Raw genomic sequence first — 72,089 nt, 5'->3', positions numbered from 1 at the left:
TGACTGAGTCAGAAGAGTTCATTAACAAAATGTACATTTAATTATGCATTTTGAGCAATATTGTGCACAAAATGGAAAAATAGTAAATCTCATTACTAGTCTGCAGATGTTTTGTGTAATTTTTAAACTGTACACAAAAATTGATGGTGTTTCTTTGTCTATAAGCCATCTGGTCATATTTTATTAAGACATCTGTCTGTTCTTTGTAGAAAATTTAGTAAAATCTGAATAGATTTAACTTAAGTGAAAACTGAAGAAATTGAGTGTGTAGTTATTCAAAGAAAAAAACAATAGTGTAAAATATATACTTTTTCTCTGTTGGCAGTGTACCTAAAAAGTTGACATAAAAATTTCAGGAATAGTACAAGGAAATATAAAATTTCCACCTGGAATACATTTCTTCTTTTATCTCACCAATCTCTCCTTGCTCTGATCCTATATTACTCTGCCCTTGCAAAACTACAGGTACTGAATCATTCTGTTTTAAAATTTTAATATAACTCTGTTACTTGGCAGCTTCTAAAAGCTTGAGTTATCTAGCTGAAGTGAAAAACTTTTGAAAATAGAGTGGTTTATTGAGGAGAAGTATTAATTATATGCTATATGAAAAATGAACACTTAGCTGGTAGAGCTTTTTTCCCCCACTTGCCTGTTTCTCATATCAGATGTAGGATATAAATCAGCCAATTCTAGAAAGCATTTGATGCTCAAACCCAAAGCCGGTGAAACTCCTGCTCTATCCTCTATTGCCCCTGACAGCGTCTTTTCCCAGTTTGATCTATGACCTTGTTATGCACTGAATGTTGTATCTTCTCAAGATTCATGTGTTAAAATATTACCCACCCCAATGTGATGGTATTAGGAGGTGGGGCCTTTGAGAGATAATAGAATTTGATAAGATCGTGAAGGAAGAGCACTCATGAATGAGATTAGTGCTTTAATAAGAGTCATAAATGAGCTTCTTTCCACCCTCTGTTCTTTGTTATGTGAGGATGCAATGTGAAGTCTGCAGCATGCTTTTGCTAGATCCTGACAGGCTGGCCCCTGATTTTGGAATTTCTGCCTCTAACACTGAGAAATAAATTTATGTTGTTATTATAAGCCACCCAGTCTACGATACTTTGTCATAGCAGGTCAGACTGACTGAGATAAACTGGTATCAAGAATAGGGTGCTGCTGTAACAAACACTTAGAAATATGCAGGTGACTTTGGATGTAGGTAACAGGCTGCAGCTGGAAGAATTTTGCAGCATGTTTGAAATATGGATGTTAAGGGTGATTTTGATGAAGGCTCAAAAGAAAAAAAACAGAAGTGTATAAAGAAAGACTCAATCTTTTTAGAGCACATATAAATAATCATGAACAAAATGTTGGTGGAAATATGGTCATTAAAGGCCATTCTGATGAGGTCTCAGACAGAAATGAGGGACATGTCACTGGAAGCTAGAGGGAAGACAATTCTTGTTATAAATGACAAAAAACTTGGATGGATTGAGTTTGTGTTTGTTGGGCAGATAAAATGTATTATGCTCACTTTGTTAAAGATAACAGGAGGAGGCCGTCACCCAGGTGATATTAATGTGTGTTGGGGTGGGCTAAAGGCAGGCAGAATCCTTTAGCCTGGGGCTTGGTTTTGGGATTAAGCCTTTCCTACCCTTTTTGATGTAGGGCGGTACAATCCTATCATGCCTCAGAGGCTGACTTTGTATTAGAGACTTCCCTGTTTTGTATATTAGATTAAGGGTTTGGATTTCTACACTATAAAATGGGGACGGAATGAGAGTTTGCGCTCTTGGTTCCTGAGATTTTCAGCAGAGGAGAGAGTAGAGCCAGCAGCAGAGAAAGGCCACGTGGAGGAGGCCAGGAGAAGCAGCCAAGATGGCGGAGTGCTGAGTGAGATGCCAGTTTGTGTAGAGTTTGTATCTGGGATAAGGAAGGAGATGGGGAACAGAGGTGAATAAGTCTGGTGAGCTAGAAACCTTTGATTCTAGGAAACTCGGATAAGTCAGTAGCTTTGTGAGCACTGAATGTGACTGGGTTTTGGAGCCCAGTGTGTATTTTTACTTGCCCGCCGGGTGCAAAGCTAGAATTAAAGACTATGGCCCACCAGTTTTTGGCTCCGCTGTTTCTCTGCCGACTGTCCGAATCCAATGCGAACCTGCATGGGCCATGTTGGTCAAATAAGTTTGTAAACATGATATATATGTTTGCTCGCTTGTGACTTATATTGGGTGTGGGGGACAGGCTATAAGCAGGCCAGGTTGTTGTAGCCTGAGGTTTGGTTTTGGGACTAAGCTTTTCCCCACACCCTTGACTGATTGTATGATCTGGGTGGTGCACTCTCATGAGAAATCCAATTATGCCTTGGATAAGTGACTTTGTATCGGAGACTTCCTTGTTTGTATATTGGATTAAGGGATTTTGGTTTTCTACACTATAAAGTGGGACAGACCAGGAGCTCAGACACACAGTTCCTGCTATCACAATTGCAGGGGCTCCCCTGATCCCTTGCCCTTCATGGGAAGAGCTGGTTTTCTGCTTTTCCCTTGTCTTCTTTTGTGGTTTGCCTGTCTTGGTGAGACACCAATAAATAGGATGGCCCCCCATCCTCTGACTCCGCCATTTCTTTATCGCCTGCCCGAATCCAATGGGAACCTGCATGTGAATGGTCACGATGATGGCTCCTGGCCTTACAGGCCAGAAGGCTGCTGTGATAGTGGTTCTGGCCTTGGCTGCTGGCTTTACATTTGGCATAGTTGGCAGGATTCGATACAGATCGGCAAGGAGCTTTTGAGTGGTGGAGTAGAGGACTGGCTAGTGTTAGGGTTCCCCATGGCTGTCCTTTTGGGGATCGTAGTCTGGCTGACTTTTACAGCCATGCATGAGGAAACCGAGAGCTCTGTGGAAGAGGCTGCCCGGGACCTGCAAACAGAGCAGTGGAAGGAGCTGGAGCAAACGCAGGAGAAACCGATGCTGACCCTGGAGCTGGAGGAGGAGGCCAACCAGGTGTTCGAGATTCGCCTGGAAATGGAGCAAACGCTGGAGGAGGATTCAGAGGTTCGTGAGTTGCAGCTTGCCCTGGATGTTGCGGAGAGCCAGCAGCAACAGGAGGCCGGGGCTGAGGCTGAGGCTGAGGCTGAGGCTGAGGCTGAAGCTGAGGCCGGGTCCGGAGCTGCAGAGCAGAAGGCTGCGGCAGCCCAGGACTCGAGCCCTGCAGTGGGAGCTGATGTTTCCAGTTCCTTTTTGGAGGATGAGGAGAATTGGGCTGGAGTTGCAATCCGCAGTCTCCATAAAATGGGAGCCCAGCTGGAAGGAGCACCTACTACAGCCTTGGTAGGTCTGCGATTTTGGGGACATAGGATGAACGTTATCATGCTCTCCAGAGCCAAGATGGAAATGCTGACTGCCATTGCCATGTGGCCCTCTTTGGGACAGTGTAAGACCAGCCAGGATGGCAGGAATGAGGGGGGTGGCTGACGCCCCATGTGCGTGGACTGGTTTCCTGGACTACGACCGGAGTGGGCATTGGCTCCTTTGTTGAATGGACTTACGGATTACGGATTTTGGATAATGTAAAATACCCTGATGGGGGTGGGGGGGGGTGGCTTTGCTGGAAGCACTCCCCTACCCTGGCAAGCTTTTCCCGTTGCTAGAAAGAAGACCGAGGACATTTTGCGCTTTGGGCTAAGTGCTCAGAGACTGGTGAAATGTACCTTTGTAATTGTTGAAACTGTATGATTTTTGCTGTTGTAATCTGTGTAATGTTCTAATTTCCTTGCACAGGAATGCTGGTGATGTAAATTGTGGGTAGTAAAGTGAGCATAGGGGTGGATTGTTGGGCAGATAAAATATATTATGCTCACTTTGTTAAAGATAACAGGAGGAGGCCGTCACCCAGGTGATATTAATGTGTGTTGGGGTGGGCTAAAGGCAGGCAGAATCCTTTAGCCTGGGGCTTGGTTTTGGGATTAAGCCTTTCCTACCCTTTTTGATGTAGGGCGGTACAATCCTATCATGCCTCAGAGGCTGACTTTGTATTAGAGACTTCCCTGTTTTGTATATTGGATTAAGGGTTTGGATTTCTACACTATAAAATGGAGACGGAATGAGAGTTTGCGCTCTTGGTTCCTGAGATTTTCAGCAGAGGAGAGAGTAGAGCCAGCAGCAGAGAAAGGCCACGTGGAGGAGGCCAGGAGAAGCAGCCAAGATGGCGGAGTGCTGAGTGAGATGCCAGTTTGTGTAGAGTTTGTATCTGGGATAAGGAAGGAGATGGGGAACAGAGGTGAATAAGTCTGGTGAGCTAGAAACCTTTGATTCTAGGAAACTCAGATAAGTCAGTAGCTTTGTGAGCACTGAATGTGACTGGGTTTTGGAGCCCAGTGTGTATTTTTACTTGCCCGCCGGGTGCAAAGCTAGAATTAAAGACTATGGCCCACCAGTTTTTGGCTCCGCTGTTTCTCTGCCGACTGTCCAAATCCAATGCGAACCTGCATGGGCCAGAAGGCTGCTGTGATAGTGGCTCTGGCCTTGGCTGCTGGCTTTACAGTGTTCTAGTGTTGAGGACAATAGAATTTACAAGCAATGATATTGACTATTTAGCTGAAGAGCTTTCCAAGCAAAGTGTTGAAAGTGCAACTTGGTTCTTCCTGACTGCTTCTAGTAAAGTGCAAAAAGAGAGATATGACTTAAAGATGAAATTGTTAAGCAAAAATGAAGCAGAATTTAAACATTTGGAAAATTCTCAGTGTAAGGCCAGGAGCCGCCATTGTGGCCATTCACATGCAGGTTCCCACTGGATTCAGACAGTCGGTAAAGAAACAATGGAGCCAAAAACTGATAGGCCATTTTCTTTAATTCTAGCTTGCACCTGGTGGGCAAGTAAAAACATACACTGGGCTCCAAGACCCACTCACATTCAGTGCTCACAAAGCTACTGACTTATCCGAGTTTCCTAGAATCAAAGGTTTCTAGCTCACCAGACTTATTCACCTCTGTTCCCCATCTCCTTCCTTATCCCAGATACAAACACTACACAAACTGGCATCTCACTCAGCACTCCGCCATCTTGGCTGCTTCTCCTGGCCACATGGCCTCTTTCCGCTGCTCTCTGCTCTGCTCCCTCTGCTCTCTCATGCTAATCATCCCAGGAACCAAGAGGGCAAGCTCCCGCTTCGACCCCATTTTATAGTGTAGAAATCCAAACCCTTAATCCAATATACAAAATAGGGAAGTCTCTAATACAAAGTCACCCTCTGAGGCATGATAGGATTGTACCACCCCACATCAAAAATGGGTGGGAAAGGCTTAATCCCAAAACCAAGCCCCAGGCTACAAGGATTCTCCACACAAATTAATATCACCTGGGCAACAGCCTCTTTAACAAAGTGAGCATAATACATTTTATCTGCCCAACAATCCACCCCTATGCTCACTTTACTACCCACAATCTATACCACCGGCATCCCTGTGCAAGGAAATTAGGCACATTACATAAATTACAATTTCAACAATTACAAAGGTACACTTCACCAGTCTCTGAGCACTTAGCCCAAAGCGCAAAATGTCCTCGGCCTATGGGAAAAGCTTCCCAGGGCAGGGGAGTGCTTCCAGCAAAGCCACCCCCCACCCCCATCAGGGTATTTCACATTGTCCAAAATCCGTAATCCGTAAATCCATCCAACAAAGGAGTCAGTGTCCACTCCGGTCGTAGTCCAGGAAATCAGTCCACGCACATGGGGCGTCAGCCACCCCCCTCATTCCTGCCGTCCTGGCAGGTCTTACATTGTCCCAAAGAGGAGCACGTGGCAATGGCAGTCAGCATTTCCATCTCTGCTCTGAAGAGCCTGTCTAGCCCTGTGTCCCAAAATCTCAGACCTACCAGGGCCATAGTAGGTGCTGCTTCTAACTGGGCTTTCACCTTATGGAGACTGCAGATTGCAACTCCAGCCCAATTCTCCTCATCCTCCAAAGAGGAACTGAAAACTGCAGCTCCCACTGCCGGGCTCGAACCCCGGGCCGCTGCCGCCTTCTGCTCCGCAGACCTTGCAGCTCCGGACCCGGCCTCGGCCTCAGCTTCAGCCACAGCCCCGGCCTCCTGCTGCTGCTGGCTCTCCGCAACATCCAGGGAAAGCTGCAACTCACGAACCTCTGAATCCTCCTCCAACAGCTGCTCCATTTCCAGGCGAATCTCGCAAACCTGGTCGGCCTCCTCCTCCAGCGCTTCCTCCAGCTCCAGGGTCAGCATCTGTTTCTCCCGTGTTTGCTCCAGCTCCTTCCACTGCTCGTTTTGCAGGTCCCGGGCAGCCTCTTCCACAGAGCTCTCGGTTTCCTCACGCATGGCTGTAAAAGTCAGCCAGCCTACAATCCCCAAAAGGACAGCCATGGGGAACCCTAACACTAGCCAGTCCTCTACTCCACCACTCAAAGGCTCCTTGCCGATCTGTATCGAATCCTGCCACAGACTACGCCAAATGTAAAGCCAGAAGCCACGGCCAGGGCCACTATCACAGCAGCCGCCTGGCTCATGCAGGTTCGCATTGGATTCGGACAGTCGGTAAAGAAACAATGGAGCCAAAAACTGATAGGCCATTTTCTTTAATTCTAGCTTGCACCTGGTGGGCAAGTAAAAAACACACACTGGGCTCCAAAACCCACTCACATTCAGTGCTCACAAAGCCACTGACTTATCCGAGTTTCCTAGAATCAAAGGTTTCTAGCTCACCAGCCTTATTCTCCTCAGTTCCCCATCTCCTTATGTGTATGATTTGTCATGTTGTAATTTATGTAATGTGCCTAATTTCCTTGCACAGGGATGCCGGTGGTATAGATTGTGGGTAGTAAAGTGAGCATAGGGGTGGATTGTTGGGCAGATAAAATGTATTATGCTCACTTTGTTAAAGAGACCGTTGCCCAGGTGATATTAATGTGTGTGGAGAATCCTTGTAGCCTGGGGCTTGGTTTTGGGATTAAGCCTTTCCCACCCATTTTTGATGTGGGGTGGTACAATCCTATCATGCCTCAGCGGGTGACTTTGTATTAGAGACTTCCCTATTTTGTATATTGGATTAAGGGTTTGGATTTCTACACTATAAAATGGGGTCGAAGCGGGAGCTTGCCCTCTTGGTTCCTGGGATGATTAGCATGAGAGAGCAGAGGGAGCAGAGCAGAGAGCAGCGGAAAGAGGCCATGTGGCCAGGAGAAGCAGCCAAGATGGCGGAGTGCTGAGTGAGATGCCAGTTTGTGTAGTGTTTGTATCTGGGAAAAGGAAGGAGATGGGGAACTGAGGAGAATAAGGCTGGTGAGCTTGAAACCTTTGATTCTAGGAAACTCGGATAAGTCAGTAGCTTTGTGAGCACTGAATGTGAGTGGGTTTTGGAGCCCAGTGTATGTTTTTACTTGCCCGCCGGGTGCAAGCTAGAATTAAAGACTATGGCCCACCAGTTTTTGGCTTCATTGTTTCTTTACCGACTGTCCGAATCCAATGCGAACCTGCATGGGCTGGGCTGCTGTGATGGTGGCCCTGGCCCTGCCTACTTGCTTTACACTCAGCTTATCCATATTTCAAAAATTGATAATACTAAGGATGTGGCTAAGCAATTGTTTGATAAAATTAACGTGGACCAGCCTTCTTAGCAGAAGCCAGGCACATTTATTCAAGACCAGGGGTAGTCAACCTTTTTATATCTACTTCCCACTTTTGTATCTCTGTTAGTAGTAGAATTTTCTAACCGCTCACCGGTTCCACAGTAATGATGATTTATAAAGTAGGGAAGTAACTTTATTTTATCAAATTTATACAGCAGAGTTACATACAGCAAGTTAAAGCATATAATAATAATTACTTACCCAGTACTTTATGTCGAATTTTTGCTAAGTTTGGCAGAATAAATCTTTATAAAACAACTTACTATAGTTAAATCTATCTTTTTATTTATACTTTGGTTGCTCTGCTACCACCCACCATGAAAGCTGGAATGCCCACTAGTGGGTGGTAGGGACCAGGTTGACTACCACTGGTCTAGACAATGGAAGAATGACCCTGGAGGCAATTCAGAGATTATCAGGGCTGCCCTCCCATCACCAATCCAGAGCTCATGGGTTTGAGGAAGATGGCTATCCCCACGTGAGTTTCTAAGGTTTCAGTTACCAGTATAGTCATGGGATCAGGACCCCTGTCCAGTAAAGTTACAGGGGCCTGGCAGAGAGTTTATATGAGACCAGTCTGTCAAACTGTGGAAGTGACTTTGTCACCCTCGTGGGTAGAATATGTAGTCAAAGAAGAGTATTCTTGCGCCTTAAAATCTCATGAGCTTTGCATTGTCAGGATTTGGACTTGCTTGAAACCCATCACTCTCTTCTCCTTTCTTATTCCTCCCTTTTGGTATGTGGGTGTTTATCCTATGCCTTATCTACCATTGCATTTTCAAAGCACATAACTTGTCTGGTTTCAGAGGTTCACAGCTGGAGAGGAATTTGGCCTCTGATCTTGAGATTTCACCCATATTTGATTTAGCTCTCTATATCAGACTTTGGACTTTAGACTTTAGAGTTGATGCTGAAAAAAGTTAAGGCTTTTGGGGGTTGGGAGGATAGAATGAATATTTTGTATGCAGGAAGGACATATATTTTAGGGGGCCGGGGACAGAATGTTTTGGACTGAATGTTTGTGTTCCCTTCAAACTCAGATATTGAAACGCCACACCTCAGTGAGATGGTATTAGGAGGTGGGGCATTTGGGAGCAATTAAAGTTGGATAAGATCATAAGATAAAGACTTGATGAGTAAGTAGGGTTAGTATCTTGTAAGAGTCAGAGACAGCTTATCTCCCATCTCTTCCTGCCATATAAGGATGTCAGCAGTTTGCAGCCCAGAAGAGTGCCCTCACCTTTGGAAGGAGGCCAGGCAGTGGCCACATCAGTCCAAGAATAACTTATTTCACATGATTTCAGGAAGTTGTTTTCAGTAAACCTGTGTGGTTCTAGTATTAAGAAGGTCTCTTTTTCTATGACTGAGGGTGTGGGAAGCAAACAGGTAGCAAACATGTTTTTTATTATTGGATGACACATCCCAAGTAATGATTCTATATTTTATGAGTTTCTGATTTAATTTATTCCTGGTTGGGATGGGGGAAATATAAATGATGATAGATAAAAGTATTTTTGTCTCTTTGAGAGTTCAAATTAATCTTGGAAATAATCTATAGCTGTTTCCATTAACTGTAAAATGCAAGGAGTATTGGCCTTTCATCAGTGGGCCGTTTGGTAAGGGGACCAGGTCAATGGCATTTATTTTCACTTAATTAGAATTTAAAATAAAAATCTCTAAGTACATATGGAGAAATAATTATCTTAAATTTGGGCTAGAGAATGAAGATGGAAAATGGTTGATAAGAACCAGATAGTATATCTAAACCCAATCTAAGCAACTAGGATCCAGAATAGGGGTTAATCTACCTCATTAGGAAACTGGACTGAAGTCAGGAAACCAATCCTACTTATATCACCAAGGTACATGGACTGGACTTAGGAAGAAAGAGAGGCCAACTGGTCATGGGCTACTAGATTCTGGTCTTATAGGAATAAGTTTCACTCTGGAACCCACTTTTGAAAGCCAATGGTATAAATCTCAGTCTGAATCTGAAGGCCTGATTCAAATGCTAATCTTCTAGAAAGACCTCCACAGATATGGAGGTCTTTACCAGTACTCTGGGCATCACTTAGCCCAGTCAAATTGACAAATATATCTATATTTCTATCACAGTTCACATTCAATATTATTCTGTATGAGTTTCAGATGTGTCATTACCATCACAAGTAGACATTGTTTCCTAATCCTTTCTAGCATTGCCTTTTTTGTGTGTATGTGACAGAGACAGAGAGAGTTACAGAGAGAGAGACAGATAGGGACAGACAGACAGGAAGGGAGAGAGGTGAGAAGCATCAATTCTTTGTTGTGGCACCTTAGTTGTTCATTGATTGCTTACTCATGTGCCTTGACTGGGGGGCTACAGCTGACCGAGTGATCCCTTGTTCAAGCCAGCAACCTTGGATTCAAACTGGTGAGCTGGGCTCAAACCAGATGAGCCAATGCTCAAGTTGGCGACCTTGGGGTTTTGAACCTGGGTCCTCTGCGTGCCAGTCTGATGCTTTATACATTGTGCCACTGCCTGGTCAGGCTAGCATTGCCTCTTCAGGACCTCTACAATAATTACTCTCTCAAGATCATCCTGGACAGAAATAGCAGTCAGAGGTAGAAGACCCATCTGTGTTCCAAAGAATATTAATTTCTTATGAGAAATAAGACTTTCATGGTCAAATATGTCAGGAAAGTGTTGTGCCATAGAGTTCTCCTTAACTTGCACCTATTGATATAAGTCACATAAAGAAGGGCTTGAACCATGGTTGCTCTAGTTCTCACTGGAATGTTTTCTGATCCTTTTGGAATATAAAGAATGAGAGATTTTTATAATGATACTACAAGGTCATTTCCCATTGCTTGCTTGTTCCCTCTGAGGGGCTGTCATGATAGTTTCTTTTGATGTCCTGGGTTCTAATGAGGTGTAGAACTTGAATTCTCTACCCTGCTCCCTCAGAATAGAGCTGAGAATATAAAACCACTTAGCAGCAGCCTAGAATTTACTCCTTAGCAATGGAGTACATCATAACTAACTCTAGTTATCCAGCCTCTTTCTTCTCTGTGTCAACCTTTTCTGTGTGTGGGACAAGAATTGCAGGGAGCAGGCACTTTGGCCAATCTTCCTTTTACTGTATAAAAAACAAACTGTCTAAGTCTAAAAGTGTCAATTTATCTTGTATGTACATTGACCTGCGGTAGTCAATAGGCACCTCTTGGAAACTCGTAAGTTAGAATTTGTAGAGGCCCTGAATAGGAACACAGAACAGGGACAGAGTTCAGTGCCTTGAGGCAAAAGGTACAGTGGCTTTACTGACAAAAGTACTGAATGCTGTACTGTGCTGAATGCAGCACATTACGGATAGAATTACCAATTCTGATTAATCAGTAGGTGGGGACATTTGAGTTATCCCCTTACTCTTTTATCTGCTCTAAAGCAGTTCCCCTTCCTTATTTCCTCATTCTCTTCTCTGCTTCCCAACTTCTTATTCTTGTCCCTGCTTCTATTTGTATCAATAAGTACCTGTAAGGACGGGGGTTCTGAGCTGTCTCATGACAGCTGTACAGGGGATTGTGAGGCAGTTTCCCGTAGGTCCCTCGGTGCACTCTGTGTGGTCTCCGAGGAGTCATTGTCTCCACAACAAGTGGTGCCTGTATGAGGAACAGGAACCAAATGACAACAGATGCCCCATGTGAGGAACAGAAACTAAATGACAAGAATTGCCAAGGATCTAAGCAGTCCAGGAGTCAAGACATCCAATTCAGTGTGTCCTAATTTATTTAAACACAAATCTTTGTTTCTCCCACAGAATCCCTACTAAAACCACACAGAACACATTCTTAGAATCACTGTTATTCTTTTGAAAGGTTTGTCACTATAAATCCCATTTATCATTCATTTAAAAATTTTTATATATTTAATTTCAAGGGCTATTTTTTTCACATTCAGAGAAAGTACTTTTAACTTTCTGAAGTAAATATTTGTATTTAATTTATTCTCAGAATTTTTGTAAACACTCAACAAAATTATATAAATACCTTTGGAATAAAATGGTTTAGGTTTCTTTTCATCCATATTCCTAAGCCTCTGATTCACAAGGCAAAACATGACTTTTTGGATAGTTAATATAAATATTTACTGAAACTAAGGCATTTGGTATTTCTATACAAACTAGCTTTCTTTAGAGACCAAAGGGAACTGCTGTTTAAAATATTGGGTTGGCCAAGGGAGGGTTGGGCTGTTGTTATATATAGACATATCCTATACCTCCAGACTCTCAAATTTTGTCCTTTAGTACAAGATGAAAAAACAGTGTCTATTTAACCTATCTGTTGAAAACTGAACTATCTTCTTCTTTGAGTAGTCAGAGGTCCACTTTTTTTGAGCAGTTCAATGGTTAATTTTGGATGGCAAACAATGCCTTCCTTAACTAGCGATAGTTAAAGAAAAATTGTATTTGGAAATATTTCCATTAATTTCATCTATAAATTTTAAAAAGTCAACTTTCAAAAAGTACTATTTTGAGTCTGGAAAACAGTATGTGGAATACTGACTACTTAATTTTATAATAGGGTTATTTTATTTAAAAATTAAAAAAAATTACACAGTCAGGAGTGACGTCACGGAAATGGCGCCGTGAGAAGCGCGTCCGACAGCTCTCCCCTAAATCACAACAAATTTATCAACTAGAAACAGAAAAATTTATCCTCGGAGCATTCCGGAGTTCCACACAAACTGAAAGCAAAAGGACTGTTATCACTTGAATCTGAGAGACGAGGGTGTGGAGGAAGCTACCGCAGCGACGCTCATTCAAGCCGCCAGGGAGTGCACCTGCGGTGAGTCAGCCCATATACTTGGGAACCGCGAGCCGCCGCGAGCCCGCGAGCTGCCGCGAACCCCCGCGAACCGCCACCGCGAGCTGCCGCGAGCCCCCGCGAACCACCACCGCGAGCCGCCACGAGCCGCCGCGCGCGCCCGGTCCGGTTGAGCACTGCTGACGTTCCCAGCGGCCGGCACACTGCGAGTGGGGATCACCGGCCACCGGTGCCCGGAGCGCGCCATTCGCGCCCAGGGCGCCCTACTGGCCCGCACACCCAGGGGGCTCCATTATCCTGCGCCTGGTGCGGTCCAGCCGCCAGCGGCGGGGCGAGCGGGAGAGGCTTGGGAGATTCTCTCCGTGGGCGGGGCACCTCACCCAGCCATTCAAGCTAACAATCAAGCGTTGGGGGAGGGGTGCGCGCAGGCAGCCTAAAATACCTTCGGAAACACAGCTGCGACCCAATCACTGAAATTAGCTTAACCCATAAAATCTGCGCACCCTCGGTTCTAATTGATAAGATCTCTCTCAGTTTAGCGATCCAAGACAAGAGGCGTGATATTTTTTAGTGCCTCTCGCTAAAGGGGCGGGGGCAACTTCTGATTGATAGAGCCTCCATATTCAGGGATAAACGCTAACAAGAAGGACTTGGCAGATAATAAGGTCTATACTGCACTAGTCGTAAGCAGAGACTAGTGCCTCTTCTTCCCTGCAAAAACAGGCTACAAAGTGTGGAAAGCCTGGGTTGAGAGGTACAACTAAATGATAGGCGCTGAACAGTCACCTTGACAACAATTGACTCCCACCCCCGCCTGATTACACTGGAGGCCCTGACTGTCAGAGCCTTTCCCAAAGCCTTGCACTGAGTGGGGATAGAGTGGGGATTTCCCAGCTCTTTGAGCCTCTTACTCCCCAGGCAGAAGCAGTTGCAGCCTTATAGCTGGATCACCAGGCTGCTAATTCAGAAAGGGGGGACTAGGAGAGAGAATCCAGGAAAGCAAACTCTCTCATCGTTGGACCCTGCAAACGCCAACAAGCCTTTACTTCCAGCAAGACATTGCCATAGAATCCCATCAACTGCAAATCCCTACCTAAGAGTGACACAGGGGCAGAGCCTGGGGTACAGAGTCACCGACTAGGAAGAGGGAGAGAAAAGAAAAAGGAAGAAGTTAACCTCTCAAAATCAAGAAAAACCCACAGACTTTACAACTTGATCCACTAATTTTTTTTTTGTTGTTGTTGTTGTTGCTTGTTTGTTCTATCTTTTTGCCTTTATTTCCTCCACCTCGGTCCTTCTATTCTCTGCCCATCTTATGCTTCCCCTTTCTTGAACTACACTACCCATGAGTGTTGCATTTTATTTTTCTTCTTCATCCTCACCCTCCTTTAAGGTTATACTCCAAAACACTTAACTCTCACTCTCTCCTCTTTTGTTTTTTTGTTTTTTTTATCTTGCTTTATTTTGTTTTTTTCTCCTCCTATTTTATTTCTTCCTTCGTTTTTCTCTTTTTCTTATTTTTTCCTTTCTATTCGTTTTTTCTTTTCTCATTTTACTTTCCTCCCATATAATCCTCAATCATGAACAAATTAGTTAATTTGGGACTCAAGGCTTTTTTTTGGTTTTATTTCTCTTTTTTGCTTTTGTTTTTATTTTTTTTTTCTCTTGTTTGTTTATTTTTGTGGCATTTTGGGTCCTCCCAACCCAAGGTCTCCATTGTATTTAGTCTTCGCTCCACTTAATACAACAGATTTTTACTTATTATTTTTATTTTTTCTTCTTTATTATTCTTTTTTGGTCCTTTTTTCTGATTCCCTCTTATCCCTCTCATTATATCTCTTAGTTGACCATCACTTACAAGCAAATCATCTTATGCTTGTCTAAGATTTTCTTCCTTTTTTTTTTTTTTTGCATTTAGTAGGTCCCTACTCCCTTTTTTTGCCCCTTGAACTCTTCACCCCAAATCAGGCCCTCCATTATAGGCACGATATTTCCCTGAGGAGGGGAGAGGAGGGAAAGAGAAGAGAGAAAAAAGGGGGAAATAATAAATTATTACTGTTTTTTTTTGTGGGGTGTTTTACCCTTTTTTTTTTTCTTTTTACTCTTTATTAATTCTAATTAGTGCTATCAATAAGACCACCCTCAGATGCCGATAAGAAAGAGGAAATCAAATATTATGGATACAAAAGAAAGAGAGGTAACACAAATAGATGTGGAAAAATCTATGGAGAAAAGACTTAACATATTGGAAGCCTTGGAGCTAAATGACAGAGAATTTAAACTAGAAATCTTAAAAATACTCAGAGATATACAAGAAAACACAGAAAGGCAATATAGGGAGATCAGAAAACAACTCAATGAACACAAAGAATATATTACCAAGGAAATTGAAACTATAAAAACAAATCAAACAGAAATGAAAAACTCAATTCACGAGCTGAAAAACGAGGTAACAAGCTTAGCTAACAGAACAGCCCAGATTGAAGATAGGATTAGTGAAATAGAAGACAAACAACTTGAGGCACAACAGAGAGAAGAAGAAAGAGACTCAAGAATAATAAAAAATGAGAAAGCACTACAGGAATTGTCTGACTCCATCAGAAAGAATAACATAAGAATAATAGGTATATCAGAGGGAGAAGAGAAAGAAAATGGAATGGAGAATATACTCAAACAAATAATAGACGAGAACTTCCCAAGCCTGTGGAAGGAACTAAAGCCTCAAATTCAAGAAGCAAACAGAACACCAAGTTTTCTTAACCCCAACAAACCCACTCCAAGGCACATCATAATAAAGATGACACAAACCAATGACAAAAAATTCTCAAGGCAGCCAGGGAAAAGAAGAGTACAACATATAAAGGAAGGCCTATTAGATTATCATCAGATTTCTCAGCAGAAACTCTACAAGCTAGAAGAGAGTGGACCCCAATATTTAAAGCCCTGAAAGAGAGGAACTTTCAGCCAAGAATACTATACCCATCAAAGCTATCCTTCAAGTATGAAGGAGATATAAAAACATTCACAAATACAGAAAAGATGAGAGAATTTTTCAACAGAAAGCCCCCACTCCAGGAAATACTAAGGGGGGTTTTCCAACCAGATTCAAAGAACAAAAGAAAACAACACCACAAGTAACAGCTCCACCAAGAACACAATAAAACCAAACTTAAACTGTGACAACAAAGGAAAAAAAGGGGGGGAGAGGATGGAGATTAACAGTAGCAAAGGACGATGAAGTGCAGAAATACTCATAAGATAGGGTACTACAATGAATATGGTAGGTACCCTTTTCATTACTTAATGGTAACCACCCTTAAAAAAACCACCACAAAAACACTTGACTTAAAAAAGGTAGCAACAGAGGAAAGAAGTATGGAACACAAACAAACAAAAACAAATGATAGAAAAACAAAAGAGAAGAATCAAACTAGATACAAAACTAACAGAAAGCAATTTATAAAATGGCAGTAGGGAACCCACAAGTGTCAATAATTACACTAAATGTAAATGGATTAAACTTACCAATAAAAAGACAGAGTAGCAGAATGGATTAAAAAAGAAAATCCAACTATATGCTGCCTACAAGAAACACATCTAAGCAACAAGGATAAAAACAAATTCAAAGTGAAAGGCTGGAAAACAATACTCCAAGCAAACAACACCCAAAAAAAAGCAGGTGTAGCAATACTCATATCTAATAATGCTGACTACAAGACAGAAAAAGTACTCAGAGACAAAAATGGTCATTTCATAATGATTAAGGGGAAGTTGAATCAAGAAGACATAACAATCCTTAATATATATGCACCAAACCAAGGAGCACCAAAATATATAAGACAGCTACTTATTGATCATAAACAAAAACTAACAAAAATACAATCATACTTGGAGACCTCAATACACCGCTGACGGCTCTAGATCGGTCATCCAAACAGAGAATCAATAAAGATATAGTGGCCTTAAACGAAATACTAGAACACCTGGATAGGATAGACATCTACAGGACACTTCATCCCAAAGCGACAGAGTATACATTTTTCTCTAGTGTACATGGAACATTCTCAAGAATTGACCATATGTTGGGCCACAAAGACAATATCAGCATATTTAGAAAAATTGAAATTGTACCAAGCATATTTTCTGATCATAAAGCCTTGAAACTAGAATTCAACTGCAAAAAAGAGGGGGAAAAACCCACAAAAATGTGGAAACTAAACAACATACTTCTAAAAAATGAATGGGTCAAAGAAGAAATAAGCGCAGAAGTCAAAAGATATATACAGACAAATGAAAATGAAAATACGACATATGAGAATCTCTGGGATGCAGCAAAAGCAGTAATAAGAGGAAAGTTCATATCACTTCAGGCCTATATGAACAAACAAGAGAGAGCCGAAGTAAACCACTTAACTTCACACCTTAAGGAACTAGAAAAAAGAAGAACAAAGACAACCCAAAACCAGCCGAAGAAAGGAGATAATAAAAATCAGAGCAGAAATAAATGAAATAGAGAACAGAAAAACTATAGAAAAAATCAATAAAACAAGGAGCTGGTTCTTTGAAAAGATCAACAAAATTGACAAACCCTTGGCAAGACTCACCAAGGAAAAAAGACACAGGACTCAAATAAATAAAATCCAAAATGAAAGAGGAGAGATCACCACAGACATCATAGAAATACAAAGAATTATTGTAGAATACTATGAAAAATTATATGCCACCAAATACAACAACCTAGAAGAAATGGATAAATTCCTAGAACAATACAACCTTCCTAGACTGAGTCATGAAGAAGCAGAAAGCCTAAACAGACCAATCAGCAGGGAGGAAATAGAAAAAACTATTAAAAATCTCCCAAAAAATAAAAGTCCAGGCCCAGACGGTTATACTAGTGAATTCTATCAAACATTCAAAGAAGACTTGGTTCCTATTCTACTCAAAGTCTTCCAAAAAATTGAAGAAGAAGCAATACTTCTAAACACATTTTATGAGGCCAACATAACCCTCATACCAAAACCTGGCAAGGATGGCACAAAGAAAGAAAACTACAGACCAATATCTCTAATGAATACAGATGCTAAAATACTAAACAAAATACTGGCAAACCGAATACAACAACATATTAAAAAAATAATACATCATGATCAAGTGGGATTCATCCCAGAATCTCAAGGATGGTTCAACATACGCAAAACGGTTAACGTAATACACCATATCAACAAAACAAAGAACAAAAAACCACATGATCTTATCAATAGATGCAGAAAAGGCTTTTGATAAAATACAACACAATTTTATGTTTAAGACTCTCAACAAAATGGGTATAGAAGGAAAATATCTCAACATGATAAAGGCCATATATGATAAACCATCAGCCAACATCCTATTAAACGGCATAAAACTGAGGACTTTCTACCTTAAATCAGGAACAAGACAGGGTTGTCCACTCTCTCCACTCTTATTCAACGTGGTGCTAGAAGTTCTGGCCAGAGCAATCAGACAAGACAAAGAAATAAAAGGCATACATATCGGAAAAGAAGAAATAAAGCTATCTCTTTTTGCTGATGATATGATCCTATACATCGAAAACCCGAAGGACTCCACAAAAAGATTATTAGAAACAATAAACCAATACAGTAAGGTCGCAGGATACAAAATTAACATACAAAAGTCCATAGCCTTTCTATATGCCAACAATGAAATATTAGAAAACGAACTCAAAAATATAATCCCCTTCACGATTGCAACAACAACAAAAAAATACCTAGGAATAAACATAACAAAGAACGTAAAGGACCTATATAATGAAAATTACAAAGCATTGTTAAGGGAAATCGAAAAAGATACAATGAGATGGAAAAATATTCCTTGTTCTTGGATAGGAAGAATAAATATAATCAAAATGGCCATATTACCCAAAGCAATATACAAATTTAATGCAATTCCCATCAAAATCCCTATGAGATTTTTTAAAGAAATGGAACAAAAAATCATCAGATTTATATGGAACTATAAAAAACCCTGAATAGCCAAAACAATCCTAAGGAAAAAGAATGAAGCTGGGGGCATTACAATACCTGACTTTAAACTATATTATAGGGCCACGATAATCAAAACAGCATGGTATTGGCAGAAAAATAGACACTCAGACCAATGGAACAGAATAGAAAGCCCAGAAATAAAACCACATATATATGGTCAAATAATCTTTGATAAAGGGGCCAACAACACACAATGGAGAAAAGAAAGCCTCTTCAACAAATGGTGTTGGGAAAACTGGAAAGCCACATGCAAAAGAATGAAACTCGACTACAGCCTGTCCCCGTGTACTAAAATTAATTCAAAATGGATCAAAGACCTAAATATAAGACCTGAAACAATAAAGTACATAGAAGAAGACATAGGTACTAAAATCATGGACCTGGGTTTTAAAGAACATTTTATGAACTTGACTCCAATGGCAAGAGAAGTGAAGGCAAAGATAAATGAATGGGACTACATCAGAATTAAAAGTTTTTGCTCAGCAAGAGAAACTGATATCAAAATAAACAGACAGCCAACTATATGGGAACTGATATTTTCAAACGACAGCTCAGATAAGGGCCTAATATCCAAAATTTACAAAGAACTCATAAAACTCAACAACAAACAAACAAGCAATCCAATAAAAAAATGGAAAGAGGACATGAACAGACACTTCTCCCAGGAAGAGATACAAATGGCCAACAGATATATGAAAAGATGCTCAGCTTCATTAGTTATTAGAGAAATGCAAATCAAAACTACAATGAGATACCACCTCACCCCTGTTAGATTAGCTATTATCAACAAGACGGGTAATAGCAAATGTTGGAGAGGCTGTGGAGAAAAAGGAACCCTCATTCACTGTTGGTGGGACTGTAAAGTAGTACAACCATTATGGAGGAAAGTATGGTGGTTCCTCAAAAAACTGCAAATAGAACTACCTTATGACCCAGCAATCCTTCTACTGGGTATATACCCCAAAACCTCAGAAACATTGATACGTGAAGACACATGTAGCCCCATGTTCATTGCAGCACTGTTCACAGTGGCCAAGACATGGAAACAACCAAAAAGCCCTTCAATAGAAGACTGGATAAAGAAGATGTGGCACATATACACTATGGAATACTACTCAGCCATAAGAAATGATGACATCAGATCATTTACAGCAAAATGGTGGGATCTTGATAACATTATAAGGAGTGAAATAAGCAAATCAGAAAAAAACAAGAACTACATGATTCCATACATTGGTGGAACATAAAAATGAGACTAAGAGACATGGACAAGAGTGTAGTGGTTACCAAGGGTGGGGGGGGGAAGGGAGGACATGGGAGGGAGGGAGGTTGAGAGTTAGGGGGAGGGGGAGGGGCACAGAGAACTAGATAGAGGGTGACGGAGGACAATCTGACTTTGGGCGAGGGGTTTGCAACATAATTTGATGACAAAATAACCTAGACATGTTTTCTTTGAATATATGTACCCTGATTTATTAATGTCATCCCATTACCATTAATAAAAATTTATTAAAAAAAATAAAATAAAAATTAAAAAAAATTATATAAAATTTGTTTTTATTGATTTTTAGAGACAGAAGAAGAGAGAGAGAGAAAAGCAGGGAGACAGCCTGTAGTTTCTTCACAACATGTGCCTTGACCAGGCAAGCCCAGGGCCTCGAACCAGTAACCTCAGCGTTCCAGGTCCATCTAGTATGCCACCACAGGTCAGGGATAATGATAGGTTTACATTTTACTTTTAGATGAATAAAAGTAGTGGAAATGAAGTGATATTTCAATAGCTGATATAGAGTAGTGAGCAGATTTCACAAAGGCACATTCCACTCACTGACCAGATTAGTAAGGATTTTTGTTGGCAACTAACTTAATTGTGTGTGAATATTAACCAATATAAAACTATGGATAAAATAATGGCTTATAATAAAGTAAAAGCAGAGGCATAGGTTTTAATTAGTTATTAAATATTTAATTATTAAGTCAGAATTTTATGGTTAAACTGATATTTAAAGATAAAAGCCTGAGGCCTTTTAAAATGGATCTTATTATGAATATATATATCTTTAATTTAGAAAACTCAAAGTTCTTAGTAGTTAATCAAATTTGGTTTCATAATATGAAATTTATAGAGTAGTTAGTAGGTACTTTGTAAAATATGTGTTAAATGAGTTGATGATTTTAATATTGGTAATTAATTTTGACAGGTCTATTGAGTAGAATAGTCATTTTAAGAATTAAAGAATTTATAATGTTTCTAACCTCTAGATGTCTCCCTCCTCTGTCTTCCTCCTACACTCATTTCCACAACACAAACACACTTTCAAACACAAGCACATAAACTTTTGTACCTAACCAAATTTAAAGTATGCTTTCATGAGACTTGCAGCTGTTCAGAAACTTGAAAATCATTGTCTATCCAACAAATCTCATTCCTAGAGAGAGGATGCAAGTGGATATTTTGGTTACTGAATTTTTTTTAAGTTTGGAGGGGATAGTGCTCAACTATAGAAACAAACAATGAAGAGCTTTTAACTGTGGTTCTAGACATATTGTGGAGCTGCGAACAAGTGTGTAGAAGAAAGGCCAACCACATTACATTGATATGAGTGGAAAACCGGTGCTGTTGAGTTGTAAAGATAGTTGATGAGGTGAAGGTGACTTAGTATAAAATAAATATTAACATTAAAGGTTGGTTTTTACTATAGGAAGAAATAAATAATTTCCGAACAATGTATTTCAAGTTGCTTGAGGAACAATTGGGGATTACACATTATTGAGCCTCTATTGCCAACAGTGTCTGATACAGTGAATGCTCAAGATTGATGACCGAATCAAACTGTAACTTCTCAGAAGAGTGCTGCATAGTGGATAAGAACAAAGAGTTGGGAGCCTGGCTGCCTGGGTTTAAACTTGCGTTTCAGCACTTCCTATGTGACTGTGGGTCCTCTCCAATGCACATGAAACATTCTCAAGGATAGACCATATGGTGGGCCCCAAAAGTAGCCTCAATAAATTTAAGAAGATTGAAATCATAGCAAGTAGAGAAAGGAAATGATGATACTCTGTTTTCAAGATTAAACAAATGAATATATGCAAAGTGTTTTAAACTGTGCTGGCACATTAAATACTACTATATATTAAGTTTAATATGTCAGTTTTTGCAAGTTAAGGGAAGTTTTTATGAAATGCTAAGGAGCTTCACAAAGAGAGTAGAATATTGGTCTATTTTCTTTTTCTGGGAGTAATTGATTAAATACTGATTGAAGCTGGACTTAACAAAGAAGCTTGGGGATCAAATATGGGACCTAATTCACAGATAAATATAATATTATTCCCCACCCCAAACTTCTTGTAAAAGATCAAAAAGGTCATATGCTATTGACTTAAAAATACTATTTTAGGAAATGTATATATTATATATAGAAGATATAGAAAAAAATATATATAATGCATAGAAGTTGTTTGACTGTACAATTAACTCTGAACATCAGTAATAGAATTTTGTAAATGTAAGAACTAAGAGATTCTTAGTCTTGCTTTTTTCAGATAAAGAAAACAAAGACTCAAAACATATACAGATACTAAACCAAATAGTAAGATATATAGAAATACTATAGTATTTTGATATATTAGCATATATTTAAAAAATACATTATTAAATTATGTTGAATTTAACTTAAAAAGCAACTAATTTGAAGCTAAAAGAATTTTTGAAGTATAGCTATAGCTAGCTTTTTAGAACTCAAGTTCTTAATTTTGATTAATTGAATTTCATTATTGCATTATTGAAAGTTCTTGGTTGTGAATAATAGAAACTGACTGACTGGTTAACAGAAGGAGAGAATGAAGTTATTCTAAAGGTATTTAGTAGCTCAGAGAATTTATAAGACTGTTAGAGGAGTAGGCTCAGGCAAGGATCAAGGAAAAGACAATTAGAAGAAAAATACAACCTACATAGGTGGCTAGAATAATTATATAACAAACAACCTGTATATATATTTATAGTGATAGAATCTAAGCATTACCTCTTTTCAGAAAAAATAATTATTACCAATTAGAAATTAATATTGAGAATGATTAATAATGAAAGTATTTTTTATCCAATCTCAAAATTTGTTAATGTTTTTGTTTTGTTTCAGAGTTCATGAAAGAGCAATGTGTCTAGTTACTAGACCTGGTATTTCTACATAAAGATAATTTTGAAAGGCAGCAAAGTAGCAATTACTTATCAGAGACTGCCATTTTTATGGGCTAATGTTAGTATGTAAAAATTTTAACATCAAAATAAACAGCTATGGTAATTTACTGGTTATTCTTTGCATAAAAATTGCTGGGTCTGCATTCTCTCAAAGTGTTTAGTAGAAGTATTCAAAATTGTGATATATAGCTCATATCTTGACTATGTGTATTAAGTATAGATATATAGATTATGCTTATTTGAAAATATGGCTCAACACATGAACCATTTTGTTCAATTTTCTTCTTTTACGTTCTTAGACATTTCAGCATTTTTTATTTAAAAAGTACTACACACACGTGGTAATGCTAAATTGTATCTCATAATTTCATTTTAATTTGGCATATTTGAGATAATGGAAGTTAAACGTATAACATATAAAATCAGCTATCTGCAAAAAGAATACGTACCAATACCCCCATGCTAAGACACAGTTCATAGCCACGGGAAAATATTTCCCCAAATGAAATAAAAGAGAGAGAGGCAGTGCTGAAATTTGGTCAAGGGACTTAGAGTATAAACTTCAGAAGGCATCCCTGAACTGCAATTGATGTATAAGGAAGACATAATCTAATCTGTGATATTTTAACATTTTAAAAGAGAAATAAGAATATGTCAAGTGTAGGGAGAAATTCTGTATGGAGTCCACAGAAAGGATACTAGAAGAGCAAAGGACACAGAGTAATTTCAAGATTGTCCGAAAAGAGGGACATATATCTCTGATGGCTACCTCAGACAATTACAACCATTATTATCATCTTCTTAATTGCCTTGCTCACAAAGCAGTATTATGATGATATCTGCTGTTGATACAGACTTTCTTACTGTAGTCAGGAGGTACTCACCAGCTGACAAGAATACTCTTGATTTTGGAAAGTTCTATTTCACTTGAATTAATAAATTAACAATCTGTTTTATAAGGTAGTCTTTTGTGAGCTTGACTAATGTGGGTTTGTCACTGAGTCTGATACATTGTGGGTATACTGACAAAATCAAATTTCATTTTCATTTGGACCTGAAACAGACTCTTTCCACTGTGCTTCTGTCTTCAGGAGTCTGCTTTTTAGCCAGAGACAACCATCTACTCAGACATCTCTTTTCTCTTAAGTGCAATATTCTGTAGACACAAATTATTTGTCTCTCAATCTAATGTTCTTAATGGGAAACAAAAATGTCTGGATAAATGGACAATGCATACATTAATTGTAAAAATAAATTATTGAACATCTAATATGGCACCAGGGTAGGCATTGAAAAGTGGGAGAAAAAAGAGAAACAACAGTCACTCTTTTGTATTTAGGCTTTGGAACATGACATGTGTTTCAGACTGAAGTTTTGTTGATTAAGCACTGGATTTATTCTATTGATTAAATGAAGTATCTTATGTAAAGAACCTAGCATGCTCTCTGGCAGATAATAAGTACTCAGTAGTGGTTAGATTCATTTCTTTTCTTCTTTACATCTCTTCCTATTTTGCAAAAAATTAAGTATTGGGGCAATTGGATTTATTTTTTGAAATCTGCCATTTTTGTTTATCTGAAAGAGAACAGAATAATATATAACGTGTCTATCAGGTAATGTTTTAGGAATAAATGTTGAATATATTAATATATCTTGATTAATATTTTAACTACAGATTGTTTAGATGTTCAATATCATCTTATTTAACTTATCTTGACCTAAATACATAACTATCAATTTTCTTCATTTATTTGTGTGAAACTGCATAAAGGCTGACAATGTTTATTAAAATGTTAATTCTTTACCTCAGAATTATATGATCCTTTACATATACCATTTCCCTTTTCTTTGGATGCTTTAAGATTTTCTTGGCCCTGGCCAGTTGGCTCAGTGATTAAAGCATCAGCCCAGCATGTGGAAGTCCTGGGTTTGATTCCTCATCAGGGCACACAGGAGAAGTGACCATCTGCTTCTCCACCCCTCCCCTTCCCCCTTCTCTCTATCTCTCGCTCTCTCTCTCTTCTCCTCCTGCAGCTGTGGTTAGATTGGTTCAAGCACATTGACCCCAGGTGCTGAGGATGGCTCCATGAAGCCTCTGCCTCAGGTGCTAAAAGTAGCTTGTTTGCAAGCATTGCCCAAGATGGGCAGAGCATCGGTCCCAGACAGGGTTGCTGGGTGGATCCCAGTCAGGGTGCATGCAGGGGTCTATCTATCCTCCTCTCACTTGGAAAAGAAAGGGAGAGGAAAGAAAGATTTCCTCTTTATCATTGATATAAAGCAATTTTATTATATATATATTTTTGGTACAGTTTTCTTTTTGTTTCTGTGTTTAAAATTTGTTGAGCTTCTTGAATGTGTAGTTTTTATCATATTTGGAAAAAAATTAGCCACTCTTTCTTCAATGGTTATTTGCTTTCTCTGGCCTCTTGTAATTATCTCAGAGTTTACTGATGTTCTTTTCATTGTTCATTCAGGCTTCTTTTTGTCTGTTTCCTTGGATATATTTTATGCTGTGTCTAATATGCTATATATTAATAACATCCTGCATATTTTTAGAAGAATTATATTTTTTAATCTCAAATACTCAGTTTGGATCATTTTTATAGTTTCCATGTGTCTCTTTAAAATTCTCTCTTTTGTTATCTTTTAGAATATACAAAATTATAACTCTTTTCATGCCCTTGGTTAGTAATTCTATATGTATGTCATGTCATTACTCATGTCTATTGGTTAATGCTTTCTCATCATTATGGAGAAAAGTTTTTCTGCTTCTCTGCATGCTGGTAACTTTTAATTGGATGCCAGGTTTTGTGACTTTCATACTGTTATTTGCTAAATCTTTTTGAATTCCTGTAAGTATTCCTGAGCTCTGTTCTAAGATTCAGTTAACTTGCTCAGAAACAGTTCAACCAAATTTAGTTCTTAAAGCTTTTTCAGAAGGGACCAAAACAGAATTTAGAAACTATTTTCCCCCATTAGTGAGACAATACCTTTCTGAGTACTCTAAAGTCTAACTGATGCCCCCATATGTGGTTTTCTATTCCTGTTTGTAGGAACTGAACCATTCTCTTCCTCGTGTAAGCTTCAAGGATAGCTTTCAGGTGACTCTTTTCCGCCATTTAGGTCATTTCTTTGCATGTCTGTGCTTGTTAATCAGGATGAAGTTGATGACTCAGGTGGGCTCCCTGCAGGTCTCTAACAATTGCTCTCTCTATATATACAGCTCTCTGATACTCTGTACTGTGAACTCTAGCCTGGACTTCCAGCTCTCTCTTCTCAAATTATTGAGACTGCTGGGCTCCACCTGAGTTTTCATACCTTTACTATAGCCTGGGAATTCTCCAAGCAGTAAACTGGGGGATTATAGGGTACTTCTTTGTCTTCCCATTTTTATTTATTGATTTGAGAGAGAGAGAGAGATACAGAAATATCAGTTTCTTGTTCCACCTATCTATGCATTCATTGGTTGATTTTTTTTTTTTTTTGGTGCCTTGACTGTAGACAAATGCACAACCTTGACTTACCAGCCCACAGTCCAGCCCACTGTGCTACCTGGCTAGGGCTATTTTCCAGTTCTTGAGGAACACTGCAGTGCTGCCTGATGACCAAGTCAGAAAATCCTTATTTTGCATATTGTTTCCCATTTTGAAGTTATTTCAGGACAGCATACTCCATCTTGGATAGAAGGTTGTCTTTATATGTATTTATATCTCTATATAATGTTTATTTTAGGTTTTTAATGAATAAAAAAATAACTGCTTTGTGCCTTAAAATTTAATGAATGCCTCTCTTTTTATACTATTTTTAAAAACTGAAGCTAGTGAGCAATAATCTGTGCCGATTATTTGTAAGCATTTCTTTCTACCTACATCATAACCATTAGGGAACAAAGCTATTTAGACTTCATAAATCTTTCACTTCAATGAGGAAAAATATACTCAGCGGGAGTAATTTTATGGGATGATTATGAAATTAAGAGTAGCTTAAGTACAATTTTAAGTAGTTTTTCCAACAAAAAAATATGGTTGTTAGTTTGCCAATTACTCATTATTTACCTCCTGGCCTTGACATGGACAATTTAATATAGCTGAACAATAGGTACTTCAGAAAGTGCTGTCCTTTTTCTAAGCAACCCAGAAGGGGTAAGGGATGATAAAAACTGAAGCTTCAAGGTATGTGAGAGAAAAATTCCCCACTTTGCATATGCAATTGCCTACTTAAATATTCAAACAGTCCTTAAGCTCATACAAGTTTTATGATCACGGCTGAAGCAACAACCTTGAAAAGCTTGGGCTGATGTTCTTAAAAGATATTCTATTGCAAATTCTGTCAAAGCTGTAGTAATAATTACAGTTTTTAATGGTTATGATATGAATCATACACAAAACCTATCAAACATTTCTTTTCCAATGATGTCAATGAAACATCTTTCTTTTATTTGTGTTTAGAAAAACAAATTTAAATATTACATTTCATTAGTTTGAAATGTGTATTTTCATGTATATTGTAAAAGTAATCCAATTAAGCCCATGCAGGCATACTCATGCTATATACCTCATATCAGCAAACCAAAATTTAGGTAATTTTCAATGATTTGTTCTTTCTGAAAAGGAAGGCCCAGGTCAACCAATCAGCGCTTGACTTCTCAGCCCCAGGTACCTAATCCCGCCCTAAGACCCCCCCTTTGCTGCATATGAGGAAAATAATGCCCTTTTAACCAATCAGCTAACATTCAGTATAACTTTCTTGTTTTTGCTTAATTTAGTCTATAAAAATATCTCACCGTCTACAGCTCTTTAGAGATTTTTTTTTCTGTTTGTTGAATGCTGCCTGATTCATAAATTGTTGAATAAAAGCCTGCTAGATTAGTAAATTGTCTGTGGAAAATTCTTTTAACAGTACCTACATGAAGCCTTTCAGTTCAATTGAATCAGGAAACATTTTTTTTTTCTGAAACATAGTTATTAAATTTCAACAACTTTCATTCCCACTTAGAAGCTATACCTTTGCTAGATTTTTCTTTGCTTTTCATTTTAAAGCTTGTATCCAGACTTCTTCTCTTCGTGTTTTGTGAAACTTTTTATTTATTTATTTACTTTTTTGTATTTTTCCGAAGCTGGAAACGGGGAGGCAGTCAGACAGACTTCCACGTGCACCCGACCGGGATCCACCTGGCATGCTCGCCAGGGAGCGATGCTCTGCCCATCTGGTGCGTTGCTCTGTTGCAACCAGAGCCATTCTAGTGCCTGAGGCAGAGGCCATAGAGCCATCCTCAGTGCCCGAGCCAACTTTGCTCCAATAGAGCCTTGGATGAGGGAGGGGAAGAGAGAGACAGAGAGGAAGGAGAGGGTGGAGAAGCAGATGGGCGCTTCTCCTGTATGCCCTGGCCAGGAATCGAACCTGGGACTCCTGCACGCCAGGCCGATGCTCTACCACTGAGACAACCGGCCAGGGTTGTGAAGCTTTTTAAAAAGTGGTGTAGTAAAAATTTTGGATTTCTTCCAGCAGCTGCTTCCATCTTTGGGTTCTTAATAACCTCAGGGCAACAAAAACAAGGGCTGTTGAGTGCCTCATTCAAGGTTTAGGGCAGACAAGACGGCCTGAGAAAGACTGACTTCAACATTCCAAAAGCTCAGTGAGGGAAGGTCTAGCTCAGTGATTCTTACTCTTTAGCATGAGGAGAACCACAATCACCTGGAAAACTTGTTCAATAAAATTATTAGGTCCACCTCCAGCTGGGTGGCACCCAAGATACTACATTTCATATAAATTTTAAGCCATTGATATTGATGCTAATATCCACCAACCGTATGTGGAGAGTGGCTGTTCCGATCAGTGGCTCTCCACTCAGTCAGCACTTTAGAGATACCCGAGGAGTTTATAAATTGTGCACTGTAGTGCCGGACTGTAGAAATCACCATGCAACCTGAAACCATGCAAAGCAATCTCAGCAATCATTAGAAAATTTACGATTGCTCCATGAGCTTTCAACATTTCTGTCAAAATATTAAAAAAAAACACCCTCTTAAAGTCTCTTTAACGTCAGCTAAAATTTTAAAAGTGAAACTAATATTTATGACGCTAAGATAAAAATATTCAGAGTAAGTGTTGGGAAAACAGCTGTATTAGGCTTGCTTTCTTGCACTTTGCATTAGTGTGTGAGCACATGGCAGCGCCACATGTGTATAGTCTATGTAAAGCTATGAGCGCTTTCACTCAGGGAGGTGTTTGGGGATCGCTTCCCGCCGCTGCAAGGGGCCGTTTTGCTGTTCATTTACCTGCTGCCCTGAGAAGAGGTTTTCCCTGCCTGTTCGCTCCCCCACGGTTGGGAGACTCTAATAAACGAGAATGACCCATTGCTTCCTGTCTTCTCAATTCCTCTACTGTCTGCCTGAATCCACTGTGAACCTACCGGACTGCAGTCACCGGCATTATAGTAACATCTCTTTTTTGCAGAAAATGTATCAAATGGAATTCGAACAGTGCTTGCCTTTTTGTTGCAGAACATGACATGGAATATGCTTTTTTTTTTTCTGCTTTGGCAAGTTTTTATACTGCTTTCTGAGTTTAGATCAGCTTCAGCCTCCAACATTTTACCCTTTGGGCTTTTAATATTGTGAAATGTCTTTGAGAGTTTCTTTAATGGGGAATTTTTACCAATGTCACTTTCTCAGGGACATCTTCATCCTTTTTTTTCCCAACCACTTTTCTCATTTATGCCTTCACTGAACTTCTCTGGCTTCACTTCCAGAGTCCATCAAAACAGTAGCATTGTCAACATTCCCAAGATCAGCTATTTCTTTTATAATTTAATATACATTTATTTGCATATCACTTCCAGCATTATCCCCTTTCCTTTTGGGGCCACCCATTAATCTTTGTTGTACAATTTTTTTTTTTTGATAATCCACTTTTATAATATATCTCATGAGCTAATCACTGAGAGACATACTTTGCTGTGCAGTGACCAATCGTGGAGATTGCTTTTTATTTTACTTGATTTTTTAATTTTTTTTTTTTTTTTTGGTGACAGAGACAGAGAGAGAGAAACAGAGAGAGGGACAGATACAGACAGGTAAACAGGAAGGGGGAGAGATGAGAAGCATCAAGTCTTCATTGCAGCACTTTAGTTGTTCATTGATTGTTTTCTCATATGTGCCTTGATGGGGGGGGGGGGGGCTACAGCAGACCGAGTGACCCTTGCTCAAGGCAGCGACCTCGGACTCAAGCTGGTGAGCCTTGGTCAAACCAGATGAGCCCGCACTCAAGCTGGTGACCTTGGAATTTTGAACCTGGGTCCTCTGCGTCCCAGTCCGACGCTCTATCCACTGTGCCACTGCCTGGTCAGGCTGGAGATGCTTTTTAAAAAAGTGATGTGATTGGTCACTGATCTCAGGGCACATTTGTTATTTACATAAGGATTTGTGGACTGAAGAAGTGAAGTTAACACTTTATGCAATTACAGGTGGTTAATATGTCATCACAACAACTTTCAACAGCGCGGTTGGAGACTTGTGTTATTTAAACTGTGATAACTGAAATCTGCATATCAAGCAAGGGTGGCCTGTTACAGCACTGCGTGGTCCCGGCCTCAGACTAACAAAACTACAGTCTCTGAGATGGGACTCAGTCCAAGATATTATCTTAAATCTCTTCCAGGTGATATTTATATGCAACCAGGTTTGAAACTACTGCTTTAAAACAGTGCTTTTCAGAATTTAGTGTCTATAATATCATTTGGAGGGCTTTTTAAGACACAGATTTTTGGGACCAAACTCAGAATTTCTTATTCAAAAAGTCTGACAAATGACCTGTTTTAATTACCTGAGAAGTTGCCCAGAATTTGAATGTTTCACAAGCTCCTAGGTGATACTGATGATGCTGGTTCATGGAATACATCTGGGACAGTTACCTGATGTAAGAAAGTGTATTGTCTGAATGTACAGCCAGTAACAGTGGCCTCTACTTTTGTTGTGATATAGAAGAGTCACAAGAGGAGCCTGACCTGGCAGTGGCGCAGTCAATAGAGCATCAAACTGGGATACAGAGGATCCAGGTTTGAAACCCTGAGGTCGCCAGTTTGAGCACAGGTTCATCCAGCTTGAGCGTGAGATCATAGACATGACTCCATGGTTACTGGCTTGAGCCCAAAGGTCACTGGCTTTAAGCCCAAGGTCTCTGGCTTGAGCAAGGGTTCACTCGGTCTGCTGTAGCCTCCTGATCAAGGCATATATGAGAAAGCAATCAATGAACAACTAAGATGTGACAACAAAGAATTGGTGCTTCTCATCTCTCTCCTTTCCTGTTTGTCTATCTCTCTCTCTGTCTCTGTCAAAAACAACAACAACAAACAAACAAACAAACAAACAAAAAACCATGAGAGGAAAACAAGGTGCAGAGAATCATTGTGAACTCAAGATGGAAATCTTGTGACTTAGTGAATCTCAAGAGCAAACCACGCCTAAGTCCCTTCCTTACAATTTTAGGTTATATAAACGTAACTCCTCATGAACTGAAAGCAATTTCCAGTTCTAGATATTCACATCAAAAATTCAATTTCATAAAATATTTGATTCACTGTTGTATAAAATTCCCTGTCATTTTACTGGTCTTATGTTATTTTTCACTACATCTTTAGAAATGTGCAACATGTAAAAAGATCTTCAGGTTTTTTTCAAGTTAGATGCAAGTGGGAACTGGGAAGAGCCTATTCTGGGAAGAAGCTCTCTCTCAAGTCAGGCTTTTGTATCTTTAAGGGTGATTTTCAGCAAGAGTGAAAACATTGTCAGTAAATTTGTCCAGTGATACAACTTGATTGATTTTAAATGATGGTAATTTTTTTGACTATGATGTTGATATCAACACTTTTATTAATGAAAAATTATAACAAATATTTCAGTCTAATTTATCACAATTAGCAAACAGTTGACTTAGCAAAATAACTAGAAAGTTCAATTATTTTCTCTTTCCATTTCATCTAATTATGCACACCCAATAATTATAATGAAAGTTATCCATTTAATGAGTCTTCGAATAATTAAACACATCTATTACATTGCTGCTCAGTATTCTTTCCATTGCTGAGTGTATTAGTTTGATAGGGCTGCAAGAACAATGTATCACAGACTGGGTGTGGCTGAAACAACAAAGTTTCATTTTCTAACAATTTTTGAAGGTAGAAGTCTGAGATCAAAGTATTATTAAGTTTCATTTCTTCTGATGTTTCTCTTCTTGATTTGTATGTAGATGGGCCTGTTCTTCCTGGTTTCCACATGGTCTTTCTCCCTGTGTGTCTGTGTTCTAATCTCTTTTTATTAAGACACTTTATGCTGGAGTAGGGTCCACTTTACTGACCTCATATTAACTTAATTGCCCTTTTAAAGACCCTCTCTCCAAACAAGTTGCATTCTAAGGTACTAGGGGTTAGAACATCAATACTTGAATTTCGAGGGGGCACAATTCATCTCATAACTCTCAGGTTAATTTAATCTCCTAATTATCATTTTAGGTTCTAATTTATAACACCTATAACTTCTTTCCTACTCCTTTTTGTCCCCCATTCTTTTCTTCCTTTTATTGTACTATAAATTGTCTTCAGTTTCTAAGCTTCCTTCTTAATAAGTGGAAATAAATGTTGGTTATGATAATTTAATGGCCAATGATGACAATTGGGCTGTGCAAATATTGGAATGTCTACTTCTTCACAGATGGCACTGTGCTTGTCCACTGTCCTTGATGAGGTCCAAGTAAAGGTTAAAATTGTATCATATTATAGAGTCAACCTCCAAAACTATTTCTTCTTTTCCAAGAGGGATGATAAAGTACCTGGTCATAAAGTAAAGGTAAATTTATACCAAACTCTGCTACAAAGTTTTCAAAGGTGATATGGGAATATATGCTTTGACCTTGGCCGAATGTGAAACTTGTGAGTAATATTGCAAGGTGTGCTTGTGCTGAACATAAAATGACTTATTTCTGTTCTCAGCAAACAAGCATTTCCTGTGCTTGGTACATTATTCTACCTTTGAAGTTCTTAAAAATATAGCTATTTTATACCACTAAATGATAACTTGGACTAAGTTTGCCAGATGACACTATTAAAAGCTTAGACTCAGTTAAATTTATGTGATTGATATTCAAAATAATACACATTAGATTAATATATTGTTTATATATATTGAAGTTCATCATAAGAATGCTGCTCACAGTTATTCTGCTATTATGAAAAATTACAATTAAGACAATAACAGGACATTGTAATTTACCTACTGCTGTTGAAAAGTAATGAGTAAACGTTTGATATACATGTTTTGGATTTTAACAAATATGTCACACATTTAAACATTTACCTTGTACAGATAAATGTTTTCCTAATCTATTTATTAGGAAATAGATTTCCTAATAAATTTCCATCCTGTTTTCCTAATCTATTTATTACTGCACTTTTTTTTCTTTTTATCTCTTTTTAAGTTGATTTTAGAGAGAGAGAGGGAGAGAGGAAGGAAGAAAGAGAGAGAGAGAGAAACATCAATCTGTTGTTCCACTTTGTTGTGCATTTATTGGTTGCTTCTTGTATCTGCTCTGACTGAAACTTGAACTCGCAACCTTGATGTATTGGAAAGACACTTTAACCAACTGAGCTACCTGGCTAAGGCTTTTTATTTCCTTTAAATCACAAAATTTGTATTTCTTTCCTCTAAGTGATTCTTGCAGTAATAAAAATATTTTGTTCTGTCTCTTCTCTGTTATAAATTATTTAGTAAAAAAAAATCAAGGGATATACTTGAAAATATATTTCAAATCGGTCTGTAATTTTGGGTGAAGGAATACAGTTTACTCAGTATTCTATGGTTCCAAGATGCAGTAGTTTTTGAATGTTTTAAGCAACAGAACTCTTACATGTAACTCCAACAACTACAATAATAAAAAGGTGTTTGCTTTTCTACAAGTCATGCAATTATGTATAATATATAAAAAATCTACCAAGGTGCTACTGATGAAAATTCACAGGTGCACAGAATAAAAAGAAGAAGGAGGAGGAGGAAGAGGAGGAGGAGAAAGAAAGAGAGAGAGAGAGAGAGAGAGAGAGAGAGAGAGAGAGAGAAAGAGGGAGAGAGAGAAGAAAGGAAAGGAGGAAGGGAGGGAGGGAGGAAGGAAGGAAGGAAGGGAGGGAGGAAAAGCAAGAAAGGAAAAAAGAAAGAAAGAAAGAAAGAAAGAAAGAAAAAGAAAGAAAGGAAGAAAGAAAGAAAGAAAGAAAGAAAGAAAGAAAGAAAAAGAAAGAAAGGAAGAAAGAAAGGAAGAAAGAAAGAAAAAAAAGGAAGAAAGGAAAAGGAAAAGAAAAGAAGAATTTGGGGTGGGCAGATTGGTTGGGCCATCCTGAGACTAGAGTCTGTATTCCAAACTGCCTGTTTTCTACCTAACTTTTTCTCTGGGCCAAATTCAACTCTAGTGGGTGCCATTGCTATTTATCCTTCAGCTACTGTTGCTTTGTATCCTGTTGTCATAGTATTTTCAGCAACATGAATGCCCTGTTTCCTTTCTAAATCCCCCATTCATGTTGCCATCTATGGACAGATCTTGTGGCTCCACCTCCTCGCCCCCCAGGTAGTTTCCTGAGCAGCAGCTGCTGCTGACCTTGTCTACTTGTTATTTCATGTTAGCTCACACAGATCTTCTACCAGGCAAAAACAAAAGGGAAGAATAAGCCAAGTTATAATTTATTCTGATCAACTGATATTTCCCTTAAAACATTACTGACTTTAAAATTACCAGATAACACAGCAGCTCAGTATTTTGTTTAAATCTCCCCCATTTGGATAGTTTAAGCCATATTCAATTAAATAATGATTCGTCTTTCTAAGCCTTATTCATAATAACAGTTGTGGCAGAATTTTTTAGGAAACCCCAGGCAGCCTCTACTGTGATGAATATAGATGATGTCTGACTCGTCTACACAATAGTTCTCAGATTAAGTGATTTTTTTCATAAAGTTTTGGCTATAAATTGTTTACTCAATTGCCAGCTGAATTGATATAAGGGATTATGGTATTCAAGTGTAAAAATCTATATGGAATGGGTAGCTAGGAACATAGCTAGTTCTATAGAGCTCTTATTTATGAGCACACGGAGAGTCAGTCTTTGTGTGAGGGGGGTAATTGATTATGGAACTAAATCTCAGCAAGTTAGAAGTAAATCATTTAATAATAATAAAAGTCACATAGTTAGAAAAAGAAACCACTTCATTTTAATACCAAGACCCAAAGAGAGAGACTGATTCATTTCAGAGTAAATGGCCAAGTCATAGCAAAGCCAGGGTAGACATTTTATTTTCACCTGTACTATAACGATGCTCTTTCCATAGATAAAGAATTAAAGATTTAATTAACTTATACTCACAGAGGTAAATATGAAAAAAAAATTTAATCTTTTTTTCTAAGTGAGAGGAAGGGAGATAGACAGACTCCCACATACACTCCAACCGGGATCCACCTGGCAACCTCCTTCTGGGGCTGATGCTCAGACCAATAGAGCCACTGTCTGCGAGAGGGTAAGAGAGAAAGAAAGGGGAAAGGGAGAGAAGGAGAAGCAGATGGTTGCTTCTCATGTGTGCCCTGGTCAGGGATTGAACCTGGGATATCTACCCACTGGGCTTATGCTTTATCCACTGAGCCAACTGGCCAGGGCTGAAAACTTTTAAAAATGATAAATATCTGTCCTGCCTACAAAATTGTTTCTGTTATCTCTGTTTTATTGTTGAGGAATTTGAGTCTTGGTGACATTTAAGGTGCTCAGGGTCACCCATATGTGAAGTGACTTAGCAGGATTTTAGATCATGCCTGTGTGCATTGAAATCTTGTGTGCTCCTTACAAGTTAATATTGCTTTTAATCTCTAATATATAGAAATGCTGACCACCGAGTTTATATTCTAAACGAAGTGTTGGACGATTATTATAAGCTGGTTTCATTTGATGTTGCTGCTACAACCTGTTCAGGGAAGTCAACCCTTAGCGGTGGAACACTGTGCAAAGGTCCTGTGTCCAGGATCCTAGGGATCTGTGTCAGATTTGGTTTAGATGAACTTTCGGTTCTATGTTTCTCCATCAATAAAAATGTACTTTTTGAGTCAATTATCTGATAGTTCCTCACTATATATAGTTCAACTATGTCTACCATGTAATATTTACTTTATTTCTTTATATGTTTACTAAAGTTACATGCAAGTAGTAAACAGATTGGACCACATTTTCTCAGCAATCACCTAGAGATGACACAGATACCAACCAGAATAAAAGACTAATAGACACTAGAGGGGAAGGCCTGAGTCTTACTTTCTGAGTCCATCACTCAGAAGTCATATAACTTTGGATTAATCTTCTCATAATCATTTTGTATGTATATAAAACAGGGACAGTAGTTTTGTCTGCCTCACAGTACCGCAAAAATAAATGGAATACTGTATTTTAGAACATGCTTTTAAGTGGAAGCAATTGTTATTAATCAGTATATTTTACTGATGGACCTACAGTTTGTTACAACTCAGTTTAAGCATTTGAAGCAGAAACTTTCCAAATAGTACCTCGTATAGATCCATAGCTTTGCAACAACAAATTATTATTTGCTATTAGGAAAACATGACACTTTAATGTGTCCCAGAAGAATAAAGAGAATGATCATCCATTTTTCGGATGATTTGAGAAAAGAAAACTAAGTGTTAAATTTCTTTGATATAATTGGTTCTTGACAAATTGTATCATGGAACAGTAAATAATTAATTTAGAAAATAGAAAGTATGAAAACTAGTTCTCACACTTATAAAAAGGCACATATATCATAATGAGATTAAGAAAAATAAATTTAGAGTATTTTCATTGCTGCATTCTATCGTCATTTTTAAAAATCTAAAAATATACCTGTTAACTTACATGAAGACTATAATTTCTCTCTGTTTGTGTCTCAGAAGATTTTAAAAAATTCTGATTTGCTAAACCTGAGGTTAATCTCACTTAGAATCATTTATAGAAAAATCTGAATCTTACTGGAGAGTGGATATAAATTGGAAAGTTTGGATACTGAGAAAATTCTTTTTTCTTGTACCTCTGCAGTTTGCTATATTTTCAAGGGAACACTGAGGACAAAAGACACTAAAAACATTGCAGTTGGAAATTGAATATAGTCTCATAGCTGTAATCATACCCTGTAAAAGTGATGAAACAGAAAACTGCCACCTCACCATGTACAATGCAGTTATCGCATGGCTTAAGTTGGGCAGAAACCATCAAACCTCTCTTATTTAACATGCAATTTTAAGAACATATTTTGGTTCCTTCCTAAAAACCTAAGAATTACCAGGTATTTCACTTTTTCATTACTCAGCATGTGCTATTTATTTGTCCACCCAGTGGTATTTTCTACAATCAATCCTCATGTTCATTTTCAAACTCTTAAAAAAAATTGTATTTTTCATGCCTTTCTTCTAGATAGAATTGCACTATTTCAGTAGTCAACTGTTATGGAAAATCGAGCTTAATTGCTCTCAAACAGCGGGTGCATAAGTAGCGCATGGGAACTTGTTAAAATGCAGATTTCTGTCTCCTGTTCCCAAAGATACATTCCGTAATTGGAACTCATGAATTTTTTCCCCCAGTGCAGTAATTTTATAGTAGGTGATCTCTCAATGCACTGAAAAACTATGAACTCGATATATGTGAACACAGGTGAGAGGCATTTGGGATTTGGGATTTCTGAGAAATTTAAAAACTTGTCTCAAAGGAAGGAGAAAATAATTAATATTAATTGAGCAGGGGCAGTCATTGTGCTAAGAGCTTTACACATGATGTCTCAATTAATGTTACCAACACCTTCTGAGGGGGTTGATATAATCATAGTAGTTTTAGTATCATAAATCACTAAGTAGCAGAGCTAAAAATTAAATGTATTTCTTTTAGTATCACTGTATATTGAGATTCTGATTTCTACTGTAATTTGTTAAAAACCTTAATATCCTAAAAACTCATAAATAAATATATATTATTAAATAAATCTGTGGATGTTTCATGTGATGAGGGCAAGAAAATTAAGACTCACAGGAAACACTTTTTAGACATATTATGAATTAAATCCAAAGAATTAGTAAAATGAAGAATTAGTGAAGGGCAAATTGTTGTGGTCATCATGGGGGGGCGGGGAGACGAAAAGAAATAAAGGACTATAGTTCTTTCAATATTTTCCTAATTTTGCACAAAAATATACTCCATTCTCCAAAAGTAAAGGGCATAAGACATGTACAAAGCGGTAAAAAGGATTAAGATTGTGAAAGGGAAATAGTTAAAGCATTAATAAAATTCAGAAACTGCATGCCAAAAGAAGAAGCTTATACATTTGACATTATTATCAATTAACATTATATTTGACATTTTACCCTTGGATACAATAACACATTGTTGTATGAAGTGTGTGTGTGATGGGGTGGCAGGGCAAAGACAAACCGTATTTATATATTGGGAAAATTTTTGATGTTTATCCTCAGTCATGAGCTGTAATTTTACCTCTCTTATTTATCTTAACTTCTTTGCCCAATGTTGTCTTTTGCTTTTTATTTTGACCCTGGTTTTACCATGTCCTAAAAAAAAAATCTTCAGTTATTATTATTATTTATTTATTTATTAATGAGTCATGTTTTAACTTCTCACTCCTGTCACTTCCCTGAGTTTCTGGACCATTTCTCTTGCTTGTCTATATATTCCAGCCTAATCTCTTTGTATGTCTGAGTTCCAACACTCACAAGTCCTAGATACTCACTTCTCTACCTAGAGTCTTTTCCAGACTCTGATCTGTGATTTACAAGTTTTCTCTTAAGAGTAGAACTAATTCAAAGTTCAACCACCTTCAAGTCACCTTCCAAGATTAAATCAAAACAATGTCTCCCTATCACTGGCTACAAGTTTGGGTAGGCCACTCCCATGATCATTCAACACGAAGACCTTCTCAATCATGTACTTGGCTTTACCCTCCTTTCTTAATTCAGGTTGAAAGCAAAACTCATAAATTAAATAAAACTTCATTGGGAAATGAGTACATTGAATACAATCTGACAGGTTTAATTTCTCAGACAATTAAGGACATAAGTAGAAACTAGTGACAGATGATTTATTACTGTTACTAAGAGTTCAGAAGAAGTCAGTGTTTTGCTTTTAAGAATAATCAGCAATTACATATAAAATGTGCTTCTCTAAAACAGTATATTAATCACATGAGATTATTTTATGCTTAAAAGTATAAAGTCTGAAACAATACATGATGGCATATTCATTGTTAACTATAGAAAGAGAAATTAATTCTTATTCAACTAATTATTTCTAATATCTATATTTTTAAAAATATATACATATCTATCATATATCTATCATCTATCTACTTACATATCTATAGATATCACAGTGTGTCTTTTATAGAACTCTAGTGATCTAGAGTTTAACTGTGGATTAGTCAGGAAAATGGAAGTCACTGTAGGCTATCTGAGTAGAAAGAGGCTGTCATACAGAAAATTATAGGCATAATACAGGAATACAATTATAAACTATCTATAGCATAGAAGTGTTAGATTCTTCAGGAGATAGCTCATTTGGTTGTATCAGAAGGGGCTACCAGTGATCTCAGCTACGCAATGAAAACACAGGCAAAATTTCATGTTTATTCACATCCACTGTCAGAGACTAACCAACTTTTCTGCTTTCTACATCTAGCATGAACAAGTCTCAGTGCCATCGTCTAATCAGAAACTGGCTGGAAAGGAGATCTTTGAAGGATGGGGGTTATCTGTGTGAACAAATTACATAAAAAACAATAAAACAATGACAGGTAGTCATTGACTTATTTTGCATGTGAGAGTGTTTGGAAACTACCAGTTCACAAACTCTCAGGAATATGATAGCTCCGATTGCTGGAACATTTGCCATAGTTTAAACAAAATTCATGTTCCTTTAATTTTCTTTCTCTTGGTCTGCTGTCTGGCACGGACCAAGGAAAGTTTTATCCCCTATTCACATGAGGAGGCAAAATAACTCAGTTCCTTAATAATTTTCTTATATAAATAAGCTTTAAACTGCAATGTATATTTATTTTAACCCTGTGCATATATACTCACATATATTTTGTTTTTCTTCTTTGCTATGGTCTGGATGTGTCCCTTCAAATTCATACATTAATCCTAACCCTCAAGATGATGGTATTTGATGATGGGGCCTTTGGGAGGTGATCAGGTCACGAAAATAGAGATCTTATGAATGACATTACTCCCCTTATTACAAACACCCCAGGGAGATACTTAGTCTCTTGCACCACCTGAGTGTACAATGAGAAATCGATAGTCTGCAACCTGAAAGAGGATCCTCACTAGAACCTGACAATACTGACAACCTGATCTTGTACTTCCAGCTTCCAAAACAAGAACGATACATTGCTGCTGTTTACAAGTGATCTAGTGAATGGCGTTTTGCTATAGCAGCTTGAACAAAGACATTCCTAAAAACCTGTCTTCTTGGGAAAATTCTTTCAATTGTGCCTTTCCTTAATTTTTCTTTTCCCTTTTCTCATTCCTTTTATCTATTTCTCTCACTGACCCCACCCATTTTTGATATTGCTCTTTCAAATGCATTAGCTCCAAGTCATTCACTGGTTAGAAGGCAGCACGGAGAAGACAGAGGTGCTAAGGAACATTTTTTTTCTTAGAAGTAAGGAGATTTAGGTTAAAATTCTGTGAAAGTAAGCTCCATCTTTTTAAATGATAGAACAAAAAATAAAGAACAAACATGTATACTTTGTTTACTTCACTATATAATAAATGTTTCTTTTATCTTGCATAACTGACGGTCCTCGCATTATGATGGAAATGAGCCTAGGGAGAAAAGCACAATTTTATGAAAGGTAGCAATTCACTATGTAATGCCACTATTTTTATCTTACTTAATTGCAAGAAAAATATCTGTTTCCTTATCCAAATATCAAAATATTATACCTTTGAAATCACAGAGACCAAAGAGCTATTCAGTTATCTTTATGAGACGTTCTATTATTGCTAAAATGTTTGAAAGGTCAATCTGTACATTACATATTGTTAGTTTAGAGAACATATAGAGAAATCAATTGGAAAGATTTTTTTTCCCGTGTTGCAGTATTGCATCTGTAGGTACAAGTGATATTTGCAACTGAAGCATATAAAGCAAGCATTTTGTGTGCTATGCAAATTACATGGTTAGGATTTGGTTCAATTATTGGAATGGGAGCTGGAGAGGATTTCAATAATATGAAAGTGACAAAGATGAGTTAATGTTGGAGTGAAGAGCCCTTCAGGTTAGTGCTTTCAGCTTTAGCCACATGCCATTGTAAATAGAATTATACTAGGTTTCCAGTTACTATTTATTTTGATTTTCAAGAATTCTTAACAAAAACAAATTATGCGCGCACACACACACACACACACACACATTTTGGTTCTCCTAAATAGCTGTATCCGATAACATGAAAAAAATTAACAGAAGACAAAACTGACCTTTCTTGAGTAGTTATAAGTGGCTATATTATATACATTATTTTATTTTAGCTCTCATGAGATTCTAAGGGAAAATACTGTTATTCTGCTTTTACAGATAGATAAACTGAGACTGGGACTGGTTAAATAACTTTCTTAACTTAGGAAACTGATAAGTATCAGATTCCCAAGTTTAAACCTGGCTCTATCGGCAACAAAGTCCCCTGCTCTTTTCTTGAAAAAATGCAGTGCTTAGGGGGTTGGTGAGTATCCTCTATTTGATTTTTATATGTAACATCAGCTTCTGACCATCACAAAAGGAAATATCATCTAAACTGATAATAGTCCCTTTTTCATGGAAGCAATTGCACCCAATTTTGAAACTGACATATCAAAATTGTACTTTTAAAAAAATGTACAACTTTTTAAAGGTACAATTATTTTGTACTTTTAAAGAAACAATTAATAAAAGAAGAGTTTCTAACCTCTCTGCTAAGTTCCTGAAGAATTAGAGAGCTAGGATAATGTCCATGGAGATAAATCATGCTTTATGAATTTTTCTTTTTAAGTGAGATGAGGGGAGACAGTCGGGTTGCTCTGAAACCGGGATCTATCTGTAACCCCTGACTGGGGTCCATGCTTGAATCAACTGAGCTATCCTCACCACTCAGGGCTGATGCTCAAGCCAATTGAGCCACTGGCTGCGGGTGGGGAAGAGAGAAAGAAGAGGAAGAGGGAGAAAGAGAAATAGACAGTCACTTCTCATGTGTACCATGACTGGGGATTGAACCCGGGACATCTGCATGCCTGGCAAATGCTCTATCCATTGAGTCAACAAGCCAGGGCCGTGCTTTATAAAATTAATAGGAAAAAACTAATAGGAAAAAGGACTTTAATATTGAATTTAATATGTTAACCACTATATTAGTGTTTTTTATAGAATTTGTATCATGTTTCCCCTTTATAAAATCCAGAAAGAACAACTAAGGATTAGAAAAGTTATGTAACTTTTCTACTGAAAAGCTGGTAATAGAGCTATGGTTTAAAACCATCATTCTAATACCAAAATTAGTGCCCTTTGTTTTTTGTTAGTATATATGCAATATTTGTTCAATATTTCAAAGTTATAATTATTTGTGATTAGATAACATTGTTAAACTAATATTTATTTACTAAATACTTCTCATATTCCAGACCATGTTTAGAGTTTTACCTGAATGAGCACTGATTCTCACAATAGTCTTTTCATAGATGTTTTCTTATTATCTTATTTTACAGATGCAGGAACTCAGAATCAGGAAGATAAATAATGATGTGGTAAGTAGAAGAGTCCTTGTTCAAGTCCAAATATATCTCCAAATTTATATATTCTTGAATATTAAACTACAGTGCATTATACATATATCTAAAGTGAGTTTCAAGAGAGAGTCCAAGATGGTGATGGAGTAGGCAAATGTTCCAACTGCCATCTACAAGGATCAAATTGGATTACAACTTAACTTAAGAACAATCATCTTGAAAAACAAACTTTGGACTAAACAAAGAGGATTCTATAACCAAGGATCACAGAAGAAGCCATGCCAAGACTGCTGCCCTAACCCAATAAGCTTGCAACTAGTGGAGGGATTGGTTGGGTGAGGCCAGTCTGAGCCCACACTGCAGTCTTTCTACAGAAGACTTGGTGGGAAGACCAGAAAACTGCAAGAGGAGGAGGAGCAGCTGAAAAGTGGAGGGACATCTTACGTAGCTTGGGCTATTTATGAAGCTGCTATCATCTCTAAGCAGGAGGAAGCTGATCCTTATAGAAAGGTTGGCCCCTCCCATGCTACCCAGGCACAGGAAATGCAGACACAAACAGTGAACAGAGAAGTAGCTGCAGACTGGTACCCCACAGCAGGTTACAAACGATGGCTGACACAAACCCAAGAAGATCTAGAACCAACAAAACTGGTAGTGGGTGGCAGATAGAACCAAACCTAGACTCAGCTACCTACATAAGCAGCATGCCCAAAGGAGGAATCTAAGAGGCACCAGACACTGTGGAGAATAAATATACCCAACAGTGTATTTATTCACAGAATCAAGGTTGACCCTTAGAGCCAGCCATCCTGAAGGGATAACCATACCCACAAAAGGACCATCTATATTCAATACTCACATACAACAGTAGGTAAAATAGTACCCTCAAGAAGCATTCCTAGAGCAAGAAAAACAGGTGGCCTGGTGGTCAGTACCACTGAACCCATCTTCCTCATAAAGACACCACAAATATTTCTAAGTCAGACAATGCTACCTAATACACAGAAAAAAATGGGCAAAGAAATGTGACCCAAATGAGTTAAAAAGAGAAATCCCCAGAAAAAGAACTAAATGAAATGAAAGTAACCAAACTATCAGATGCAGAGTTTAAAATAATAATATTTAGGATGCTCAAGGATCTTAGAGCAACAATGCATAGACATAATGACACCTAAATACAGAGATAGCAAGCATGAAAAAGGATATTGAAATCATAAAAAAGAACCAGTCAGAAATGACAAATATAATATCAGAAATGAAGACCACACTAGAAAGAATCAGTAGCAGCCTGGATGAAGCAGAGAATCAAATAAGTGATTTAGAGAACAAGATAAATGAAAGCATGGAAGCAGAGTAGCAAAGAGAAAAGAGGCTCAAAAAGACTGAGGAAACTTTCAGAGACCTCTGTGACAATATGAAGAGAAACAACATCTGCATCATAGGAATTCCTAAAGGTTTGTTCGTTTAGAAGAGAATGAACAAGGGATAGAGAACCTGTTTTAAGAAATCATAGCTGAAAATTTCTCTGAATTGATGAAGGAAAAAGTCACACAAGTTCAAGAAGCATTGAGAGTCCCTTTAAAGAGGAACTCAAGGAAGTCTACCGCAAGGCACATCACAATTAAAATGTCAAAGTTAAGAGTCAAAGAAAGAATACTAAAAGCTGCAAGAGAAAAGCAGTTAATTACCTATAGAGTAGCCCCTATAAGGATGACATTAAACTTCTCAACAGAGACACTTGAGCCCAGAAGGGATGGGAAAGAAATACTCAAAGTGATGCAAAACAAGAACCTACAACCCAAACTACTTTATCCAGCAAGGGTATTGTTTAAATTTGAAGGATAAATAAATAGCTTCCCCCCCACACAAAAAATAAAACTTTAGGAATTCACTACAAAACAAAAACTGAACAAACAAACAAAAAACAGTACTGCAAGGGATGTTAAGAGGCCTACTATAAAAAGCGCAAAGGAAAAAAAAAGAAATGTAGAAAGAGAGAGAGTTGTAGATTTAAAGAATATAAATGGCAATAAATAAATACATATCAATAATAACCTTACATGTAAATGGATTAAATGGTCCAATCAAAAGCACAGGGTAGCTGCATGAATAAGAAAACAGGACCCGTACATATGCTGTCTATAAGAGACCCACCTGAGAACAAAAGATACACATTGACTGAAAGTGAAAGGATGGAGAAAAGTATTTCATGCAAATGAAAACAAAAATCTGGGGTAACAATACTTATGTTTGACAAAATATTCTTTAAAACGAAGGCTATAGTAAGGGATAAAGAAGGTTACTACATAATGATAAAGAAAGCAATCCAACAGGAGTATGTAACCTAATATAGGAACACCTAAATATATAAAGCAGATTTTGATGGACATAAAAGGCGAGACTGACAGCAGTACTAAAATAGCAGGGGATTTTAATATCCCACTACATCAGTGGACAGATCCTCCAGACAGAAAATGAACAAAGAAACAGTGGCCTTAAATGACACAAATCAACTGGATTTAATTGATATCTTCAGAACCTTTCACCCCAAAGCAGCAGAATATACATTCTTTTCAAGTGCTTATGGTGCATTCTCTAGGATAGAAGACCACATGTTAGGAAACAAAACAAGTCTCAATAAATTTAAGAATACCAAAATCATATCAAGTATCTTCTCGATGACAATGGCATGAAACTAGAAACCAACTACAATAGAAAAATTGAAAAACATTCAAACACTTGAAGGCTAAATAGCATGCTAGTAAATAACAAATGGGTTAATAATAAGATCAAGGAAGAAATAAAAAAATTTCTTGAAACAAATGAAATTAAACATACAACAACTCAAAATTTATGAGACATAGCAAAAGAAGTCCTAAGAGGGACATTCATTGCATTACATGCATACTTTAAGAAGCAAGAAAAAGCTCAGATAAACAACTTAACACTGCATCTGAAAGAACTAGAAAAAGAATAATAAATGAAGCCCAGAGGAAATAGAAGGAAGGAAATAATAAAGATCAGAGTGGAAATAAATGATATAAAGGCTAAGAAAACAATGCAAAAGATCAATGAAACCAAGAGCTGGTTCTTTGAATAGGTAAATAAGATTGACAAACTTTTAACCAGACTTATCAAGAAAAAAAGAGTGAGGACTCAAATAAATAAAATTAGAAATGAAAGTGGAGAAGTAACAACTGACACTACAGAAATACAAAGGATTGTAGGAAAATACTATGAAGATCTATATGCCAAAAAATTGGGCAACCTAGACAAAATGGATAAATTCCTAGAAACATACAATCTTCCAAAACTCAAATAGGAAGAATCAGAAAACCTAAACAGATTGATTACAATAAGTGCAATTGAAACAGTTATTGAAAAACTCCCAGCAAACAAAAGTCTTGTACCAGATGACTTTACTGGCAAATTTTACCAAACATTCAAAGAGAACTAACACCTATCCTTCTCAAGCTATTTCAAAAAATTCAAGAGAAGCCAAGACTTCTAAACTTTTTTTATGAGGCAAGCATTATCCTCATTCCAAAACCAGGTAAAGAGACTACAAAGAATGAAAACTTTAGGCCAATATCCTTGATGAATTTAGATGCTAAAATTCTCACCAAAATATTAGCAACCAGATCCAGCAATACATCAAAAAAAAATCATACATTATGATCAAGTGGGATTTATTCTAAGGAGGCAAGGCTGGTACAACATTCACAAATCAATAAATGTGATTCATTACATAAACAAAAGGAAGGATAAAAATCACATGACTATATCAATAGATGCAGAAAAAGCATTTGAAAAAATCCAGCACTCATTTATGATCAAAACTCTCAGCAAAGTGGGAATACTGGGTACATACCTCAACACAATAAGAGCCATCTATGACAAACCATCAGCCAACATTATAGTCAATGGGAAAATATTAATAGCAATTGTCTTGAGATCAGAACAAGACGGGGTGCCCCCTTTCACCACTCTTATTCAACATAGTTCTGGAAGTCCTAGCAAAAGCAATCAGACAAGAAGAAGAAATAAAAGGCATTCAACTTGGAAAAGAAGAAGTCAAACTATCATTATTTACTGATGACATAAAACCCTAAAGTCTCAGTCAACAAACTACCTGATCTGATAAATGAATTGGCAAGGTGGCAAGATATAAAATTAATATTCAGAAATCAGTGACATTTTTATACACCAACAATAAGCTGTCAGAAAGAGAAATTAGGGAAACAATTCCCATACTATTGCAACAAAAAGAATAAAGTACCTAGGGGTACATTTAACCAAGGAGGTTAAAGACTTCTACTCAGAAAATTATAAGACATTGAAAAAAGAAATCAAGGAAGATACAAACAAGTGGAAGCATATACCATGTTCATGGATAGGAAGAATAAACATCATTAAAATGTCTATATTAACCAAAGCAATCTATAAATTCAATGCAATACCAATTAAAATACCAATGACATACTTCAAAGATATAGAACACATATTCCAAAAACTTATATGGAACCAAAAAAAGAACACAAATGGCCTCAGCAATCTTGAAAATGAAGAATAAATTGGGAATTATTACACTTCCTGATATCAAGTTGTACTACAAGGCCATTGTACTCAAAACAGCTTGGTACTGGCATAAGAACAGGCATACTGATCAAAGGAATGGAACAGAGAACCCAGAAACAAACCCATGCCTTTATGGTTAATTGATATTTGACAAAGAAGGTAAGAGGATACAGTGGAGTAAAGAGAATCTCTTTAATAAATGGTGTAGGGAAAATTGGACACATGCATGCAAAAAATGAAACTAGACCACTAACTTACACAACTCACAAAAATAAACTCAAAATGCATAAAAGACTTCAATGTAAGTCGTGAAACCATAAACATCTTCAAAGAAAACATAAGCAGTAAACTCTCTGATATCTCTCGTAGCAATATTTTTGCCAATTTATCTCCAAGGACTAGTGAAATAAACAAATGGGACTATATCAAACTAAAAAGACTTTACACAGCCAAAGACACCATTAACAAAATAAAAAGACAGACTACACAATGGGAGAACATATTTGGCAGTACGTCTGATAAGGGGTTAATAACCAAAATTTATAAAGAACTTCTGAAACTCAACACCAGGAAGGAAAACAATCCAATTTAAAAAATGGGAAAAGGAACTGAATAGACACTTCTCCAAAGAGGACATACAGATGTCCAATAGGCATGTGAAAAAATGTTCATCATTATTCATTAGAGAAATGCAAATTAAAACCACAATGAGATAACACCTTACACCTGTCAGAATGGTGCTCATTAATAGATAAACACACAATAAGTGCTGGCAAGGGTGTGGAGAAAAGGGAACCCTCCTGCACTGCTGGTGGGAATGCAGACTTTTGTAGCCACCTGAAAAACAGTGTGGCATTTCCTCAAAAAATTAAAAATGTAACTGTGTTTTGACCCAGATAACCCACTTTTAGGAATATATCCTAAAAATCTCAAATCACTGATTCAAAAGAAGATATGCACCCTCATGTTTACTGCAACCTTGTTTACAATAACCAAGATCTGGAAACAGTCCAAGTTAGGGACAGGGGGGCAAAGGGCGTGTAATGGGGGACAGGGGGCAGGGGGTGAGGATGTTATATCGAATGAGACACTTGAATCCATATTAACACAATAAATTAAAATGAATAAAAATTAAAAAAGAATAATAAAGTGGGTTTCAAGATAACAAAACAATTAGAAGCCAGTAAAACACTGCAATTTTAATGCAAAAATTTAAGTAATCACCATAAAAAATAAGTAGAGGTGTAGTGAGATACTTTATTGTATTGTAAGTTTTTATAAAAAGAACTTAAATTTTTATATACCTAATTACAACTATGTAAAAATTCAATATACTTGTGGATGAGAACTAGAAGATAAAAAATAAATTATTTGATAAAATGTTGGTATTATAGATTAGTTTTTTTCTAAAATTTTACTCATTGTTATATTGCCCTCTTACTCTTTTAAATTAACACAGAAAAGGAAAAGACATGCTTAAAATTTTCATGAAGTTTAAACCAAGTAAAATACAGATCTGTAAAATTTTTGCTGCAAAGAAAAATAAATTTTATTTCTAAGCATGAAGACTTAAAAATCCTTGTAGTTTATACTAATTCCTTTGTCACTTATTTATATGAACCTGAGTTTTACAGCTTTTGAATGACTTTAATTTTATACCATTAAAAAATCTGTCTTATATATAAGATGATGGTGTATATATGATGAATATGAGCATTTCAAATTTACTCAATCACAGATATTTTCATTAGAATTGAGTTTTTCTAGTTCAGAATCTGTATGAAGAATTTTTAGGTTGAGTTTCTGGAACTGGAAAACATCTAATTAGTGTTTTGTTTCTCCAATTTTAATAGGGCTATTAATTAGAAATCTTTAAACCCAGGTGACTTTTCCTTTAAGATTGAAGATGAAGATAATTTTTGGACAACAAAAATAATTCTGAATAAATCACTTCAGGTGAGATAAGGGAAATAATAAAGGATAATTTTCTGATACAAAATAAAAAATGGAAGGCCAACGATGCAGAAGAAAATGAAACAGTGAAAATAGAATTATCTAAAAAATATAAGTAAATTTTTATAAATAGAAATAAAGTTATTTAGAAATAAAGTTATTTCTAGGACTTAAAATAGAGTGAAAACTATGAAAATAACCTATAAGACAGGAGTGGGAAAAAGGAGTTAAATTGTTCTTGTGCCTTTCATTGTCTGACTACAGGGTACACATACCTTTCAAACTCATCCTCACCCAGAACACCTTATCGCTTTCCCATCCTTATTCTTCTGCACAGCAATATCAGCACCTGACCACTTATGTGTATTCGTTACTAGTATGTACTGTATCTTCAGCTCTTGAATGTAAGCTCCATGAGAACAAGTTATTATATTCATTGTGTTTGTGATAACAGACATCATGGTATGTGTCCCATAAATATTTTATTGAATTGTTTAATAATAAATATAATGGTAAATTGCCTACAAGTTTACTTTTTTATAGTATTGCTCATCTGTAGGAGTACTGTTAAAAATCAGTCTTAAAGGGGTAATTTGGAAAAGATGTTCTTTTTGCTCTTTTCACTTTGCTTTATCAAAATCAGCTGGGCTGCTAATATATTCTGACACAATCCAAGTCATTGTGGCATGTTAGCAATAGACAAAGTCTGCAAAATGATGGTAGAACTGGATCATAATATGGCAAATATAATTACCGATTTCTTTTATAAATGTTAGTTTTATGCTATACAGAGCTATTCATGTCACTTTCTAAACATATATTTGTAATTTACTCTAACTGTAGAAGTCTGTTATTATTTTACCTTTCTGTATGAAAATGCTTTGTGTTTTTAAATAATAATAATACCAATTCCTTGAATATATGTGGAATTTTTCTCTTCACAACAACCTAGACATGTGACCAAAAAATAATTTATTGAATTAGAATGTTTGATTATATTAACTTCTTTATTTCAACTATTTTTCAATGAACAAATGTCAGTGAGAATAAAACTTTTTGGAAGAGAAAGCAAATAAATAGTATTTCAAAATGAATCATCCAGAAGGAGAAAAAAAGATAAAAAATACACCCTATTTATTAAAATGTCTTACATCAGTCAGGGTCCTTGAGGGAGAAAAATCACACACTTAAATGAGTTAATTAAAGATAATTGGATGAAGGGATTATTTACAAAACCAAAGACAGGACATGGGGCACTGATAAGGAATGGTGCTATACCCCAAAGCCAACACAACAGGGAACTATGCCCACTTCTAGGTTGAAGAGAGCAATTATGAGAACTGCAGTTGGCTATGCTTCTAGGAGAGAATTACCCATCAGGAAAGCGAGGCCTTTCATAAAGGTATGCACCCCAGCAGGCAGGGTGCTCAGAGATTCTGTGTTTCACCTCATTCTCCTCTTGCCTTCAGAGCTTTTCCTTGTGCCTCCCATTGTCCAAATATTGATATATATCAGAAGCCAGAGGACAAAGGAGTCTATGAAACTCAGTCCGTGAAGTTCCATTTCCTGGCTGAAGATGGTGGAGTGCTTCTGGAGGGGCTAAGGCGCAAGATTCAGCACATATCCTCAAATAACTCAGAGGGACAAAGGTTAAATAAAACAGAGTTATAAACATTACATTGTATTTTTTTGGTAGTGCTCCATGATTCTGGAGTTATTCTGTGTAATTATATAAAAAGATGTCATGACATTTAAAGTGCATAAATAAATTTATCATGTAGAGAAAACTATTTCAGAGAAAAATACATTCCAAAAGCTTGAAGTGGAAGTATCTTTCTCATAACCATATTAAAACCCAAAGAAATAAACCCTAGCAATGCTAATCACTTAAACAGATTTAGGGCGACTTAGTGGATGATAAATCAAAGAACCGAAGATACTAAATAAAAATTGAGCATTTCAGGAAAACGTTCTTAAAAATATTATTTTAAACAAAATATAACTTTAATCTTTTCTACAGTAACCAATGCTTTGAAGTTATTTAAAGCAAAAAAAAAAAAAAATCACTTATTTAAGCATTTGTTTAGTGCGTATGTCCTAGGGATTACATTAGCCCCTTAGGCTACAAACTTGTCAGAAATGGGCAAAAATCTGAAAAAATGAACACTGTCCTTCATGAACTCACATGCTTTGTAAAATACACTGGGTAGCTAAAATAATTTCTTATAGCTTTGAATATTAGAAATATATTGCATTTTGCTGTAATTTATTAAATATTAGCATTGAAAGTGATATCTTGATAGCCACCCATGAATATATCAGAAAATATTACTGTACTCAGTGGTATGTTAACTGACTTGCTTCTTTCATGATAGATGTTACTAAGAGATATTCCTTTAATGAGTGACACACTCAAAAAGGATATTTTTCTCTAAATATTATTGATTTTCTTTTTCAGAATGAACATGGAATATTGTGTTAACATTAAAATTACTGTAAGTAATGCAATTTTGAGAGTATACTAAAATGGAAACACTGAGATAAGTTCAATGAACTCTTGCAAGATTGTAGGTAGCAAATAATTATTTCTAAAATTGCAATCATTCCTACACATTGATGCAAATTACTAAGAGTTTTATGATTATAATGTGTATAAGTAATAACAGTGACATACTAATTGAAAAATTTAGGGTGGTGTCATTTTTAAAATGTCATAACCCTTCCAATTAAAATAAAGGCTAACATGCTTTTATATTCTAATGCAATATTACCTGTAGGTCATGAAGCCCACCTAGTGAAGACAGGAAGTTCTCTTTAAAAGTACAGAGAATAGAAGACTTTACCTCAAGAAAAATTTTATGGCATGCAAAATTCTTAATATACTTAGTTTATTCTTGTGTTTATACTTATCCTAATGGAATGCTATATAAAATAGTATAGACACTCTAAGTTCATAATTCCAAAAACCAACTGTGTATAGTGACTGTGTAAGAGTCAATGTCTCAGCAGAAAACAGAGACCGTTGAGGAGGCTTAAATAAAAAGACTTTGATAATGGCCTATGGATAGATATATGAACAGGAAAAAATAAGGGATGTGCCAGCATCCAGACCAACAACACTAGGAAATCATTATTCCCCATAGAGAGGTGAATATTTTCCTAGAGCCAGTGAAAGAGCTATAAGGCCCTGGCCGGTTGGCTCAGCGGTAGAGCGTCGGCCTGGCGTGCGGGGGACCGGGGTTCGATTCCCGGCCAGGGCACATAGGAGAAGTGCCCATTTGCTTCTCCACCTCCCACCCCCTCCTTCCTCTCTGTCTCTCTCTTCCCCTCCCGTAGCCAAGGCTCCATTGGAGCAAAGATGGCCTGGGCGCTGGGGATGGCTCTTTGGCCTCTGCCCCAGGCGCTAGAGTGGCTCTGGTCGCAGCAGAGCGACCCCCCCCCCCTCGAGGGGCAGAGCATTGCCCCTGGTGGGCGTGCCGGGTGGATCCCGGTGGGGCGCATGCGGGAGTCTGTCTCTCCCCATTTCCAGCTTCAGGGAAAAAAAAAAAAAAAAAAAAAAGAGCTATAAGGAGATACAGTTGCTGCCAGAGGAGGAGTGTTGATGAAGGGAGAAAAAAAAAAGAAATATTCCAACTTATTCTTCAGTCTTCTCTGATGCTTCTTGTTGGCCCAAATTACTCACTCTTTGTTGCTTTTCTTCTTAGTTTTTGCCATATTTTAGGGGTGAAGAAAATCATACTTGGAAAAGTAAAAGCACATTAATGCATTCTTTTTGTAGTATATTTCCAATTTTAAAAATAAATCTCAGAGAAGCTCATCAGTATAAAAGTAAGAAAAGTTTACTAATGACTTCAATTTCAAAGCATCTCTGATTAGTGAGAAGAACATTGAGAAGCAAACTACTTTTCATTAATGATTCTTTTTATTGTTTCTATTAGAAAAAGTCTGCAATCGACAGCCCATATTTTTCAGTCTGTATTATTACATTAGAAGCTTGACGTTGTTCACATCTGAGTACATGAGCAAAAAAAATTTTAATTTAATAATGAAAAGAACCCACACTATCCATCATGCCGTAGTGTAGCATGAGCACTGAAGTTGAATGGGTGACACATTAGAAAGCGAATCTATAAAAATATGCCAATTACTGTAACCATAATAAAATTCCTGTCCCAATTAAAGTGAATTTGAACCATGATCATCACCTCAAATAGAACCCCTTAGGATGCCACCGTTTCTAAATGTTAGATGCTTTCTGAACACACATTTGGTACAAAAATGTTATGAAAGCTTAATGAGAAAATATATTTTAAAGCAATAGTAGGTCCATTGGGCTATAACTCAATTTTTAAACCCATTTCTATACCTAAATATTTATGAGTAGCATATTCGTGATTTACCCTGTATGTGTTTTCATGTGATCTCTCTAAGCCTTACTAGGACAAATACGGGCATACCAGCATAAAAAGTTAGGAGGATCATAAATAACGTGCTATATTTTTCACCATGCTATATTTCTATCCAGATATGAGATTATTATCATTTAATTAAGTCAAATGTTGAAAATAATCTTTAAATTAAAAACCACCTTCACCATCAACCTTGCATTTTAGGAAATAAAGATATTCTCCCCCTCCAATCCCTGTATTTTATGGATTTCGGTTGTTATGCAAAAATTCACTGAGAGCTTTGCATAGATATATATTCCTGAATTTTTATTGGCTTGACATGAAAATGAACTTATGGTCAAATTTTATTTGTGGGCAGGAATAGTTGAGACAGCGAATGAGGAGAGAATCTAACTGGGCACTGATTTTCAGAGGCCCTGGGGTTTGTAGCATATATGGCCGGCTCTGTAAGCACCTGCCCCTTCCACTCACTTAGAATTTCCCCTCAAAGCAAAGTACTAAATTCATCTTGTAGAATTCTCTATTGTCAAGTAAAATATATAAAAGGGACTGAATTGGGACTCTTAAATATTTAGTTTGTGAAAGAATAATCTATCAGAGAATTTATTATTAAAAAAGTTTTTGATCTGAAATTAGGAATATACTCATGTCCCTTAGAAGAGGCACATTGATCAAAGGCTTGAGACTCCATAAATATTTGTTCACTTCCAAGTATAACTTCCCTACTTACTGAGTTGTTCTCTAGGTGTGCTCTAAATGAGTTACATCCTCTCCAGAGTACATTTTAGAAAGAGAGAAGGGCACACTAAGAAGTCGAAAGAAATGTCACAGATTTATAAAAGAAACACACCTATTCTATAATTTCTATCTAGCCCAGTACAGAAGTCCCAAATCTTGGTAGGAAATGAATCACCAAATAAGGTCATTCAGAAACAAGGCACATTCACTGATGAATTGTGTTTTTATTTTTAAATAAATTCTTTCATTCTTTTTTTTTTTTTTGCTAAATAAAATATGAGAATTATTTATCATTCTATTCTTATATCTCATAAATATAAAATTTAAAGAATAAAAGCTCTTATTTATGCTCATGTTTTATGGCATAGAGGTGTTTCTCTCTTACATTTATTAATTTTTATTTTCTTACACTCATTGTGTTTCCCTTTTAGCTTAAAACAGCATATTTTCTACATTATGTTTCTAAAACCCTTAGTCTCAGAGTGGGGAGATGATAGATAAGAACAGTAAATGAGCTAGTTTAGACCACAAAGCTTGGGGTTGGTTGCAGGTCTGGAGAGAATGATGACTCAGACTTGTCTAGATTTGATTTTAGTTTGGTTTACTATAAAAAAAAACGTGTAAAGGGCAAACACAAGCTTATGATATAAGTGCGTGGATATCACTATCTGACGGTGCCTACTTCTACACAAGGGTGTTTCTTAATTCAGAGATTTTAGTAGCCTTCATAAAATAAGGGCTCCACCAGATGGAAGGAACCTAGAACTGTGAACGAACCTCTCGATTATTTTGCAGGCCACAGGATGTTAGGGAGCCATGGTGGCACTCCTGTCTTTACACAGGGTTATCACATAAAAATTCTTGCTTGGCTACACTTGCATACTTACTTCCAAGTCCTTTTTCTTACTACATTATCAGGTCTACATGAAATTTTCATTCAGTAGTCCAAGCCATACAAAACTAAAAATATATTTTTTTTGCGGGGAGGGAAACAGATGTTTGTATATATGTGTGTGTGAGAGAGAGGGAGAGAGAGAGAGAGAAAAATCTGTAGGTTCTAGTACAGTCATGATAGCTCACCAAGAATATAACATGACCCATAGAAAAATACCTCTGTCAAGACTCTTAAGTTGATAGAAATAAATACTGTCTCAAAGAGCAACAGGCATTGCCTACATATTAGAGGCCAAGCTGGTTATTGAAGTCTCAGGGCTGGGTGGTGTGGAGATCCCCAGGGAAAGAGCTTCAGCACAGCATGAAGTCAGATCTCGGAATCATGTCACATATGGCCATGAAAATATATGTTAATATATTTCTTCACTTGCCCAACAGAATAGAGGCTTAGAACCCAAAACTAAGTGAGAGAAAATAAAACTTTATGACTTTAACACATGAATTTGTAAACTGAGGTTTATATGTCTTACGCCCACTAATATGCCCATTCATTATTTTTTGCATTTTATTTGTGTAGTTAACAGTTTTTGACCTTGAGAATCAACCTGCCCTTGAATTTAATCCTCTTTCTTTTCTGCTCATTAACTTTCAAAGGTACTTTATAAATTTGATCTTATTATCCAAAGTCCATTCTGTCAGGCCTGATTTGTTGTTGCCAACCAGGTTAATTAAGCATAGCTTCTAGTCTATCATTTGAGCACCTGATACAAACATGCACACAATGTGCTCATTTCTTACAATATATAAAATCAAAAACATTATATGATATTTATTCTTTTGTTTGTTTTGTAAAATCAAATTTGATCACTTAAATTTCCTTAGATAAATATTTTAATGCTTTTCTTATTAACTCACTTAAAATACTTCCATTAAGATAATACTGACTTGTTCAGAGAATATGTGGGAAAAATGTGAAATTGAAACATTAGGCATTTTCAGTCATATTGTACCATACAATAGAAAAACTTTCTTCTTTGGATTGTTACTTTTCACTGGCAAGAACAGTATTGTGTAAATGTCATCTTAAAAATACATTGCATACATCAATGTCAGGAATGTATTATTTTTTTCCATATGAAAGAGAATAAGTCTCTTAAGAATTCCCTTTATTACAGATTCTCTGAGAAAACTTGTAGAAGTCTGCATGGACCCTTAAAACCTCCAGAGAACTGAACATGAATTATTTAAAATACTTTTATTGGCAATTATATTAAAAAATCCTTGCCTTGATTATAACAATAGCTTTTTAAGCCATTTGGAAATATTTACTTCTTAAAAGCAGTATTAAGAACTTAAAAAATTGATCTAAAATTTTTATTTTATTTTATTTTTTTATAATTTTATTTTTTTAATGGGGTGACATCAATAAATCAGTATACATATATTCAAAGATAACAAGTCCAGGTTATCTTGTCGTTCAATTATGTTGCATACCCACCACCCAAAGTCAGATTGTCCTCTGTCACCTTCTATCTTGTTTTCTTTGTGCCCCTCCCCACCCCCTATCCCTCTCCCATTCCCCCCTCCCCCCCGTAACCACCACACTCTTATCAATGTCTCTTAGTTTCACTATTATGTCCCACCTACGTATGGAATAATACAGTTCCTGTTTTTTTCTGATTTACTTATTTCGCTTCGTATCATGTTATCAAGATTTCACCATTTTGCTGTAAATGTTCCGATGTCATCATTTCTTATGGCTGAGTAGTAAGTATTCCATAGTGTATATGTGCCACATCTTCTTTATCCAGTCATCTATTGATGGGCTTTTTGGTTGTTTCCATGTCCTGGCCCCTGTGAACAATGCTGCAATAAACATGGGGCTGCATGTGTCTTTACATATCAATGTTTCTGAGTTTTGGGGATATATACCCAGTAGAGGGATTGCTGGGTCATAAGGTAGTTCTATTTTCAGTTTTTTGAGGAACCACCATACCTTCTTCCATAATGGTTGTACTACTTTACATTCGCACCAACAGTGTATGAGGGGTCCTTTTTCTCCACAGCCTCTCCAACATTTGCTATTACCTGACTTGCTAATAATAGCTAATCTAACAGAAGTGAGGTGGTATCTCATTGTAGTTTTGATTTGCATTTCTCTAATAGCTAAAGAAGATGAGCATCTTTTCATATATCTGTTGGCCATTTGTATTTCTTCCTGGGAGAAGTGTCTATTCATATCCTCTTCCCATTTTTTTTATTGGATTGTTTGTTTGTTTGTTGTTGAGTTTTATGAGTTCTTTGTATATTTTGGATATTAGGCCCTTATCTGAGCTGTTGTTTGAAAAAATCATTTCCCATTTAGTTGGCTTTCTGTTTATTTTGTTATCAGTTTCTCTTGCTGAGCAAAAACTTCTTAGTCTGATGTAGTCCCATTCATTAATTTTTGCCTTCACTTCTCTTGCCATTGGAGTCAAATTCATAAAATGCTCTTTAAAACCCAGGTCCATGAGTTGAGTACCTATGCCTTCTTCTATGTACTTAATTGTTTCAGGTCTTATGTTTAGATCTTTGATCCATTTTGAGTTAATTTTTGTACAGGGGGAGAGACTGTAGTCCAGTTTCATTCTTTTGCATGTGGCTTTCCAGTTTTCCCAGCACCATTTATTGAAGAGGCTTTCTTTTCTCCATTGTGTGTTGTTGGCCCCTTTATCAAAAATGATTTGACTATATATATGTGGTTTTATTTCTGGACTTTCTATTCTGTTCCATTGGTCTGAGTGTCTATTTTTCTGCCAATACCATGCTGTTTTGATTGTCGTGGCCCTATAATAGAGTTTGAAGTCAGGTATTGTTATGCCCCCAGTTTCATTCTTTTTCTTTAGGATTGCTTTGGCTATTTGGGGTTTTTTATAGTTCCATATAAATCTGATGATTTTTTGCTCTATTTCTTTAAAAAATGTCATTGGAAGTTTGATGGGAATTGCATTAAATTTGTATATTGCTTTGGGTAATATAGCCATCTTGATTATATTTATTCTTCCTAGCCAAGAACAAGGTATATTCTTCCATCTCATTATATCTTTTTCGATTTCCCTTAACAATGGTTTATAGTTTTCATTATATAAGTCCTTTACATTCTTTGTTATGTTTATTCCTCAGTATTTTATTTTTTTTGTTGCAATCGTGAAGGGGATTATTCTTTTGAGTTCCTTCTCAGTTGTTTCATTGTTGGCATATAGAAAGGCTATTGACTTCTGTATGTTAATTTTGTATCCTGCGACCTTACTGTATTGGCTTATTGTTTCTAGTAGTCTTTTTGTGGATTCTTTGGGGTTTTCGATGTATAGGATCATATCATCTGCAAAAAGTGATACCTTTACTTCTTCTTTTCTGATATGGATGCCTTTTATTTCTTTGTCTTGTCTGATTGCTCTGGCTAGAACCTCTAGTACCACATTAAATAAGAGTGGAGAGAGTGGACAACCCTGTCTTGTTCCTGATTTAAGGGGGAAAGCCTTCAGTTTAGTGCCATTTAATATGATGTTAGCTGATGGTTTATCATATATGGCCTTTATCATGTTGAGATATTTTCCTTCTATACCCATTTTGTTGAGTGTCTTAAACATAAAATTGTGTTGTATTTTATCGAAAGCCTTTTCTGTGTCTATTGATAAGATCATGTGGTTTTTGTTCTTTGTTTTGTTGATATGGTGTATTACATTAACCGTTTTACGTATGTTGAACCATCCTTGAGATTCTGGGATGAATCCCACTTGATCATGATGTATTATTTTTTTAATATGTTGTTGTATTCGATTTGCTAGTATTTTGTTTAGTATTTTAGCATCTGTATTCATTAGAGATATTGGTCTGTAGTTTTCTTTTTTTGTGCCATCCTTGCCTGGTTTTGGTATGAGGGTTATGTTGGCCTCATAAAATGTGTTTGGAAGTATTGCTTCTTCTTCAATTTTTTGGAAGACTTTGAGTAGAATAGGAACCAAGTCTTCTTTGAATGTTTGATAAAATTCGCTGGTATAGCCATCAGGGCCTGGACTTTTATTTTTGGGGAGGTTTTTAATGGTTTTTTTCTATTTCTTCTCTACTGATAGGTCTGTTTAGGCTTTCTGCTTCTTCTTGACTCAGTCTAGGAAGGTTGTATTTTTCTAGGAATTTATCCATTTCTTCTAGGTTGTTGAATTTAGTGGCATAAAGTTTTTCATAGTATTCTACAATAATTCTTTGTATATCTACGGTGTCTGTGGTAATTTCTCCTCTTTCATTATGGATTTTCTTTATATGAGTTCTTTCTCTTTTTTCCTTGGTAAGTCTTGCCAAGGGTTTGTCAATTTTGTTGATCTTTTCAAAGAACCAGCTCCTTGTTCTATTAATTTTTTCTATAGTTTTTCTGTTCTCTAATTCATTTATTTCTGCTCTGATTTTTATTATCTCCTTTCTTCAGCTGGTTTTGGGTTGTCTTTGTGCTTCTTTTTCTAGTTCCTTAAGGTGGGAAGTTAAATGGTTCACTTGGGCTCTCTCTTGTTTGTTCATATATGCCTGAAGCGATATGAACTTCCCTCTTATCACTGCTTTTGCTGCATCCCATAGGTTCTGATATGTAGTATTGACATTTTCATTAGTCTGTATATATCTTTTGATCTCTGCACTTATTTCTTCTTTGACCCATTCATTTTTTAGAAGTATGTTGTTTAGTTTCCACATTTTTGTGGGATTTTTTTCCTCTTTTTTGCAGTTGAATTCTAGTTTCAAGGCTTTATGATCAGAAAATATGCTTGGTACAACTTCAATTTTTCTGAATTTGCTGATGTTGTTTTTGTGGCCCAACATATGGTCAATTCTTGAGAATGATCCATGTACACTGGAGAAAAATGTATACTCAGTCACTTTGGGATGAAATGTCCTGTAGATGTCTATCATATCCAGGTGCTCTAGTGTTTTGTTTAAGGCCACTATGTCTTTGTTGATTCTCTGTTTGGATGACCGATCTAGAGCTGTCAGCGGTGTATTGAGGTCTCCAAGTATGATTGTATTTTTGTCAGTTTTTGTTTTAAGATCAATAAGTAGCTGTCTTATATATTTTGGTGCTCCTTGGTTTGGTGCATATATATTAAGAATTGTTATGTCTTCTTGATTCAGTGTCCCCTTAGCCATTATGAAATGGCCATTTTTGTCTCTGAGTACTTTTCCTGTCTTGTAGTCAGCATTATCCGATATGAGTATTGCTACACCTGCTTTTTTTTGGATGTTATTTGCTTGGAGTATTGTTTTCCAGCCTTTCACTTTGAATTTGTTTTTATCCTTGTTACTTAGATGAGTTTCCTGTAGGCAGCATACAGTTGGATTTTCTTTTTTAATCCATTCTGCTACTCTGTGCCTTTTTATTGGTGAGTTTAATCCGTTTACATTTAGTGTAATTATTGATACTTGTGAGTCCCTATTGCCATTTTATATCTTGCTTTCTGTTAGTTTTGTGTCTTGTTTGATCCTTCTCTTTTGTTTTTCTATCTTTTGTTTTTATTTGGTTGTATTCCATACATCTTTCCTCTGTTGCTATCTTTTTTATCTCATGTGCTTCTGTGGTGGTTTTTTCAATGGTGGTTACCTTTGAGTAATGAAAAGGGTCCCTACCCTTTTCATTGTAGCGAACTATTTTGTGAGTACTTTTGCCCTCCATCGTCCTTTGCTACTGTTAATCTCCATCTTCTCCCCCTCTTTCTTTTTGTTGTTGTCACAGTTTAAATTTGGTTTTACTGTGTTCTTCTTGGAGCTTTTACTTGTGGCTCTGTTTTTTTTTGTTCTTTGTATCTGATTGGAGAACCCCCTTTAGTAATTCCTGGAGTGGGGGTTTTCTGATGATAAATTCCCTCATCTTTTCTGTATCTGTGAATGTTTTTATTTCTCCTTCGTATTTGAAGGATAGCTTTGATGGGTATAGTATTCGTGGCTGAAAGTTCCTCTCTTTCAGGACTTTAAATATTGGGGTCCACTCTCTTCTAGCTTGTAGAGTTTCTGCTGAGAAATCTGATGATAATCTAATGGGCCTTCCTTTATATGTTGTATTCTTCTTTTCCCTGGCTGCCTTGAGAATTTTTTCTTTGCTGTTGGTTTGTGTCAATTTCATTATGATATGCCTTGGAGTAGGTTTGTTTGGGTTAGGAAAACTTGGAGTTCTGTTTGCTTCTTGAACTTGAGGCTTTAGTTCTTTCCACAGGCTTGGGAAGTTCTCATCTATTATTTGTTTGAATATGTTCTCCATTCCATTTTCTCTCTCTTCTCCCTCTGATATACCTATTATTCTTATGTTATTCTTTTTGATGGAGTCAGATAATTCTTGTAGGGCTATCTCATTTTTTTAAATTTTTGAGTCTCTTTCTTCTTCTCTCTGTTGTGCCTCAAGTTGCTTGTCTTCTATTTCACTAATCCTCTCTTCTATCTGACCTGTTCTATTAGCTAAGCTTGTTACTTCGTTTTTCAGCTCGTGAATTGAGTTTTTCATCTCTGTTTGATTTGTTTTTATAGTTTCAATTTCCTTGGACATATATTCTTTGTGTTCATTGAGTTGTTTTCTGAGCTCCCTAAATTGCCTTTCTGTGTTTTCTTGTATATCTCGGAGGATTTTTAGGATTTCTATCTTGAATTCTCTGTCATTTAGCTCCAAGGTTTCCAATATATTAAATTTTTTCTCCATAGATTTTTCCTCATCTATCTGTGTTACCTTTCTTTCTTTTGTATCCATGATATTCGATTTTCTCTTCCTTAATGGCATCTGAGGGTGGTTTTTTTGATAGTATTAATGAGATTTAATAAAGAATAAAAAGTTAAAAAAATAATAATAAAAAAATAAAAAATCGAAAAGAGTTGTTTTTTTTTAAAAAAATTAATAATGAAATAAAGAAAAATAAAATAAAATAAAAATTTTAAAAAAAGGAGATTATTCCCCTTCTCCTTTTTTCCTCTCCTCTCCTCTCCCCTCTTTCTTGAGAAAATCTTGTGGTGGACTGTGAATTATAACAAACAATGCCTGTGATGGAGGGCCTGAATTGGGGAAAAGTAATAAAGGGGCAAAAAAAGAAAAAAGAAAAAAAAAAAGGAAAAAAAAGAAAAAAGAAAAAAAAGAGCGTATGGACCCACAAAAAGCAAATAAGGAAAAAATTTGGGTCAAGAATAAAATGATTTGCTTTTAGGTGTTGGTTGTCTAAGAGTTAGGATGAGAGGAATAAGAGGAAAATGGAAAAATGGGGCAACAAATTAAAAAATTTTACTATTGTATTTAGTGGAACAAGAACTAGATAATATGGAGAGCCAGGGATGGGAGCACTGCTAGTGAGTTAAAAAGGTGAAGTAAAAACCCCCCAAAATGGCACAAACATAGGTTTGAGTCCCAGATTAGATAATTTGTTTGTTATTGAGGTTTGAATGAGAGGAGATGTAAAGGAGAAAGGAAGAAACTAATATAGAGGGAGAAAAGAAAGAGAGAGAGAGAAAAAAAGAGGGAACCACTAAAAGAAGAAAAAAGAAAGGAGAGAGAGAGAGAGAGTTAAGGGTTTTGGATTGCAACCCTCATAGAGAGAAAGGAAGAGAAGAGAAAAGATAATGGGAGATGTAACACTTATGGGTAATGTAGTTCAAGGAGAGGAGAGAGTAAGACCGGTAGAGAGCTAATCGGCCAAATTGGAGGAGGAAAAAAAAGTCTCAAGAATGAAGATAAGAGAAACAAACGAACAAATATAATAAAATGGGATAGGTTATAAAGTCTGCAGATTATTCTTGATTTTGAGAGGTTATCTTCTTGCTTTTTCTTTTCTCTCCCTCTTCCTGGTCGGTGACTCTGTACCCCGGGTTCTGCCCCTTTGGCACGCTCAGGTAGAGGTTTGCAGTTGATAAGTCTCTATGGCAATGTCATGTATTGTGCTTTAGTCTCGTTGGCAGTCGAGGCTCATTAGCATTTATAAGCTCTGACAGTGAGAGAGTCCGTGTTCCTGGAGCCTTTCTCCTAGTCTTTCCTTCCTCAATTAGTAGCCTGATAATCCAGCTATGGGGTTGCTGCTGCCTCTGCCTGGATAGTAAGAGGCTCAAAGAGCTGGCAACTCCCCACTCTATTTCCACTCAGCACAGGGCTCTGGGTAACGCTCAGTCAGTCAGAGCTGCTAGCATAATCAGGTGGGCTTTCCGCCCACTCAAAGACCTCTGGCTCTGCCACTCTGTCCGGTAACACAAGCGGGCACCCACTTCCGGGGTGCTTGGAGGAAACTCTCACTCACTGTCTGCGACCAGGATATCCGGCCAGCAGTCTCACGCTCTGAGTGAAACCCCCAACCGCAGGGAAAAGTTGCAGCGTTGGAATTGAGTCTTGCTCCATCCCTGTGCGCGGCTTTTGCAAGGCGCTGGGGTGGCTTGAGATTCCACTTTGGCCCACACAAAGGCCCCTGACTCTGCCCCTCTGTGCGATAACACGGGCGCGCACTGCCGAGGCACTCGGAGGAATCGCTCACTCCTTATCTGCGCACGCAAACCAGGATATGAGGCCGGCCCCGTTTCCCTCTGAGTGAAACACCCTCCAGCACGGAAAATCTCCACCGTTGGAATTAGTTCTCACTCCCTCCCGTGCGTGGCTTTCCCAGGGCGCTGGGACTGCTCAGAGACTCTGCCCTCAGCCCACAGAAAGGCCTCTGACCCTGCCTCTCCGTGGGGCAACACGGGCACCCACTCTCAGGGCCTAGGAAGAAATTCTCGCCCACTAACTGCGCACCGACCAGGAGACTGGGTAAAATGGCCGCTCTGCTTGTCTTTCTTTGTTTGGGTTTGGCGCTAGTGTTAGCTTGTATTGCCCGGGTTGCCACAGGATCAGATTTTCCTCGGCTTGGATCTCCGTGCCACAGCCTGGTTCGGCTGTTTGTGCCGCGGCGGCCTGGATCTATTCACCCCCTTTGCCCGCCTCAGTTTCTATATTCACAGTTACCAGAGAAAGCCGCCCTGTTTAGGTTAGTGAGGAAGGCGGAGCATTTCTTACTCCCTATTTCTTTCGGGGTTTGATTATATATTTAGCCAATTTTTCACTCAATCATACCTTTGGGTGTATTGCGAAGCATCTGGAAGCTCCAAGTATAGGTTTTTCTGTTTCTGGTTGAAGATCTTGTTGAGTTCTGGGGGAGATTTATCCGTATCGCTTCCTACCCCGCCATTACTCTGACGTCATCTCTAAAATTTTAAATATCAATGAAAATACATATATACATGGTGTGTCTTAGTGTGCATGTGTGTGTACAGTATTTACAGAAAATATGTCAGGTTGATGTTAGGGATTGAATTTTTTTTTTTTTTTTTGTATTTTTCTGAAGCTGGAAATGGGGAGAGACAGTCAGACAGACTCCTGCATGCGCCCAACCAGGATCCACCCAGCACGCCCACCAGGGGGCGATGCTCTGCCCACAAGGGGGCAATGCTCTGCTCCTCCCGGGCGTCGCTCTGCAGTGACCAGAGACACTCTAGCGCCTGGGGCAGCGGCCAAGGAGCCATCCCCAGCGCCCGGGGCCATCTTCGCTCCAATGGAGCCTTGGCTGCGGGCGGGGAAGAGAGAGACAAAGAGGAAGGAGGGGGAGGGTGGAGAAGCAGATGGGTGCTTCTCCTTATGTGCCCTGGCCGGGAATCGAACCCGGGTTCCCCGCACGCCAGGCCGACGCTCTACCGCTGAGCCAACCAGCCAGGGCCAGGGATTGATTTTTTACTTCAATATTTACCATGTTGTTAAGGTTGCTGGTTCGAAATCCTGGGCTTGCCTGATCAAGGCACATATAGGAGTTGATGATTTCTGCTACTTCCTCCCTTCTCTCTCTCTCACTCTCTCTCTCTGTCTCTGTCTCTCTTCTCTTAAATGAATAAATAAAAAAAATTTTAAGTCTTTAAAAAATATTTAATATATTGTGTGATTATTATATGACTTACATGTTTAGAACCAATTTTTCTCTACTTTCTTGTTGAACAAAATACAATACCATGAACTATACACATAGTGTTTGGAAATCAAAAAAAATAATGTGAAATCTCAATGGTGAAGGGCTTCAAGTTTTAATTTACATAAAATTAGTAAGCTGCTATAGCTAAACATAAAAGTAAAATATTTAGGCTTCCTGGATCATTAAAAAATAACTAATATTTAACTACAGTCTTGGGAGAATCTAAAACCCTGTGTAAATTAAACTGATTGAAATAGAAGATGCACACAATGCATAGATAGCTCTATACTAAATCAGCGTGAAAAATTACCCTTGGTCAGTGGCAATTTCTGTTGAAGAGAATGGGCCAGCTCTGCTTTTAACCAAGAATGTGTGTGTGTGTGTGTGTGCGCGCACGCACACGCGCATGTTGAATTAGTTTGTATTTCAATTTAATGTCATAGATTTTTCCAGGATTGTTCTTTGTTAAAATATTATCTCTCTCTGTGCCCATGAGTTTATTCATATTTGTCAACCAATTTGTCTCAATTTTTTATTTAGAAAAATGGTCACCACAGGCATACAAACTTTAGGTGAAATATAAGCCATTCTTTCTCTGATTATTGCACATCTGGTTAACACCTAGCATACAAATTAGATGGACATTCCCAAAGTGAGGACTGTCACAGAATAGTCACGTAAGGTCGGGTAAACATTTGATACCTGGGTCATAAACACATGCTGTGCAGCAAAGAGCAGAGAATCAATCATTGTGTTGTAGACTTGAATTTGGATCTAATCCAAACCAGGGCAAGCTAATAGGTTATCACATCGAGAGAAGTTTTAGAAAGATTTCAACCCAAGAACATTTATAAGTAAGCATGCAATTTGTGTTTTGATTTTTACATAAAACACTTTTAGCAAAGTTCTATTTCAAAGAAGCACAACGGCAAGACAGAGTTTTTGTCACTTTGAAAAATAGTCTTATTTAGCAATGAACACAAATTTCTAGGTAAACAAAGCCCACTTAATATAAAGCTAATGAAACATTTAGTGAAGAAGAGAATATGTGAAAGTTGTAAAGAGCTGGAAAGAAAAGTTCTTTTAGTCTTGGAGTTTGGCACACAGAGGAATATGTAATACTGTAAGGATTAGTTTCTTAAGAGCCTTTTGTTGCATCCACCGGGTATGAGAACAAACATCGGAGATTTCAGGAGCTTAGATTATACTTTATTGGCCAAGTTTAACCTGTGCAGGGGCAAACTCCCAAGATGTCTGGAGACACTGTACTCACAAGGAGCTGCAAACGAGAGTCGCACCTGGCACTTACAACTAGGTCCTTATATATCCTAAGTGAGCAAGCATTATACAGAAGCAGGTGTGGCAGTTAGCTATTCACTAGGGAGGTCGCATGTAGCATAGCAACAGGGGCAGGGTTTAGTTTAGTGGCGAATTTCAAACATAAACTTCTGATAAGGGTTTCTGACCAATAGAATGCAGGATGTTTGTCCTCCTTTGTGCTGATCTTCTTAGTTCCCAGCCTCACAGGGGCCCTATCAGCACCTCCCTGTTCCTGTTCCTTCAATAGTTATACTCTGGCAGCCACAGCACACCTCCCCGAATCTAACACCTTATATTCTCATCATCTACTATTGTGTGTGTGTCTGACATGGATCATACATCACAGAGTAAATTATTGGTGTAAGAGGAGAGACAAACAAATGTGACATAATATTCTGCCTTGAAAAATAATATCCAGAATCTACACAGCAAATCTTAAAAAATAAATTCCATTCAAACACAAAAGGTACTCTAAATCCTTACAAGAAATGCTCAGTCATTAAAAGATTTTCAGTTTCTGGTAAGTATTTTAGCACATTCACAGAGGGAAAATAATTGTCAGTGGATCTTTAACAGTTACAGTCATTAAAATTTTAAAGCATCTGTCTAAAATTTAAAGCCATGTTATAAAGGCAACTATAAGACCAAAAATAATAATTAAAATCATCTTTATTTAAGCATTGCTTGCAAGAAAAAGAAAGAAAAAAACTGCTTAGTGTATACATATGAAATGCTACCATAAAAATTTTTTCTAAAAACCAGAGATGATTAAAATAAAGTTTTAAAAATACAGAGCTTTTTATTCCACAACCAAACTCCAGTGCTGAGCTGGCTGCATAGACTAATGAAAATAAACTTATTATTAGGACAATGACCTGACATAATATAAAGTCACAGTTTTTCCTCAAAGCTCGAGTAACTAAAAACATGAAACTCTCAGTCGCTTAGTACATTGTGCTAACTTTGGGTTTGTTTGCATGAAACTGACATGCAAAATTTCCTCAGATGGAAAAATAAAACATTCACATAGCTTTAAACATTACTAGGACCGAAATGTTTCTTTAGGTTTTAAATAAAGGTACTGTGTATACCTAAAGGCCAGATGTGTAAACATTAATGTTCTTGCCAACTAGATCAAAGAGAAAAGAGCAAAGATGACTGTTCTGTTATTTTTATGTTTATCCCCTACAGTATTTATATTTTTCAAAAAAAATTGGTAGACACTGTATTTTGATGAATGTTCCAGGAGTATAAGCACAAAGGGGATGCCAAAACCTAATATTCTGAGGTAGAGTCCACATCCAGGACTGTCAAAGAGTTTTTATATGAAAATGTGGCTTACTGATGATGAATAGATTGTTCGTTATGTATAAAAAAAGTTTCAATATATTATTAAATAAACTCATTCAAACAGTGTACAGAAGATCTTCTTTAATATTAATTAAAATTTTTTTGAGAAAAGCAGGGAAAGAGAGACAGGAATATCAAGCTGGTACTGTATGTGTCCTGACCCGGGATTTGAACTAGCAACCTCTGGGCTCTAGGAGGATGTTCTAACCAACCAAACTATCAGGCCAGGGCTTAATTTCTATTTAGAGACAGAGAGAGGAAGGGAGAAAGAGGGGAGAGGGAAGGGAAGCATTCATCTGTTGTTCCACTCAGTCATGCATTCACTGGTTGCTTCCTGCATGTGCCCTGACTGGGGATCAAACCTGCACTTTTGTCATTTTGGGACGACACTCTTAACCGATGAAGCTAACTGACCAAGCTAACTGACAAGGGCCATATTATTTAATTTTATAAGGAACATTGTTACTATGAAATTATGACTGTGAATCAAGTAAAATTAATTTAAATGTGAATATAGTTTCCAATAATGATAGCCTGATATGAAAAATACTCAGAGATATGTTATTGATGATGACTATTTTATGAGTCATAATCTGAGATGGAAAACTATAGTTTATTTGCTGAAGAATGGATTAGCAAGTACCCTATGTTTTACATATTTGGTGTAATATTCTCAATTTTTTTTCTTACAGAATCTACATTTACATATTTAGTGTAATATTTTCAATTTTTTCTTACTAAAATCCTTTAAAGTACAGATTAGAATTCATGTTAACATAGTATAGGTTATGATTCTAGAAGCCTGCAGCATCTCTTATAGAATAAATGAAAAGAAACAAAATGCACAGTATGGCAGGAAAAGACATCAGGTTAGGATAGTAACAGATTTAAGGAAGAGAATGGGTATTTGCAAATAACACATTTGGAAATAAATCGTGTAAGTAGTCTACACATAGTTTAAGACTTAAAAACATTTGTATGTGCTGATACTTACTCATTTCTATTTATTGGGTCTGATCCGTCTCACACACTCATTTTGTGAATTAGTATCTTAAACTGCTCCTATGCCTCATAGCTATAGCCTTGTTCTGAGCACATTTTCCTCCTGACAGTTCCTTGAACCTGGATGCTTCAGTGCTTCGGAAGCCCAGGCTATTTCTTCTCTATGAACACTTTCTCACAAGATGTGCACAGGCCTTGCTACATGATTGCCCCGTGTCTTTTCACTTCCTTGTCCAGCAATATAATAAAGAATCCACTCACCTCTTATCCTGCCTTTCTTTTTTACATTCTACCAATTGCCTCATAACTCCTTCCAAAACAATCAACATATATTTGTTCATGTGTTCAAAGTCTGCTTCTTTCTTTCTCTCAAAAAGAAAGAAGAAAAAGAAAAGAAAAAAAGTACCACTATATTCTCTGAGCCTAAAAATGTTTGGTTCATCGTAGCAAATCAATAAATGTTTGAATTAATGAATGAATTTCCATGACTATTTCTTAAATTTTTTAAAATTTTTTTTAGTTTATTGAGTTTAGAGACAGAGAAAGGGGGAGGAAAGAGAGAGAGAGAGAGAGAGAGAAATATCAATGTATTGTTTCACTTCTTTACGCATTCATTGGTTGATCTTTGGATGTGCCTTGACTGAGGATCAAAGCTGCAATCTTGGCATACCAAGATGATGCTTTAACTAATTGAGCTACCTGGCCAAGCCTCAATGGCTATTTTTTAATGTTCATGCTGATAATGGTGATTAAGAAGCCCTTTAAATTTTTTCACATTATGGGGAAGTTTTATTTTCTCAAGAGAGTAGATTAAGACTACCATGTGGTAGTTTAGGGGAGGTGCATGGGCAGTTTTACACTTCCAGGAAAACCAGTTTTTGTTTGGTAGTCTGAAATTGCCTTGTTCACTAGTTTTAGCTGAAGAGTATTTTTGTCTCTTTACTTTTTATAAGCTATATATAAATAATACAATAAGAAATTTATTCTTTAGACCAGTATAAAACTATTTGCTTCTTTTTTTTAAAATTATTTTTATTTATTTATTCATTTTAGAGGAGAGAGAGAGAGAGAGAAGGGGTAGGAGCAGGAAGCATCAACTCCCATATGTGCCTTGACCAGGCAAGCCCCGGGTTTTGAACCGGCAACCTCAGCATTCCAGGTCGACGCTTGATCCACTGCGCCACTACAGGTCAGGCAACTATTTGCTTCTTAAAACAGGCAAGAGGTTAAATAGACCAGTGGCTGTTTGAAAAGTTAAGCATTATTATCCATTCACAAAAGTGTAGTATTAAACTCACATTTCCTATTTATAAAGGGAAGAGGAAAGTAGTACTTACAACTTGATCTACTGCAACAAGATATTTTGAAAATTATAAACATAAGAAACAGTTCATTTTAATGATGACATTTTGACATAGTCTTGTTCAAATTCACTTTATTTTTGGGTCAGTGAGTTAATGTAGGCAACAGACATCCCTTTTGTCTTATTATTCTATTGTCTGAAGGTTTTACTTTGTGTTTTTTTTTTTTAATAAGAAGTGTTATAATGAATTAGTCTGTTCTAGCTTGATAACTGGAATAAGGAAATATTCTTCTCTGAACAAAGAGAAAATTCAATGGACAATTACCAACATCTTCCTGCCTTTAGGAGTACTTTGACACTTTCTTCTCACTCTCTGCCCCACACTCCTTAATGAGGCTGCACAAGGTGAGTCTCGGCTGTAAAATTTATTTCCTGCTGCAGCCCCTCCTATTGGGTATCTTCCTTGAAGCCCCCTTTATCAAATGAGGGAAGAAATCAGTGCAGAGATTGGAATCACTTCTCTCTCTACTCCTCTCTCAATCACAAAGGTGATTCAACTTCTTCCTCTAGAAAGAAAAAGTGACAATTTTGTCTTTATTCCTGTATTACCAATATATTTATCATGATTATTGCTTAATATATGTGTTGAAAGAACAAATAATTGAATGAGTGAGTAAATAAATAAAGTGATTTTATTTGAATCATACTGCCTACTTATTTGAATGTTATTTGATATTATACTCGCATATGTTTAGAAGACCACCTTAAAGATGAGTAAGTAGCTTCCTAAACAATAGAGAGGTTTATGGAACAGAAGACTTCTTAGCAACTTTAGATTATACCATGGGAAACATTTAATGGACTAGGCTGTATGTTAGTTTCATCCACACAGCTATAATATTATGTTTTAAACCTTGTCAACACAGGAATATATTTTTAATGGAACTCTTTTCAGATAGCAGGTTTCTCCCTACCTTTTTCAATTAACTATGGAAAAATATCATCATCTTAATTTTTTCCTATTTGGGAGAAAGAACATACGCTGAAAAAGTTGTAACCTGTAATTCATACGCAGAAAGTATATAGTGGGGCAGAAATCCAAAAGAAATGGTTAGAGAGCCAATTTAAAGTATTGCAATGAATTAAACGTTTTTTTTTTGTTGTTGTTGTTTTTTTTTTTTTTTTTTTTTTTTTTTACAGTGTTACATTTGAGAGTATCACAAAATAGCATACTGGTCGAGAGCATGAGGTCTGCAATATGCTTCTGTCCATGCTCTAGATCAGAGGCTTGATTCTACTGATAACTAGGTATATGAATTTGATCAAGTTTTCTCACTATAGCTTCTTCACCTCTTATTTGAATTTCTTACCAAATTATTTATGCTAAGGGATAATTATTATTGAATGTTTAGAATAGTGCCTACATATACTACACATTTGGTAGAAATTTTCTTTAAAATTTTTATTGATTTTAATTTATTGTGTTTACATGGATTCAAGTGTCCCACTGAATATAACACCCTCACCCCCACCCCCATGTCCCTTTTTATACCCCCTTTGCCCCTCTCCCCCTAAATCCTTCCCCTCTTCCCTCTGGGATTTGCTGTCCTGTTATCTGTATCTCTGTGTTATTTATATGTAATTTCACAAATCCCTTCACTTTCTCTTGTCCCATACCTTCATCCCCCTTCCCTCTGACAGCTGTCCCTCTGCTCCCTATGACTCCACCTCTGCCTCATTCTGTTCCTCAGTTCACTTTGTTCATTAGATTCCACAGATAAGTGAGATAATTTGATATTTGTCTTTCTCTGCCTGCCTTATTTCACTTAGCATAATAATCTTCAGGTCCATCCATGTCACAAAAGGTAAAATTTCCTTCTTTTTCACAGCTGCATAGCATTCCATTGTGTATATATACCACAGCTTTTTAATCCACTCGTCCACTGATGGACACTTGGGCTGTTTCCAGATTTTGGCTACTGTAAACAATGCTGCAATAAACATGAGAGTACATATCTTCTTTTGAATTGGTGATTTGGTATTTTTAGGATATATT

Source organism: Saccopteryx bilineata, chromosome 1, assembly GCF_036850765.1.
Source record: "Saccopteryx bilineata isolate mSacBil1 chromosome 1, mSacBil1_pri_phased_curated, whole genome shotgun sequence".
Lineage (NCBI taxonomy): Eukaryota > Metazoa > Chordata > Mammalia > Chiroptera > Emballonuridae > Saccopteryx > Saccopteryx bilineata.
Note: the sequence above shows the minus strand (reverse complement) of the source record.